This window comes from Echeneis naucrates, chromosome 16 (genome assembly GCF_900963305.1).
Source record: "Echeneis naucrates chromosome 16, fEcheNa1.1, whole genome shotgun sequence".
Taxonomy (NCBI): Eukaryota; Metazoa; Chordata; class Actinopteri; order Carangiformes; family Echeneidae; genus Echeneis; species Echeneis naucrates.
In genome coordinates, this window is record NC_042526.1 from 20,010,775 (window position 1) to 20,064,542 (window position 53,768).

The 53,768-nt window shown below is 40.6% G+C and overlaps 1 protein-coding gene across 6 annotated transcripts; it reads right to left on the reverse strand.

Moving 5' to 3' along the window:
• Window positions 1-3,129: 3,129 nt before the first annotated feature.
• On the reverse strand, window positions 3,130-46,614 carry ap3b2 (adaptor related protein complex 3 subunit beta 2). 6 transcript variants are annotated; one of them, XM_029522304.1, is made up of 28 exons: window positions 46,469-46,614; window positions 34,646-34,721; window positions 33,998-34,072; window positions 33,595-33,690; window positions 33,308-33,468; window positions 32,848-32,914; window positions 29,171-29,353; window positions 27,811-28,008; window positions 25,614-25,711; window positions 23,044-23,098; window positions 22,859-22,930; window positions 22,250-22,312; window positions 21,984-22,116; window positions 21,671-21,780; window positions 21,333-21,509; window positions 20,439-20,625; window positions 19,772-19,890; window positions 14,643-14,757; window positions 13,082-13,262; window positions 12,612-12,777; window positions 12,279-12,363; window positions 11,904-12,013; window positions 10,554-10,782; window positions 10,001-10,085; window positions 9,638-9,735; window positions 8,592-8,612; window positions 4,967-5,105; window positions 3,130-3,922 (listed from the first exon to the last, which is right to left on the reverse strand). In XM_029522304.1, exons 1-28 carry the CDS (start codon window positions 46,579-46,581, stop codon window positions 3,772-3,774), a joined length of 3,363 nt encoding a protein of 1,120 aa, XP_029378164.1. In that variant the 5' UTR covers window positions 46,582-46,614; the 3' UTR covers window positions 3,130-3,771. The 6 variants fall into 6 exon arrangements, with proteins under 6 accessions (XP_029378164.1, XP_029378166.1, XP_029378162.1 ...); XM_029522306.1 differs by lacking the exon at window positions 8,592-8,612; XM_029522302.1 differs by lacking the exon at window positions 8,592-8,612 and having other exon boundaries at window positions 3,130-3,958.
• Window positions 46,615-53,768: the final 7,154 nt, after the last annotated feature.

Genomic DNA, 53,768 nt, shown 5'->3' on the forward strand with positions numbered 1-53,768 from the left:
TTCTCTCATGGCATTCCAGAACAGGATAGCCCTGGACATGTTGTTGGCTGAGAAAGGAGGTGTGTGTGCTATGTTCAGAGAGCAGTGTTGCACGTTCATCCCCAACAACACAGCTGTTGATGGCAGCCTTACTAAGGCCATAGAGGGACTCCGAGCTCTCAATGGCAAGATGAAAGAACACTCTGGGGTTGACACCTCAATGTGGGATTCCTGGATGGATGTCTTTGGAAAATATAAAGCTCTAGTGTCCTCTGTTTTGGTCTCTATAGCAGTGTTTGCTGCAATCTTAACTTTGTGTGGATGTTGTTGTGTGCCCTGCCTGCGTTCTCTTATTAACCGTCTAATTACTACAGAAATTTCACCCATGGAAGATAAAGTGGCTCAAATGTATCCCTTGCTGGATAGTAATTCTCAAACTGACGAGGAGAGTAGTGGAGAAGAAGACCCTATTAAAAACGTACTGGATTTGTTCTCAGTTTAAAAAGATTATAAATGTTAAAGACATTACCTCCAAGTGTAAACTTACTTGTGCTCATAAAAATGATCTCGCAGTTGAAAATCTTAATGAAGTGACTGAGCAGAGTGATATGAGAAGTTGAGCAAGAATGTGATAAACAGGAGGGAAATGTTAGAATAAATGTACATAAACTTTTCACACACACAGTACTGCTCAACTTTTACTGACCCTGCAAGAATGCAGAAACCTGTGTTTTTATTAGCAGGAGCAGAGGTCATACCTCCGAAGAAGAAGCAACGACCTTCGAAGAAGATTTATGAAGAAAGGGAGGATGTCGAAGCGAGATTACTTCGTTCATAAACTAACCCTCAATGTGTTTGAGTTTCTTGTGACTTATAACTTGAATATAAATAATATAACAAGCGTCTATTCATTCACTACTTGCAGCTGTGTATTCTCACCTTTAGAGCTGCAAGAATTTGTAACTAGGGACCACCCTAAGGAAATAAAAAGAGGGGAGAACAGAAGAGATACTCCAGAGCGGGTAGAGAGTGTCACTGAGCACATCTCTGTCTGTTCTCCTTGCAAGTAAAATGAGCGCTGTTGTCCTTTGTCCTTCTTCCCTGTGTGTTTAATAATGTTCTAGGTGGGCTAAACCTGACAACTACAAAGATCAGGGCTGCAGTCCAGGGCTTTTTCTTTGCTTGCAGCTGAAGGAAAAATGACACAACCATTTAATCTGTATTTTTTATTTGTATAATAAATAAACTTGTAATACTTCATGACCACATTTCACAACCACACAGATATTCGTAGATAAAACGAATGTTGAGACATGACTCATGATTTGGAGAATTGTTTGTCTGTATCCAGGTTATTTTTTCATTGTATTTCTACATGAAAAGTTACATTTCTTACTCTTTACATTTGTCATATTGACTGAACTGCAAGTCTGAATGGAAGCAATGCAACAGAGAGTACGACTGTGTCTCGGTGAACTGTTACTCCTTTGGTATAACACAACAATAAAGAAGCAATAAATAAGAAAATATCTGGACAACTGGACACATGAGGGTCCATAACAACAACAAAAACACAAAACAAACTCAAAGTCACATGACCTCTGGCATGATCAAAATGTAATGAAAGGCATGAAAACATGAAACCTGACAGACAAGGTCAAGGTAACACTTCACCTGAAAATGTTTGACCCTATCAGAACCACATCATTGAACTGTATTTGAGAAACGGATGAAAGTGGAGTTGTTTAGCAGCTACTGTGAGGATATTTACAGCTGACTGCTCCTGTAACTCCTCCCGTTGCCTATTTGCTACTATTTGGCATGGTGATTTGGGAGAGAAAATGCATTATTTTAATCATCAATTGGTTGCTAAGCACAAGTGCAAAAAAATAAAAAAGCACTTTGAACTTCTCAACTGTAAATGGAAATAAATGATAGTTTTCTGAATTTCCTCTGATTCTATAATAAATACCTTTCGCCATTTCCTGAAGATATTCCACAACCTGTTCCACTCATTTTCAGTATTTCGCACTTTATATTTCAAATGGTTGCTTTGTTGGATAGTAAATGTATGATTATATATGAGGTGGGAAAATCATTTATACTCTCTGTAGGTTGAACACTATAAGCTACAAAGAAAAAACAATATTATATCATTAATATAATCAATAAAAAATACTACATACATGTTTTTTTTCTTTTACTGTAAGGAATGTGCTTCACGATTATTTCAAGTCAAGTGTTAGATGAGTGGTTTTTGAAAACAGATGGTAATGTTTTCCAGGTCAATACTCAGTGTCATCATGCATACACACACGCGCACACACACACCAAACACCACATCTTATAGTAGGACTGTATTACATGTCTGGGTACATACAATAACTTTTATACATCTTCAGCTTGTATAAATGCGCTACTTTGATGAGCATGCACGCCATGACAGCCACTGTAGGTCAAAACTAAAGTCACACAGTTGGGTCTGAAAATTGGTCTCAGGAGTTGCTGAGTTACTGAGCCATAACATGATTGGGTCTTAATGGATTCAGCTGCTGATTCAAATAAGGACTCCAAATACTGTGTGAGCAGGTCTGTATTTTTTCTTCTGGTTCTGGTTATACTTACAGCACATTTTCAATGATCTATCATATCTACATCTTAAAACAGTCGGAAACAATAAAAACTTATTTAGCCACTATTTCTAAATCATCTCTAGAGAAGAAAAAATGTATTCTATAAGTAAAACAGGATTGTTTTTTAATTTATACTATTTCATTTTGTTTGTTGCTTTGTTTTAATTGTCACATCCTCAACTGATGCCATACTTCTTTTTGTTCTGAAAACAGCCTTCTTCAATTCAACTGAACTCGTGCATTTTCATAGCTTTTTACCACATCTCATGACCTTCTTCAGCAGACGCAGCTTACATATAGATAAGGTCATGTTATAACAGTTATTATTATTATACTATGGGGGTATGGGATAATTTTTTCTCCTCCCAGTGGAGTTTTTTGTACAGCTGATTCCTCTGAGGTCTTCTTACTGTCCACAAAAAAAAAAACAAAACCCCAACAACAAAAAAAAAAACTCTAATCCCATTTGCCCTGACTAAAAATTCTTTTAATTCAAGGCTTATAACTCTTCGTGTCTTCATTGCAGATTATGTAAAAACAAAGAAAGGCCTATTGTGAATAAATTTGCAGAATGAATTATGGTTTCTCGATGTAATTTTCCGTGAAAAAAAAAAATATATATTTTTTGGGGCTTTAGGCTGAAGGCACCACAGCATTTTACCTTTATCAAAAAAGCTCCTGTGATATGCACTTTGCCATGTTTCTTCTTTTATTTATTTATTTATTTATTAAGTGAACCTTACGCTCAAATTTCTTGTTTCCAAAGGTAAGACTGAACCATCCGGCCTGTAATTTTTTTTGTGTAAATTATTCCTGACTTGAATTTGGATTTTAGTCAAATTTAGGTCATTTCAACTGTGTTAACCTGGGAAGATGTGTTGCAAAACAAGTAAATGAAGTGTGATAAAGTTTTCAGGGAGTGTCAGTCATGTCTGATTGTCATGAACGTCTCATACTGTGACATTTCCTGTTCCTAGGAGTAGTTGCGAAAAAGAGGGAGGAGGGGCTCTTTAGTAAAGCATTAAGCTGGAGTTAAACATTCTGGAAACATCCTTGCTGACACTTGCTTACAGAAGAATAGATGAAATGCTACACGTGTAATGAGGTGGGCAGAGACGAGGGGGCAGAGGTGAAAGGTTAAGCAAAGAGACACGCTGGGTCACTGCGTCAAAGCCAGGAGGATGTCTTTCACCAGCATCGTGCCAATCACCATCTTTTCACAGTTGACTGTCAGTTGGGTTGCTCCTTCGTCTTTAGTCACCACTGTGACCAACACCAGGCTGCCACTGGTCACTGTCCTGCCGGCGAACCTGTGAACCATACAGTCAGGGAGAAGAACAGGAGGGCTGAGGTCAAAGCAGCAGATAAGAAATAAAGATAAAGCCATAGAATAAAGAACAGACGTGTACATCAGTCAGGAAGATTTAAATTCAAATAAAAACATTAGCCCTGACCTCATTCTGTCACTATCACACATAGCATTTTTATGACACTTCTTGTGTGTGCTCACAAATGTCCCTCATACTGTATTTTATTCCACAGTGACCAGATTTGAAATACCATCCAATTGGTCTCTGTCAGCCCCTCTCCCTTCAGCCCTGCAGTAACGCTCAGCCTACCCCTCCTCTATCATCTGCCAGTTTCCCGAGCATTACTGTTTTGTACCATTACCAATACCATCACTTTACTTTCCCACTGTCTGTGTCTCCACTCAGGTCCAACACTAATATTGACTTCTGTCACACACACAATATTTCAGCTAAATGTACATGTACATGTCTCATTTAACACTTTCTACATGATGGCCTTCAACTTTTCAACGGATCTAAGTTGATCTCCTGTCACATGATCAATTCCAGGTCCAAGGTGCATAATGGAAAAAACAAAGATCTGTGAAACTTGTGATGCATTCAAAAGCAACCTTTTTGTAGTGTTGTTGTTTGTGAATAGTCATTAAGGTCCAGCCCACTTTACAGAGAATGCAATTGCGATAATTTAGTAGAATTAAAGTTAAAATCAAAAGATATTTACACATTTTCAAGTGTCATCGTCAATACCTGACTATCACCCAGCTTCACAAACAAATGGTACACGCCTGCTTAAACTACGATTTAACATTTTTATGGGATTTATGTGACTTTAAGTGTATGTTTTAGTTGTGTTGTGCTAGTTTTAGAAGCATTGCAGTAATCAGACAGAAGGGGGCAATGTAACTTCATAGTAAATTTTATAAATGGTCACATCTGAGAGCTCCTTCTGCATCCATTCTGCAGCCACATGTAGGCTGAGGATAAACACAACACCAGATTTATTTATTCATTCATTTCTCTTTACTGCCCCCTTAACCCTCTCACCTGCACTCTTTATCAGACCCACATGGCACTCTGCTGAGGTTTGCAGTGGTGGTCACCCTCTGGACAATGGCGTGTTCATTCCGGCACTTTATGTCCAGAGTCAGCTTCTCTGTGATTTCGTTCATGCCCATCAGCTGACCTACGGGTGTGAGCAGAGCGCCGGTCAAACCACTCGGCTGTCAAGCTTCTCCCTCTCTCTCTCTCTCAGTAACCAAAGAACCACTAAACAAAAGGCAAAGCAGTTATTAACTCAGCAATACAGGACAGGGAGCTGCTTATATCAATGTGGGGTTTAGGTATAGTGCTGCTTTATACAAAAAATTTAATTAAATAATTTTTCAGGATCTCTACCAGCTGTAAACATATACAGTATGCTGCTCAGATATGGTATACGTGTCCTATAGTGATGCCTAAGTCTCTGGGGGGCTGATATGATAGTTACAAAGTGGTTTTAGATCTAAACTGGAATGCTTTCCACTGAACACAGTCGACACGTGATGAACTGTCATCAGCAAATACACAGCGCAAAATAAGTGCACTTCGTTTTCTGGTACATTTTCAAAGTTAAATGTAAAATAGAGAAATTTTGCACCATAGCATTTATTTCCTCTCACTGAAGTTGGTGATGCTGAGGCTTCCCAGTAAATGCTGATTTTGGTGATTTGCAGGTCAAATGACCTCTGTGAGTGTGATGACGTGTTTTTGTTTGGATCAAAAATATTTGACTGTGAAGCAATAATTACCTGCTAATGAAACTATTGACAAAAAAATGAATAGACAAGAATTGATGTCTAATGTAAATGATGTCATTTATCAAACCAAATTAGCTTTTTTTTTTTTTTTCTTATCTGTATTTGTGTCTTTAGGCTTTAAAGTGTTTGTTTTGAGACATCAGGAGAAAACATCTCAGGCTACTAAATCAAATCAAATCTGATTTATTTGTATAGCACCAAATCATAAAGTTACATCAAGGCACTTTACATATAGAGCAGGTCTAGACCAAACTCTTTATAAATTTATTTCAAGAGACCCAACGGATCCCCCGATGAGCAAGCACTTGGCAACAGTGGCAAGGAAAAACTTCCTTTAAGAGGCAGAAACATCGAGCAGAACCCGGCTCAGGGGAAGCGGCCATCTGCCTCAACCGGTTGGGTTGAGAGTGGGAGAGAGAGAGAGAGAGAGAGAGAGAGAGAGATGGACATTGGAGGGGGGGTGTTGGCAGGAACATGTTGCTGCATGAAGTTCATGAAGTTGAGCTGTAGTACAGAATTCATGAAATATGGGACCAGGAGGTGTTGATATGGGACCAGCAGGTATCCAAGAAATAAAACAATGATAGTTATTAGTAATGTGACACTATGCCTCACACAAAATATAGTTAAGTTTTACTAAAAAAAAAAAAAAAAAAAAAAAAAAAAAAAAATCACCTCTGTGTGTTAGTTTGTTAAAATTTTCATTGAAACAAAAGTATTTTAATCAGCAGAGGAAAATAAGTCAAGAGTTGAGAAAAAAGATAAAACTTATTATTTTAAATTATAAAATAAAATTAATTAATAAATACAATTATTAAATTATTAAATTATTTTCTGATTTCATGGAGTTTAAGTATTAAACCAGGAATAGGTAACTACAGTGGCTTGCAAAAGTACTCATAGACCACAACCATAAATATGTCATGTAAAAGACCGACACAAAGTGGCACACAATTGTGTGGTACAAAGAAAATTATTAATGAAATAATTGTTTTTTACAAATAAAACACCGAAACGTGTGGTATACGACACAACTGCAATCCCACCAAGACATGGCCGTCCACCTAAACTTACAGGCCAAACAAGGAGAGCACTGATCAGTGATGCTGCCAAGAGGCCCATGGTGACCCTGGATGTACTGCAGAGATCCACATCTCAGGTGGGGGAATCTGTCCACATGACAACTATTGGTTGTGCACTGCACACATTTGGCCTTTATGGAAGAGTGGCAAGAAGAAAGCCATTGTTAAAAGAAAACCATAAGAAGTCCTGTTTGCAGTTTGCCAGAAGCCTTATGGGGGACACATGTGGAAGAAGGTGCTCTGGTCAGATGAAAGCAACATTTTTTGGCCTTGTCAAACATGATGGTGGTAGCATCATGCTCTGGGGGTGCTTCTCTTCAGCAGGGACAGGGAGGATGGATGAAACGAAATACAGAGCAATCTTGGAAGAAAACCAGTTTGAGTCTGAAAGACTTGAGACTGCAGCAGAGGTTCATGTTCCAGCAGGACAACAACCCTAAAAATAAAGTCAAGCTACAATGGAATGGTTTAAAACCAAACGTGTGTTAGAATGGCTGTGTAATATTCCAGACCTAAATCCAATTGAGAATCTATGGCAGGATCTGACAACTGCTGTTCACAAACGCTCTCCATCCTGACTGAGCTTGAGCAGTTTGCAAAGCATAACGGGCCAACCTTCAGATTCTAGATGTACAAAGCTGGTAGAGACAAACCCCAAAAAAACTTGCAGCTGTAACTGGTGGTTTGACAAAGTATTGACTCAGGGGAGCTGAATACTGCACTAAAAAAAAAAAAAAAAATCATTTAGAAATAGTGGCTAAATAAGTTTTTATTGTTTCTGATAGTTTTAAGATGTAGATATGATAGATCATTGAAAAATGTAATCATGCATAATTTTCTTTGTACTTCAAAACTGTGCTTTAATATTTTATGTTGGTCCGTCACATAAAATTCCAGTATGTATTCCAGTAATGTTTGTGGTCGCAACATGACAAAATGTGAAAAAGTTCAAGGGGTATGAACATTTTTGCAAACCACTGTTCCTGACTCGACACTCACTCAGGGGATGTCAGTCCCCTTCTCTTCACAACCAAGTGCACCAGAAACATACTGTGAAATTTCTCAGAAAAAGCTTTCCATTCCTTTTTAATTCTAGCAGACAGCCGCAGTTACAGCAGCTGTTGAACAAAGTGAAGCAAGTGGCAGCAAAAGAGCCAGATACCTCCCCTAGGAGCAGGATTGACATCAGAGCTAAGAGTGAACACTGGAGCAATAGCAGAACTGCTGAATGATAATGGTGCTCACTAGAGCAACTATATGCACCTAAGAGATGATAATGTGTCAGTGTGCTGTTTGGGAAAAAACAAACAAACAAAAAAAAAAAATTAGTCCGAACCAAAAATACAGCCTGATTTCCAGATGACACTTGACCGACAAATCACTCTGTGTTCACAGGGGTTGATACACATCAAAGCATTCAGACAAAAAAAAGCAGTGACATGGTGAAACATCAGATTCAGCATTGTGGAAGCTCAGACAACAGCAGGATGAACGATGAAACACATGATCATTGTTTTGTCCAAACGGTGCCCAAAAAGAGAGTATCAGTGGATGAGCATGTCCAGTCATTCCCAGTGTAGCAGAGTGTGAAATGCAGGTTAGCACAGGTGAGGCTGTCTGCAGCTACAGACCTGCAGGTGCTGTTAAGTGTTAAGGAGGGAGGAGTTGGGAGGGAAGTCAGCAGGAGGTGTTAGAGGAGGAGGGTAAGGAGAGGATCTGTGTGAGGGTGGCTACAATGGCAAGTGGGCACACATATGGCTGGGAAGAACAAATCTATCAAAGCCAACTTACCTACATTCTGTAATAACTTCTCTATAGTGGACAGTACGGAGAGGGAGGAATTGTGGATATGACACATGTTTAAAGAGTAACTATGGCTTTGTTATAGAAGAAAACTCGCTCAGGGTTAGTCAGGATGGCACATGAACACCAGACACTAGAAACATGCTGGTACACACTGTCTGCAGAAGCTCCAGCAAACACATTGTTTGGATGTTGGTGTATGTACAGTCTAACTGCAAGTGTTGATGTGTGACACTTTTGTGCTTGACTTAAAATGCGTCTACAGATTCTGTCAAAAGGACACAGTCTTAAAATAAACGGGATATTATGTGTGGGAAGAGACTCTTGGGTGTATAATAAGAACCTTTGGAAAAGAAGTTTCTCTTTTCTCACATTATACCTGGGCAGAATCCCAGAGTAACCCACACCCAAGACTCAGGAAGAACACTTCTGAAATAGTTTTAGGGGAAAAAGCTGTTGCCAAACCCTGAAGTAAATCACACAGAGGAACTGCTCCCGAGATTATGATTTGATCAATATATAAAATGCTGTTTGCAGAAATCACATTCAACATTTTTTCCTCATCTAAGTTACTTCAGAGAGTTACACATCACATTTTTACTAAAGATAAAAGTTAATTTAAAGCACTGAGAGACATTTTACTTTTTTCATGGAGACTAGATCTTCGGTGGCATTCACTTGCGATACACTGGTGTAATTGACTTACTTAAGTAAAAGACCACGATTGGGAGAAAACCTAAAATCTGTAAGCTGAGGTTACTTTAAACAGCCATTTTCAAGTATTTATTATTTAAGGAAAATCTTAAAATTACGTGCAACTGGTCTCTCGAAAGGACAACATATATGACACATGACACTGGGCATATCAACCAAATTTTTTTTTACAAAATTGCCAAAAATAATTACTAAAGGAAATATGACAAATCAGGTAATTCCACCAGCTCCATTTTCAGACTTGAGATGTTAGCAAAGTGCTACTGACATAATATTTTACATTTCTTATGGGAATTATTTCATGTGTTTGTGTTACACACCTTGCTCCTTTTTAAACTCGTTCTCTGTGAGGAAAACAGGTTGCATCAGCTCCCCAACCGGCGGCTGGATCGACACAAAGAACTTCCTGGTGTGAGTGCTGCAGTTGGAGAAAGATGTACAAAAAAATAACAAAAAAAGTGGTGATTTTTTTTAAAACACTGTGAAAAAAACTTTACCACTCAGCAGCATTTCATTAGTTTCTAACAGCGGAATAAACCAGAGGCATCACACATCACTATATTTCACTTTACAGATACAACCAAAGCCAAAAATGGGTTAGGGTTAGGGTGTCGTGTCCAAACTCAGGAGATCCATAGGAGACAGTCTGAGGTGTCGGACGTCTAAAGCAGAGTCCATCTCACCACAGCTGGAAGTTCGCCGCTTGGGTGGAGTCACAGAAATCGATGCCCATCACAGCTGTGGCCGACTCACCTGCTGGCAGTGACTCTGTCACCACAGAGGAAGAGAAAGAGCGTTAACACAGCTAATGCTCGCACAAATAAACGCATAGCAAATAACATGCTGTCTTGCAGAAATTCTCAAAGCTTTACTTTTGATATGAAAAGTAGCTTCTACCCTCAGCATTACTCTTGATGTCTTTTTCTGATGATTTATGTTTAACATTGAGCTTGGCGGAGTGCAGATCTCTGATGTCGATCTGTCGGTTTAACTTAGGTTCTTAGTCTTCCCTAGGACAAATTGTGGTGTAGAAGTTGATGGTGTCAGAGAGGAAGACTCCTAATGCTTGATGTTCCCTAACCCTCACCCTGCTTCTTCAAATGACATATCAATCATTCATCAGTCTCAAACTTTATGGTTCCATTGGTCTTCATGGCAAAGTTGTATAGTATGGTGTTGAACACATAAGCTTGACACCGTACCTAAAGGTCAGTCCCAACTGGACCCATCGCTCACCGATTTCTGCAAACTCTTTGACTCTCATCCCAGACTGCAGCTTCACATCCTCCATATGCAGGCTCTTTGTTTCAGATGTGGAGTTGTTGGTGAACTGCATCTGCACAGCCACCATGTTGGCATCAGAGCTGAACGGCTGGCGGCTGAAACAGTACTCCACCGACAGACCCTCACCCGTGATCCGGTGCAGCAGCTCGTAGCTCTTCACAGTGCTGGAAGGAGCAATGGTCTGCCGGCAAAGGAGGAGACCATGAATCATGTTTTACACACACACACACACACACACACACACACACACACACACACACACACACACACACACGTCCATTTTTCCATGTGCCCTGCCTAATTGTCTTGTGTGGTCATGCCAAACTCTCCGACTTTCCAAATTGTGCTTCTCCTGTTTTTTTGTGTTTGTTTGTTTTTTGACTTTGCCTTCTTGTACCCAGAACTTGTGTTTGCTTGACAGGACTCTCCTGGTTTTTTAAGTCAGAGTGTTTGAAAGCAATGATCAAAATATTCATAATTCCATCACTGTATATTTCTGAACCTTTCTGAACCAAATATTTATGTGAAAATCAGAGGGTCATGTAAAGATATAACATTTGTGGTTTCCTGTGTGAGCTTCAGACACAAGCTCTTGGGGTCCCACTGTGATTTGCACACTGTTGCCATGTAATGTGATGAAAAACAATTGTTCCTTCTTAAAACCTAGTCACACAGTGTTTCCCACAGCATCATAATAAACTGAATATTGATTTATACTTCTCATAATAAATATAAAAACATTGTGATTTGAACCATTGTTTCTTTGTGGAGCACCTTCACAGCACACTGACTAAATCAGCTCCTCAGGTCACGCAGAGCTGCTGGAGGCTCACTGATCACTAAAAGTATGTGATCAAGCAACCACAAGTACAGTCTAATTCTAATTCTCTGTGAACTGCTGCCCCATCAGAGCGGTAATCCACAAAGCTAACAGTGTGTTTGGCTTTTAAAGGGAATGTGGAGATGGCTCTCTGACTGGTTCATTTAATGTTACAGCCAAAATGCTACCATGATTTATTAAGAAACAACCAAAGAGACTAGCCAAAACTACAGCCTTAAATCTGCCACTGACAGCTTTTTCTGATCTTACTTTAACAGTGGAAAATAATGCAGTTGCCCCATCCACCTCAGAACATATGATGAATAACCAGGAAAAGTAGAGCTACTATATTAACTGCTTTGGCCTAAGGGTGAAAAATTATAATATAATAATTATAATAATAGAAGGCCAGATGAATCATGTACAAAAATAGAAAAACAAAGCTTCTGACGAGGGAGAGGAGGGACAGCAGAAATACTCACAGTCGGGGACAGGACACTATCCGACAAAGACAAGCCCTCCAGGTCAGTCACTAGGCTGCTGGACCGGAAGGTGTTAACAGGTGTGATTTGAGGAGAGGGAGTGGGTTCAACTGCAAAGACAGACAAAGACATTCAAGAGGAATAAATACAAACACACACCTGACACAGCTCATGTTCATATCATTTATCCCCATCAGTGGGAGGAACAACTTTCTTCAACAATAATCCCAAGTGTTGGCATAGCAACCAGTCCAGTGATTTTTACACGGAGTCACGTTTGAAAACATCCTTGTTCGCCGACTTTGTCTTAATGAGTGTCAATACTTTAGCTTTGTATTCAGAGGAGAAAATTAACATGGGTTGGGAAACACTCACAGTCGTCGAGGTCGAGCAGCGACATTTCCTTCCTTCCTTCCTTCTCCATCTTGACAGGTTTGGAGGGAGGTTTAGAGTCACCTGCCTGGAAGGAGAGAGAAAAAAATCCTGACATGAAGAGACATTTTTATATGACAATGAATATGGAACAGTCTAAATATAGAAATGCTGAGTTCCAAAATACAGTTTCAGATTTTGTTTTCCAAAAGGCACGGTGAGACTGTTTGTGCAGCAAATTGCCATCTGCAGAGGTCATTCCATGTACTTGACAAAGATAAAAACAGCATTTTTTCAGGTGAACATTTTAAATGTGCAAAAATTCATTTTCATTACCTTCTTTTTCTTTTTGACCTCGGCCTCAGACTCAGACTCTTCAGACTCTGACTGGCTGCTTTCTGACTCGCTCTCCTCCTCTTCGTCTGATTCAGACTCTGAGTCGCTCTTCTGTAGTTTACTCTTCCTCTTGTGCTTCCTCTCTTCTTCTTCACTGCTCTGCTCACTAGAAAAAAAAAAAAAAAAAAAGGTTAGAAGTCCCTCTTGAGTCGAAGAGTTTAGCTTTCACTGATGAGGCAGATTCTATGGTTGTGCCAAAGTGTTAAAAACATAAAGCCATCCATCAAATTTAACAGGATCTGGATTGAAGAGACAATATACTAGAGTTTCATTGTAAAAGGAAAGTATGTATATTTCCAACAAATATGTGAGAGATAGAATTAGCACATTAGACTGTAATATTGATTAAAAAAAAAAAGTTGGGGCCACACAAATATCATGATTACACAGAAAACGAAAGCATTTGCTACCTTTCACTTTCTTGCACCTGCTTCTTAAATTCTATCTTTGTCTTCTTTTTGTTATCTTTCTCCATCTCCTCTTCCTCCTCCTCAGAATCAGAGCCTTCCTCACTTTCCTCGCTCGCAGATCCCGACCCACTCTCCTCTCCGCTGCCACTGCCGCTTTCTGAGCCACTGGCAGAGTCCGACTCTGTCGAGAACAGGTCAGAGTCAAAAGGTGACAGGAATGTCTGGCATATTAAATTATCTGAACCACATTGAGTATCACACTCTGTCCACATACACCTACACAAATACACGTGACCCATGAGACAAAGTTTTAAACATTTAAAAGAGTCAAGATCAGTCACTGCCAATGTTAAAAAAGTATCAGTCAAATCTAAAATACATAAAAATTCTCCTTAATTAACCAATGAAAATTATCTCTTTACAAAAGAATATTTCCATTACTGACACATTTTTTCAGAGACAAGAAGCAGCTATAATTGACATTCAAAGACCTTTCGTGTCTTTGGCACTAAAAAGAAAAACACAAAAAATAAATGTTTTTCATGTCCTTAAAAAAGTTTTTACTACACCTACAGTAACTGAGGTAACATGTTATTGCTGTTTTGTTTCTTGTTAATCTAATATGGACAAAAATATTACCAGTTGACTAAATAACCTGTATACTACAATTTTATAAAAAAAAAAAAAATGTATGGCTCATCTGTGCAAGGTTGTGGGGGGATTGGCATTGAAGTTCTCCCTGCACTGGTCTATCACAGGGTCAACACCCAGACACAAAGATCCATCCACTCTCACAGGCAATTTATAGCCACCTCATGCTCATGTCAGGAGGGAACCAAAGGCAGGGGGAAAACATGTGAGATCCACACAGGAAGGCCACAAGTTCAAACACATCACACTTCTTGCTGTGAAGTGCCAGTGCTGACCGCTACACCACAAGAGTTGTGCTCTTTCGCTTGATATTAATAGAAACACTGTTTGCATTTTTGTCCTGCAATATTGTAAAAATTAACAGTGTTGATTAAAGGGCAAGGCTGGTGTTGTTTTTCCTGTTATAAACAAATCCCTTGGAATGATTAACCTTTCAATTTACTCACTCAGGACAGTGTCCTATGAGTGAAGGACATCACTGAAGCCTCACTGCAGCACAACATGCTGGTCTTTGTGAGGACTGAGCACTCCATCTATTCATTAATTTGGGGAGCTTAGGTTAAATCCTGAAAGTGCATAATGAGTGCTTGTTAATCATCAGTGTATTGATTCAAGCAACAGGTGTCAGTTGTGCTGAAAATAGTCAAATGTTTGCACAGCAGGAACTAGCGAAAAGAGACTGACAGCACAGGCATCTGTTCATGCAGTTGTTGATAGTAAACACCTGAAGCCTCGTATCTCACCACCGTCTGTTTTACCTCGTAACCACAAGCACCTGGTTCTCTTCCACTTCCATTGACTCTCAGCCAAAACCACAAAGCTCACACACAAACGCATCTGAGGTGGACCCTCTTTGTTTGACCACTGGAAGCGAGGGCTCAGACAAGAGTCAGCAACCCTCTGAAATTACCACTGTCAGCTGACTCCGTCGGCCCGGACTCGCCCTCCGAGTCTGAGTAGAATGGTTTCTCCACCTTCTTTTCCCTCCTTTTCTCCCGGCTGCTGCATTTGGTCCACTCGGGCACCTGGAAGAGGAAACAGATTTCACAGAATGAGATGTCAGCTCCATATCAGGGACGGCAGCAGAGACGTGGGCAGATACAGCAGCCATGGCCATGAATGCTTCTGCCTGGATGAGATGTAGCCAAATGAAGCCAGCCATCCCTTCTGCAGATCTTCTGTTTATATCCCAAAGCCAGACAACAAAATCAGGACAGATCAGACGCTGAATGGTTAAATAGAGTCTTTCTTTTTCTTTTCTTTCTTTTAAGCACAGATAGATGTCAACACCAGGTGATGCCTTCATGACCAGTTGCAGAAATGATTTTCTTCTAATAAAGGGAGCAGTTCCATTAACAGAAGTGATGTCTTTGAGGAGTGGTGATGATCCTCCCACATTTAAAAAAGAGTCCTGACCATATTTCTGCAACCAAACTCATTAACCAGTGCCATCAGCTAATGAGCATGCCCCCACCCCCTCCCTGCCACCACAACCCAAACCCACACACACACACTTCCAGCCCAAATAGTTTCCAGTGCATCTTTCAGGTGTCAGAGGATCATGTGCCCCTGCTGAAAGAATCACTTCTTTAATGGTAACGACCAAGGAAGGAGGGTGCTGTGTTTCATAGATAGCTTTGGCTGAGCTAAGCAAAGGACAGCAACTACATTAGGCAGGGTGTCATAAAAGCACTTGAGTTTTTTTTTTTTTTTTGCAGTGCTATATGGGGTTGAGGCTCAAGGAGGTTGCCGCTAACTGACTCACACTTGTTAATGTTGTGACTCTTTCAAGCAGCGCAAAAACCTGGCAGACGTAGAAAAGAAAAAAAGATTTGGGTGGAGATGAGACGAGGAAAGAGGGAAGGATAACTTTTTGTTTTTTTGTTGAAGAAAAGTCAGCAAAGCAAGATAAACAGACACAGGAAGGTTTCTGGGTCTAAAAAGAAGAAGGTGTGAGAACAGTTGTGGATATCACAGAGACAAAAATAAATCCCAAATTTCATAACAGCACACTAATTTACCACAATATTTGGCAATTAAGTAGCTATAGCATAAACTAAATGTATTTTTCTGCTAAAATACACTCCAATATAACTTAATTATAAAGGCACACACTAAAATATATACTTAAACACTGCAGAAATCAAGACATTCACATTTGCTAGTTAATATGTTGGCATGCATTTAGCATAAAATGTCTTATCAGGAAAAAAGCATAATGTTGGAGCAGTATGGATCAAAATTAACTAAATGAAAAGGTGGAGGTGAGAGGGTTTATGGAAGTGAGACAGAAATGTGGGAGAAATCACACCAATCACACAACATTTGTGACACATACACAAACTGTGCCACAAATTTGATTTGGTTTGTCCTCTTGTGCTTGTGCACACTGTCCTAATCAACTCTGAGTCATCTCTGCAAAATTTAAAATCCTAGCATTACTTTAAATGACAAGCCAGAGGCAGGGAAAAACAAACACCATCGGACTCCCAAACTCAAAGTAGGGCAGGGGTGGTTGGGGAAGGGGGGGGCACCTCTCTCCAGTTCCCTAACAAGCCGATCTGCCCCTCGCCGGTGGTTATAACTTCCTTTGTCTGTGGAGATGTACAACGTGTCAGAGTGGTTGAGCTTTCAGAGGACCCCTGACCCTCCCAGCATTTACAGCCACACCATGAGTCAAATATGTATATATGAGCAGATGAATTGTTACATCTAAGACCAGACTGGTGATTTGGTTTGTTTGTGTGCTTTAAGTACACATAATGAACATTTTACATTATTACTGACCATTTTTCAAAATGTCTAGTATCTGTCTTCCTATTTTTCAAACCACCTTTTAGTTTTACGCTCACTTAAATGTTTCCACCCTCAGTTTGACTGGAGGGCTGGCTTAACATTAATATCAATCCACTGAAAAATGAGTTATTAGATATGTCAAATATGTTCACCTCCCTCAAAGGTGACAACAGCGCATGACATTTTGTGATTTCTGCAAAAACACATTATAATTCCAGGCTATCTCCATTTTAGCTGCAAGATTTTATTTCAACACCCAGTGAGAATCAATTGACCAAAAATGAAACTAGCAATGCGTTTCAAACCTCATAAATATTGAAAGGTCTAAACCAGGAAAGATAGCCAACATCAGAAAAAGAGAGAGGGCAACCAGTGAATTTAAGTTAATTAATGATTCTGTAATCTATTATTCTATTGGCAGCTTTTTATAACTATTATACATTTATGACGGTGTGATTTTGGGATGAAGGGGCAGGACTGGAAAAGGTCTGCTTCTTTCTGTCCTTTCTCAAGCTCATTATATATTCTCTGAAGTTATGTTGATTTTTTATTTTTTATTTTTATTGGCTATTGAAATAGATGGAGAATTGACATTTTGTGATGAATATATTTGACTGTTTGAAACCTTGGAGTAATTTTTGACCAGGACATGTCCTTTGTCCCTCACATAAAACAAGTTAGTCGGGCAGCTTTCTTCCACCTGAGAAACATTAGGAAAATCAGAAACATCCTTTCTCAGGATGATGCAGAAAAACTAGTCCATGCATTTGTAACTTCTAGGCTGGACTACTGTATCTCATTACTATCTGGATGTCCAAACAAATCTCTAAAAGGCCTTCAGTTAATTCAGAACGCTGCTGCACGAATATTAACAGGAACTAGGAAAAGAGATCATATCTCTCCTGTGTTAGCAGCTCTTCACTGGCTGCCAGCAAAATATAGAGTAGAATTCAAAATCCTTCTTTTAACATATAAAGCTCTTAATGGCCAAGCTCCATCATATCTCAGAGAGCTCATAGTTCCTTACTGTCCTAGCAGGCCACTCCGCTCTCCAGATGGAGGTTTACTTGTGGTTCCTAGAGTCTCCAAGAGTAAATCTGGAGGCAGATCGTTCAGTTATCAGGCTCCTCTTCTATGGAACCAACTTCCAGCATCGGTCCGGGGGGCGGACTCTTTTCAAGACCAGGCTTAAAACTTTCCTGTATGACAGAGCTTATAGTTAAAAAGTTAAAGTCCTCTACTCTTTAGCTATGTTGTTATAGGCCTAGGCTGCTGGAGGAAGGACTGAGCTTCTCTCTCTCTCTGTCTCTCCCTGTTACCCTCTCTCCCCCTCTCCCTCTTTCTCTCTCCCTTCGTCTCGCTCGCTCTCCTTTCCTCCCCCCTTGCATGCGTTGATGAGAACCATCCTTAAAAAAAAAAAAAAAACACAGTTTCACCCAGTTCAAAGCATTTATACTGCATTTACTAACCATGTTCTGCCAAAGTGGCTGTCTCTCCCAGTTCCTCTCCTCTCTCTCCCTGTCCTCATCCTGCAGGTGGTGACTCATCACCATCCCATGTTCCTGCAACACCTGCTGGTCCCATATTTCATGAATTCTGCATTACAGCTCAACTCCATGCAGCAACATGTTCCTGCCTACACCCCCCCCCCCCCCCCCCCCCTCTCTCTCTCTACTCTCTCTATCTAACCAGTCGAGGCAGATGGCCGCCCCCCCTGAGCCTGGCTCTGCTCGAGGTTTCTGCCTCTTAAAGGACGTTTTTCCTTGCCACTGTTGCCAAGTGCTTGCTCATCGGGGGATCTGTTGGGTCTCTTGAAATAAATTTATAAAGAGTTTGGTCTAGACCTGCTCTATATGTAAAGTGCCTTGATATAACTTTGTTATGATTTGGTGCTATACAAATAAATCTGATTTGATTTGATCACTTGCAATTCTCGTCAGACTACAATTAGAGAAGGAGAATTAGGGTCTTGGATTGCCAACCCGGTGCAGCTCTGAGGTATGTTGTCAGGAAATCAATGAGACTAAGTTTCTTTGTCCGATTTGTACTTTCTTTGCATGTAGCTGCAGACTTTTCAAAACAAGGAGGGCTCATATTTGAACAGCCACCTGATGTTAAGTCAGTGTGATTAAATACAAGGAAGACATCATCAAGTTTCCAATCTATGTATGGGAAACACAAGAAATGTTTCCCTGGAATCGAATAAGAAGCGTTTTAAAAGCTTTGGAAAATGGTCAACAGTAATGTGGGTCTATTTTTTCAGCAGGTTAAAACAGTGGAAGTGTAAAACTTCCTGGTAGCATCTTTTAACCATCAACTCAAAATAAAATGCCCCTGTTGTCTCATCTTGAAATTTGCATTACTAGCAAATAGGTAGTTACTGTAATACTGAATAGAAGTCATGGACTACTACAAAATCTACACAGTTTTACCAATATTGAACAAATGTGACAACAAAACCAAGCCTTGCCGTCAATCCTGTGATGAAGTGACACCCTCAAGTTCTTGATTTTGTGTCTTCATTCAACACATTTTTGGTTATGAACTGATGGCAAATGGGTTGAGAAGCGTTTAAGATAGCCAAAATAGCCACATTTAAACATATTTGGTGTACGTATTTAATGTAACAATGTAGCATATATTGATGCATCTGATCAAAAACACTGTTGTCATGGTAGGTATCAACAATCTCCCACAGGCCAATGTCTGATACTGACACTTATGTACTGTGGAAACTTCTGTCAGGTCTGTTCCCTTCTGCATCACATGTGCTATTGGCTCAAACAGCAGTGAGAAATCACCAGGACAGGGCCGAGTGTGCTGCTGCCAAAAAGAGGAAAGTGCAGCAGAGAGGGCGAGGAGTTCAGCCCCTCTGACTGTTTTTAGGTTTTAAATAGAGGCTTAAACTGTCCCCTTTTCTCCTGAGTGACTCACTCTCTTCCATAACAGCAACCATTTGGAGGAAGATAGAGGCTCAAAAGGATGCATGGTATTGATGAGTTGTTAATGCTAATGAGCTGTAAGTAAATGAAAGATGACTAGTGACAGAGGGTTCAATGTTATATTGGAGTCAATGTTATATTGGATGTGAGGCTCTGGTGATTCTGTCCAGCCCCTCTGAGGCACTGCTCTGGGATAAGAGCAACCCTCGCTCCCCTCCATCTTTTGAGGCCCCTGGAAAACCCAGAGGGCCCCTGTGTCTCTGTATGTTACTGTTCCCACTGCACGCACAGACTCCTTCACCTCCACGTTGCGCACGGAGGGGTCTGGGGCGGCTTCAGGCCAGTCAGGCAACTCCTGGTAGCCCCCTGCCTTGGCATTCAGCAGGTGGGACAAAGAACCCAACTGGAAGTGGTCTCGATCTGCAAGGACGGAGGGAAAAAGGGGTCAGGAAAGCAACACAAGGGGCATCTTAAGATGCTAATTTAACTAGCCAGGGAAAGACTAAGTCCCGGTCTATGGTCTTAGACAGGACAGAGCTGAGCAAGCCCACCTCAGTGGTTTTTCAACCTTACTTGTACACTGCAGTATCTCAATAGCTAGATATAAATTGATAGATGTGACTCAATGTGTACCTAATGTCATGTCAACAAATATTAATAGTGCAAAATGAAAAAGTTTATTTTATTGGAAGGAAAAGATTGCTGGAAAATAGAGTTCCCATAAACAGGGAGGAAAACACATGCCAACATAGCGTATACAGCATGTTGGCGCAAATTTGACAGAATGGTTGAAATCTAACTTGGTTATTAAAATTTCCCAATTCGAACACACATTCGGGTGTACACGCTCAGGAACACGCCAACACTGGAGAAAACAGAATGATTTCCAGACAAATTCTGGATATAAGAGAAGCGTTTTCTTTCATTGAAGCACCATTTGAGGTGTTTGCTTTTAATGCCTTCTATACCTTTAAATGGAGACTCAAGGACCGGTGCAGGTTTCAGGGCGAGGAAGAGTTTTTTAGCGTACTTGCTAAGAGCCCCGCTCTTCTCAGTGGGAACAATGAGCTGACGAATGAAACGGGCCCGATCACGGATGTCGTAGTTCTGGTCGTACTTGGCCAAGTTGAGAACATATTGTGTTAACAGTTTAGTCTGCAAAGAGAGAGAATATTAGGAACATCATACTGCACTGATGTTTATTAAATGAGTATGTACAGCTTCACGTGTTTCACACTAAACTAATCTTATAACATAACGCATTAGTTAAAAAATGGTTGTTTCATTGGGTGAATTAGAGCATTAACAGGTTACTGCTTCGGTACTATAAACAGTTAGAAGGGGGTTGGGGTGAATTAGACGATTACTGGGTAGTTGCTCCAGTGTTACTAAGTAGTTAGTAGATTCAGTGTTTTGGCTGATAAGCAGTTAGTATGATCTTCATAGCCCAGTAGGCTGTTTCTTGGACATTGCTTGGGTGAATTTGAAGGTTGGTAGATGGTTGTTATAGTGCTTGGGTTGGATGCTACAGTGTTGTTAGGTAGTTACTGAATTTAGTAAGTGGGTTGATGGTTGGTTGGTAAGGTGTTCCACATCCGTAGTAGGATGTTACTAGGTAGCCACTTGGGTTAATTGGCTGTATAGTGGTTGCTATGGTGTTCTGTAGTTTCTACTAGAGTGACTTGGTAGGTTGTTAAGTGGTTAATTTACTGCTATGTTGTATTTAGTCTCCTTTACCTTTTAGATGGAAACAATTTAATTTTTATTAGAAAAAATATATCTGATATTACTTTTAGAAGTAACGTTTTAACAAGGGTGAGATAAGAGAGGATTGTGTAAGGATATCCACAAGCTATTCATACCTGTTTGGAGTTGGTGAGGTACAGCTTGGCAGCTAAATTGATGATTTGTAGCTTGACAATATCCTCTTCGTTAGTGAAGGACTTGGCCATCTTCCTTAAGACATCTGGGGCAATCTTAGGTACATGCTCACAGTACTCTCCAATCAGCCACAAGATACTGGCCCGGGCCATCGGCACCTGGCAACACGTTAGATTGCATCAGTGCAGTTTCTACACATTTAGTAGTCATTTCTGGTTCTGTTACAGTAAACATTACTTTGGGAAGTTGTTTTCATACATCTACTGATCTTTACATGCAAATTTAAAACCCAAAAGGAGTTTAAGAATGAGGCTCTCACCTGGATGTTGTCTGTTAGTTTTGCCATATGCTTGATTATGTCGCTGTGCTTCTCCGGCTGCATCTGCAGCAACTTCTTGATAACAACCACAGATTCTGCTACAACCAACTCTGCACAACAGGACACATCATATTTAAATGAATATTTAAGTATTTCTACATTTCCTACTTGTCATGCAGTCTGCATCTTAGTGATTATTGTGTATATTGTATCTCATTGTTAGATCTCGACTTCTCTTTTTGACAAGGCAAAAGAAAGTATTGTCATGTATTGTCACTGTATAAGCATCTAGAGTAAGCAATAGTAAACTCACCATCTCTGTTGGACAGCAGCTGCACAAGGCCATTAAGACACGTGTCTCTCACCTCTCCGATGTTGGTAGCACATCGGCCAATGGCTTGGATCGTAGCAGCTACAAAGTCTTTATCCATGCTTTTAATGTATGTCTGCAAGAGAACACATTCACTCAGTACAATTACTCATTAAGGAAGCCAACAACTGGCAAACGGCTTCATGCTGAAGGACTAACATGAACAGTTTTTATTTTTTTCTGCTGTTTTTGGTGCTGTTTCACCATACCTGAAACTCTCTGAGGATGGTAGAAATGTTCGTCTCATTAGCCAAATTGGTAAGAACTTCCAGCTGTAAAAAAAAAAAAAGAAAAAGGAAAAAATGACTTTTGAATTTTTCTCCCAGGAAACTTTAATTAAAGGCGAAAAACTATACTGTGTGTAGAATAATTACTCGTAGGTTTTTCATTAACACTGTTTGCTTAATGGGAAAGAGCTATTCACTTCTTTGAAACTGCCTCAATCTGACTCATGGAGATTGATCTGACATGGCAAGGTAACAATATCCTCAGGTTCAGTGAGCTCAAATTAAATACTTGCTTCCTTAACTTTCACCAACCATGACAAAAATAAACTACAGTCTCACAAAATGTACTTTTTGACAGTTTGATGTCCTCGATTGCTTTGTTTTGCTAATAATACCTTACCATGTTGTTTCTTGAGAAAAAAAAAAAAAAAAAAATCAGTGTAGCGTGATCAAAATAATGAGATACACAGTCAATGCCCAAAATGAGAGAGAATTCTTAATTGAATCCTTCCATTGATTTGGAGTTAAGATAAAAGAGAAAAAGATAACAGAGTATTTCAGACAGAAAACCAGAGTAGGACAGAAAACCACCTTCAGGACTTTGATCTGGGTTGGGTCCGTGGAGCGGATGTAAAAACTCTTCAGGTATGGCTCAAACATCCCCTGAGAAACATAAACAAGGGGAGGAAATGAAATAGCTCAATAAACTGCAGTTCCATGTTCCTTTGATTTCTAGATGTACAATAAGGTATAAAAGACAAGCAGGTGTAGCTCACCCTTCTCTTGATCGTCATTGTTGCCACGTTCTGAAGAACAACATACTGGACTTCACTGAGGGAAGAGACAGAAAGAAAAGACAATGATTGAGGGTAAGCACAGAGAAATAAAAGGTAATCAGTAAAAGGCCCCTTTCTTTCCTTCTCTTTTCCATGACCTGGTCATAATGATCATCACAGCAGTATAATCATTTATTCTATTATTATTATTATTATTATTATTATTATTATTATAATATTTTTAATTAGTAGATCAGTGTATAAGTGTTTCCAGGCTATAAGTCTGCATCACCTTGTTGAGAATACAGCTCATTTCTTTGCTTGCTGACAAGTAAAAGCATAATGGTACAGCAGTCTACTGTCTACTGTAATTATTCTATAGTAGGTGCTCTTGCAGGGAGTCAATGACATGCAAGACAAAAGCAATAACAAGTCAGTAGTGCACACTGTATTATTTTGCTCAAATCAAATAGCAAAAAAGGACACTATAGAATGGACACTAACTCATTGAAGTGAATGGCAATATTTTTCAGTTAAACCCTCAGCTGGAAAGCTCTGGAAATCATTTCCTAACGTTAATGTATCATAAGGACCCCTGGACCCCTGGTCCACAGTCATTTTCACTTGGTCCACCAAAGTTTTCCATCCTCTCCTGACTGTGACGCTATACAGATCATGTTCGATTGACATGATCTCAGTCTTAGTTGTAAAACTGCTGGTGGGACTTTTTTTAACTTTAAGTAGCTTCTGACTTGACTCAATCCAGCATCAACCTGACTGCAGGTTTAATCACATGAAAAGACCTGTGTGGGTGTGCAGTGCCTTTCGAGTGCTGATTGATGAATGAAGGGAAAAAAAATACAAGTTGACCCTTGCATCATATCGTTATCATTACACCAACTACTGACCAGCTTGTAGTAGCCATTAGTGGGAATACGAATGACATTACAAAAAAGTTGGCAACTGTCAAATGTCACAGCCACTACCGTAGAGAGGAAAGTTTTTCTGGGTCACATTGGCTGAAAACTAAATGTCAACTTCTGAACCTCACCGTAAATCCATTTTCTGCTTTATTGCATTGGCCTGCTGCATCAGCAGCAAACAAAAAGTGTTATGTTGGTTAAGGGACAATTTCATTTAACTTTAGAGGGATTTTAGAGGCACATTTGTCTCTTCTCTGTCAGATGTGGCTTCTTGGCAAGGAACAGGTAGTGCCCTCACTATTTTATAATACAAGAGGGTAAAATAAAAAAATAAATAAAGAAATAAAAATACACCCTCAGGCTGGTTTGGAGGCTGTACTGAGCTGCTATCAGAAAGGTCAAAGGCTAGCTGCTTGGCCTACTAACTTGAGCAGCAGAAATGAGTGAAATGAGTGCCTTTCACCTGGAGATAACTTCTGCTGAGTACAGCAATGAAGTTTGATGCTGAGCTCAAAATGTTTGTGGAAAACAAATGATAATGTTGCAAATGTTAATGTCTACAATGTTAATCTTAACTTGAAGAAAAGCACACCATAGTAGAATATTTACGGTAAATCATATTAAAATAAAATAAAACATTTGGCAAAACAGAGGGAAGACTGCTATTAGCTGGCTGTTGCAGCTAAATCAAATCCAATATTTACCACACACACACACACACACACACACACACACACACACACACACACACACACACACACACACCATTTCAACAAATGAAAAGTCATCTGAACATTTTCTATTTTAACTGGATTCACATTTTAAAAATCTTATAGTTAATTTAACTGGGTTATCCTGCAAGATCAGACAGCTGGAGGTAACCATGGTAATGCATAACCAGTTTTCTTGCCATAATATTCAGTTTTTAACTCCTGTAGCTTTAGATGTGTATTTTATAGGCATTATAATGCATTGTAAATCAGAGTAGTAACCCAACACAGCTTAAATACCACTGATTCCTTGCATATAATAAAGAATGGTAAAACGTATGATGCTTTATGTCCTCATGTTTACCTCTGCCTCACTGGGCTCCCTGTTTAATTTAGCTTTCTCCATCAGGCCTTTAAAGATCAATTTGACCCCCCTCATTTGTCATGTTGTCGGTGTCATACTGTTTTTCATATTTTTGGGTTGCATGGTCATTATGGCTTTTCTTATCACGTTCAGCTCTGTGTTTTTGGTCAGAGGGTTAGGGTTTTTTTTTTTTATTTATTTATTTATTTATTTTTTTTACATTTTTATGTATGCTTCAAAGTGCTGCATGAAATAAAGATGAAGGATGTTGAAATAAAAATTAAATGAAAAAAAAAAAAACAATAAAGCTGTGTATAAATAGAAAGTTGAATTAAAAAGCCTTTTTTTATAATAACTTGCATCTGAGGAAGTTAATTGTCAATAGAAGGTTCCCTATAGTTGAGGAACCCTAACTGTGACAAAGTGTCCTCCCACCTTCTGTCTCAGATTTGAAGGGGGTGTAGAGGGTGACAAATATAAAATGTGGCCAGAACACTGATTGATTTAAGAATATGCCATGACATATCAATTTCAGTAGACAGATTATTTCCCATGATAGCCCGTAACATTCACCTGTGACTCCTCAGGAGACGAACCAGGGCCTTGGCAATCACTCCCACTTCTGCTTTAGGGGCAAGATGGAAATACAGCTGGGCCACTGCCATCACCACCTTAAACATGCAGGGAATGAGAAAACCAAAGCAGGGCTAAATCAATCTCACAATATAAGGCACAGTAAAAGGCTGCATATACAGTACAGGCCAAAAGTTTGGACACCATCTCATCCAAATGAACAGGAAAGTGTGTCCAAACTTTTGGCCTGTACTGTACTGTGCCAGGTCCCTCTGAGTCATGTTTCTCAGGCTTTGTTCTCTGTTGAAAATTCATTCATTACAACAGTCTTTTACCATTGCACACACTTCTTCATACTGCCTCATGCTGCTGCACTCCAGGTTTTATTCGGCCACTGTGGTGAATATGTTTATCATTTTTCTACAGCTTCAAGGTAAAAGTGAGAAGATTAAAAGGTTTTTAAAGTTCACAAAACCATCCGACAATAAATCATTCAACTTTGCATTGTATAGATCAGTTAAGGCCTCAGACAGCATATTGGAACAAATGCAGCAACTGATTTTTTATGCCCCTTGGCAGCAGCACAGCAAACTACGGATATGACATTGATATACGTAGTACCCTATCAAACAAATTACCTAAAGATGTTATGATGAATGTGTTAGCATATTGAACAATACCATTGATCTGGAGTCTTGTTTCTCAGCCCCTGGTGAATACCCGACCAAATGTAGCTCTGTTTTGTTCTCCACCACCTCCTGAGGGAAACTTGAGATGCAAACTCTCCATCACAAGTGTTCACCAGCTGGTCACTAACTTCATCTGTTTGCTGCTGAGCAGGTAGTGCACAATGGGTTTTTAGATTCTATTATATGCAGTAAAAATAAAAGTGGAACCTTAACAAGTCGCTAAAAATCAGACCAAGGTTCAATACAAATTTAGATGATAATTTTGGTCACTTTTTCTTTCTTCCTAAAAAAGCCATTTGAGGTTGGCTCCAACTGTGGACTGTACATAAAGTGAACATAGAAAAATTTTTAGTAAACATTTTTCTATTGATGGTAATGGTCTCTATTTTCAATGGTGCAATACAGCATGATGTTTATTTCTTAAATAATGATGGTTCGTTTTAGAGGAAAATATGCTGTAAAGCAGAGTGTGAATTTCAGCACGGCAACCGTACTGGCAGACAGTATCACACTATCAGGATAGATTACAGAGCAGATCCATCCCCTTCCTCTCCCCCAAAGATTTTTTCCTCAGAACAAATTTGAGGCTTCAATGAAGTATTAGTTCACAAACTGGTGGATGATATAAGGGTGGGTTAGCTCTTGGCTCCAGTAGACACAACAGCACAACCAAATGAAACATGTTTGCAGCCTGGTAGAAACAGACCAGTCTCTAGAGCTAATTTCAGGCTTCATAATATCTGTATGGAGGGTGAACTTCATGTAGTTAAACTCATAATTTAGCAAGAAGTGTGCTGTTCCACACCAGATTTTGCTAAAGTCTTGAGTCATGTGACCTGCTCTACAGAAACCTATGGATGATATTTTTAAGGGTATGTCCAGCTTCATATAAAGTCTCTGGGAGCTACAACTACATGGCATTTAACCACTGGTACTCACTCAAGAACAAAGTAAGAGCTGCTTGAAGGCCCGCCACAAATTCAGCTATTTCAAGAGATGACTGGCTAAAGGGAACCGTTTATTGATTTCTTAATAGGGTTAAGACAATAACATGCATTAAAATGCAATTTCAGAGACTTAAGCAATACTTGTTTCCTTATTAAATAGCCTAAGATCCACAGCAGAAGTGAGACGGTGGAATAATGTGTGCCAGGTGGATTTTCTAGCATCTTACATGGAGCACCACAGAGCACCAAATCAGACCACAGGAGCAATGCAATGTGATGCCTTGCTAATTTCCTTGAAATTGTCACTTGTCTGACTTTCAGAGCAAGGTCAGGTCTGATTAAAGACACTTCAGCTAGACAGATGCCCACTAATATAATGCAAAGCTGTGATTATCAAAACCTCAATTAATCACAACACCAACCTGCTGCTCAAGGCAGAATTAAGTCAGGAGGAAACAATTGCATTTCCTACCATGGTAATGGTCTCAGAAGGAGAGTTAATGGACTGTGCTGTTATAATGGTGAAGGTGTGTGTATAATTTAGAAGCTCAGCAGTCTCACAGCTGCGTTACGGCTCTGCAGCAGCGGTTTTGTGTTTCTCAGCAGCAGCCGGTGATCTGGATCCATCACATACGGTTTCCTCTTGGCCATGGCCATGGCCTCAGCTTTCTTCTCCTTCTCTTCCTCATCTTCATCTTCATCATCATCTGAGCCATAGAATGCCTTCTCCCCGCCACTCCCCTCCTCCAGCAGTGACTCCTGCAGAGACAGTGGCCATCAGACACTGGGAGGGGGGGACTGAGACAGGAACCTCTCTTGCATGAAAAGTAGTTACTGGTCTGTTTAAGGTCAGAAGGAGTCACCATGGCAATTTGCTCTTGAATATATTTGTAAAAAAACAAACAAAAAAAAAACAAAACAGCAACACTAGAAGTATTTTCTTTAGCCCTCCTGTTATACTTTTGTAGAGCAAAGAATTTCTTACTGCATGCAGTCGACTTAACACAAACACAATTTTCAACTTAATTTTCTCTTCATTGGTTATGACTAAATAAGTTGCCAGGTGGGTCGGAAAAACTGATAAATACATAAAAAGGAATTAGGAAGTTGGCAACAGAGAAAGAGGAAAATAATGAGAGGATGATCTAAATTTGCACCTCTGCACAGTAACAATGGCAGCTGTATTATGCCAAAACAATTCACCTATACACTATGGCTACTCAAAAATCTAAAATCCCATTTCTATGCAAATAAGTAGTTGGTGACAGAACACATTAATCAATGCTAATAACCCTATATATTATTACATTAATTGCTGTATGGTGATGTGTCTGTTTATAGAACTACAGTGGATACATAAACCACAAAGCGCACTGCAAAATCAAACCACTCAAGAAAAACTGAATATCTGAAATAAGCGCAAAATAAATGTGGTGGTATAGTTACTAAAATTTGCTTATTCACTCAGTCAATAAAAATTACCCCATAAAAGAGTAAAAAAAAAATGCTTGCTTGAGCTTCACAATCTTTCACATCTTTGGTTTTAGGATTGTTTGGTGAGCAAATCAATTCACCTGAAGACTCCATATTGGACTCTAACCGATAGTGCTGAGATATTTTCACTATCACTAACCTGAAAAAAAAAAACAACTGCTCTGCTATCCAATTGTGTAAAGCAACATACACACACATCACAAACATCACGTGCAACAATTTAAACACCAACTTTGTGATCCATTACATTACCATGCATGTTTATAAACTATTTATTTTGTGCTCTAAAGATGATTCCAGAGTTGTTGCACTGGTTGTTGGTTAATGTATACCTCACAGGTGAAATAAATATAACTCATCGAGTAGAAACAGTGTTCAGATTTGAATGAACTGGTTATTCATAGGAACACTAAACATTCTGACTCACATTGATGTTAGGGTTGAGGAACTGTGTCCTGGCGTAGCGGGTCAGCATGTTGATGATGACGACCTGCCCCCATTCCTCCACGTCAATCAGAAGGTTACACAGTTTCCTGTAGTTTTTGTGGATCAGGTCAATACGCTCCGGGCACACCTCCTCGAACGCCATGACAACGCTTCCTGCCACCAGCTGCATCACATGTACAGCCATACAAAAAGTGATGATGGTTAGGATACCTGCTGCCTTTGTGTACTCATAATGAACAAACTCCTATCAACTGGTAGAAATAAGAGCCGGATGGTTGAATGCCTTCCCCAAGCTCCAGGAAATATTAACACTGCTAGTATTGATAGTGTTGATAACATTTACTGAGTTGATAGTGTTTATGTTGTTGATAGCACTGTTAGCATTCATGTTGTCTATGATATTGATAGCGCTGTTAACAATGATAGTGTTTATGGTGTTGATATCATAGACAGTATTAATTGCATTGATAGAATTGATAGTGGTGATAATGTTAATGGTGCTGGTAGCATTGATAGCAATTATAGTGTTTATGGTGTTGATAGCATTGATAGCAATGATTATGTTTATGGTGTTGATAGCATTGAATAATGGCCAGAAATGAATTTGCAGGGGGATTATGTCACAGCGAAGTTGACCATTGACTTTTAAGGTATAAAATAAAAGGAATACATTTTATCCTGTGTTAAATTGAAGAGATCATTCATTCACAGCCAAAATATGTTTTGTGAGATCACTGTGACCTGGACCCTCGAGGCGAGGGACATTTGTACCAAATCGAGGAATTCCCACCATGCAATCCAGAGAAATGACAGTGTCACTAAAATGGTCTCCCCAGAAAACCATCACCTTATCATGGTGGGGAAGTTTGTGTGCCCCTGTGAACCTGGGGGCTGTGTCGTCTGGGGCCAAGTGCCCATGGTCGGGTCTCCCAGGGCAAATTGGTCCCAGGTGAGGGGCCAGACAAAGAGTGGTTCATAAGATCCCATGGAACAACGAGGGGATAAAAGCTTGTCCCTGCCTGGAGGAAGCCCAGGGCCCCCTTCTGGAGCCAGGCCTGGAAGGAAGGCCTGGAAGGAAGGCCTGTCAGCAAGGGCCTGGTGGTCGGGCATGCCACAGAGCCCGGCCGGGCATAGCCCGAAAAAGCAACGTGGTACTTTCTTCACCCCGTGGGCCCTCCACCTGCAGAGATAACCAATGGGGTCGGGCGTGCGGGTGCCAGTTGGGTGGCAGTGAAGGCGGGGAGCCTAAACGACCCAGACCTAGTCAGCAGATGCTGGCTCTGGGGACATGGTATGTCACCTCGCTTGGGGGGAAGGAGCTGGAGCTCGTGTGGGAGGTGGAGCACTACCATTTGGATCTGGTAGGACTTACTTCTACGCTCAGCCTTGTTTCTGGATTCCTACTCCTGGATAGGGGTTGGACTCTATTCTTCTCTGCAATTGCTCATGGGGTCAGGGGATACTCACAAGCCCCCGGCTGTGTGCCACATACGTTGGAGTTTTCCCTGGTGGATGAGAGGGTCGCCTCCCTACGCCTCAGGGTTGTGGGGGGGAAAACTCTGACTGTTGTTTGTGTGTACGCACCAAACAACAGTTTGGAGTATTTGTATGTTAGACTTCTGTGCACTTCTGTGCTAGCCATGTACTGTCCATAGTGAACACCAGTGTACTTGGTACCAAAGCACCCTAGGCTGAAGGTCAATGATCTAAGGCCGCATATGTTGGACACTCAGGTGAAGAGAGGGACGGCGCTGTCAACTGATCACCACCTGGTGGTGAGTTGGGTTAGGTGGCGGGGGAAGACTTGGGACAGACCTGGCAAACCCAAATGTGTAGTGTGGGTGAACTGGGAACGTCTTGAGGAGGACTCTGTCCACCTACGGTGGAGCTTTTCTTGCATCCCTGGGGAGGTTGGGGACATTGACCCTGAGTGGTCGATGTTCAAAACTTCTATTGCTGAAGCTGCCGCAGGGAGCTGTGGCCTCAGGGTGTTAGGTGCCTAAAGGGGTGAGGGAGGCAAAGCAGCAAATGTGGGAGGAGTTTGGAGAATGCATCTAGGAGGACTTTTGGGAGGCGCCAAGGTGTTTCTGGAATCCGTTTGATATCTCAGGAAGGGAAAGCAGGGGAACATCCAAGCCATTTAAGGCAAGGATGGTTCACTGTTGACCTCGACTGAGGAGGTAGTCAGAAGGTGGAAAGAGCCCTTTGAGGAACTCCTGAATCCAACTTGCACGTCCTCTGGGGTGGAGGCAGAGCTGGAGGATAATGGAGGATCAGTGTCGACCTCCCGGGAGGAGGTTACTGAGGTATTTGAACCACTCCACAGTGGCAAAGCTCCGGGGATTGATGATCCATCCGGAAATGTTGAAGGCTCTCGGTGTTGAGGGGCTGTTGTGGTTGACACGCCTTTTCAATATTGCATGGTATGTAAAGTCTGGAACAGTACGAAATGAGTGGCAGACCGGGGTGGTGGTTCCCTTGTTTAAAAAGGGGGACCAGAGGATGTATGCCAATTACTGGGGCATCACACTCCTCAGCCTGGAAAGGAGGGACTGGCTGATTGTCGAACCTCGGATTGAAGAGGAGCAATGCGGATTCTGTCCTGGTCGTGGAACAACAGACCAGATCTTTACCCTCGCACGTATCCTGGCAGGATGCCTGTACAGTCTACATGTGTGTTGTGGACTTGGAGAAGGCGTACGACCGGGTTCCCCGAGATATGTTGTGGGAGGTGCTGCAGGAGTATGGGGTGGGGGGTCTCTGCTGAGGGCCATCCAATCTCTGTATTCCCAAAGAGAGAGCTGTGTCCAGGTTCTCGGCAATAAGTTGGACTTGTTTCAGGTGGGGATTTGCCTCCGCCAGGGCCGTGTTTTGTCAACAATCCTGTTTGTGATTTTCATTTTTCTTAGCAGGAAACTGGTGGCATACGTATTCCAGGTAGGAAATGAGTCCTTACCCCAAGTGAATGAGTTTAAGTATCTCAGGGTCACGAGTGAGAGTTAAGATGGAGAATGAGATTGGCCGGAGAATCGAAGCAGCAGGGGCGGTGTTGCATTCACTCTACCGCACTGTTGTGATGAAGAGGGAGCTGAGCCAGAAGGCAAAGCTCTCTATCTACTGGTCAGTCTTTGTTCCTACCCTCACCTATGGTCATGAGCGATGGGTCATGACTGAAAGAAAGAGATTGCATCTGACAGGGATGCCCAAACCATGCCTCCCAAGGGAGGTGTTCCTGGCATGTCCAGCTGGGAGGGGGCCATGGGGCAGGCCGAGGACCAGGTGGGGAGATTATATCTCCACACTGGCTTGGGAACGCCTTGGGATCCCCCAGTCAGAGCTGGCCAATGTGGCTGTGGAAAGAGAAGTTTGGGGTTGTCTGCTGGAGCTGGTACCCTCGCGACAAGGCCCCAGATAAGCAGATGAGGATGATTTGAATGATGACTTAAAATGATACCAGGGAACATAATGCCCTCACCCTTAGGCGTTACTGGTCTGAGTCTAACAAAACATCAAGATGGTGATTGTACACTGCACCGCTTGTTTTGGTATCATATATTACATATTTCCATTCACATCCCAGTTGAACTGTCATTCCTTAGCAGGTAAATGAGTAACTGCATTTTTAAAATGTAAGTAAGATCTAAAATCTCTACTGACCGTGGTCTTATCAGCAAGGAGTTTCTCTATGACTTCGATCAGTTGGTCCTTCTGCTCTGGATCCAAACTAAGAAGAGAGGAGATCAAACACTTAAATGTGTGGAATGAAGAAACGTAAGAAAAGGAGTGATGAATTCTAGTGCTTGACAGCTAATAGATTTCTGAGGGTCATACATTGTACTGCTATAAAGGGCTTTAAATTCACAATGGAAATCAGACAAACCAACTTTTGATCTCATGCTTCTCAGGCAGTATAAATTTGTAAACATTTTCTTAAAAACTAATTTCCATCACACATTCATTAATATGATCTTTGAAATCATTGAAGTCACTTGTAGCCTCCATTAAGTGCAGGAGTAAAATCCTCTGAAAAGGGAAATAAAAGATTAGCACCTTTAGTTACTGACAACTAAGGGTTTTTTTTCTGGGGCCTATGAGCTAAAAATTCCTTGTAGGTCACCTGTAGAGTTTAGGAATGGCGTGAGCAGCTGTCTTTCTGACGTATGGCGACATATCGGAGGCAGCTTCTTTGATGGCCAGCATCATTATGGGGACAATGATGGTTACTCGGATGCTGGAAAGGACGCGGAGGGCACTGGCTCTGATCAGTTGGTTTGGATCCTGCAAAGGTACAAAACAACGATTTCACAGCGCACATTGTGAATTAGAAGAATATGGAGTAAATTGTTGCTGTATTTTACAAATGTGTTCCCTCTCAAATCAACGATGTGAGGGAAACTGCTTCACCTTCAGCCCACGCTGAAACGTGGAGATGGAGAGCAGAGCAAGATCCTGCTGTTCCTCAGCATAACGCACCAAGTAGACATAGACCAGCTTCTTCACCTGTAGGACAGAACAGTAAAAAGTGAGGGAAACTGAAAAATACAAGATTTAATCCAAATGATGCAGATTACTTCAATTATTTCTACTAAGGTAAATCTGAGATAAGGCCAAGTGATAAAAACCTTAAAAAGAGTAGAGGAAAATTGCAATTTTGTTCAACTGAGATAACTAAATCCCACAGGGCTTTTAAAATGTGATAACATAAATTTCAAGCAAGGAACATAAAGAAATCATTCTTAAAATAAAAAAGTATACAAACATTCGAAAAAAAGGACAAATAACTGATGAAATTGCACTCATTACAAACCTCTATGTTCTTACAGGCCACATTTTTCACCACAGCAGGGAAGAGGTCTGATGCATTTTTACCTCGGGCAATCATCTGCACAAGATAACACATAGTAGAAAACGCAATGAGAATGTCACAAGGTGAAGGTTTTCAAGAGTTTGAATCGTGTCTAAGATAAGTTAATACTTTTATCTTGATATATATATTCTATTTCACCCCTTTTAGATGCTCTCCCACATCTTTTGTCTTTTATGTCCTGCAGGGATAATGTATGAAGAGATGGGTAGGGAGCTTCAGAGACAGAGTCTGTCACAGATGATGAATATTTAACAGCTGAGTGTGCAGTTTGCGTCTCTTGTCACTGTAGTTGTATCATCTAAAATGCTTCTGTCCTTTGGCCAAAGGATGTTAAATCCCTTTAAATACAGTACAGTTTTAATTGGATAATCTTTAGAGAATCATTAGGCAGAGATCTTCACCATCAAAATTATGAGACTGATCCTGGTGCCGAGAGGGAGCTTTGGTTGTTTCCTGTTAGTATAAATGAATAATGAAGTGTTGTGTGTTTTGTGTGTTTTGCTAGAAAACTTTCAGTGCCAATGTCCTTTGCACGCAGCCAAATCTGCTGATCAGTGAAATCCCAGAGTAAACATTATTTATACTCACAGCCACGATCCGCTTCATTGCCTCCAGCTTCAGGGAGTCTTTGTTGCTGTCCAACATCTCCTTCAGGTCATCATGTCTGAGGGGAAGAATGGAGAGAAAAAACATTTCAGAGCTTATGTCATTTTCAGAACAGGCAATCAGAACACACTGAGAAATGGGGGCTTCAAATAACAAATGTAGACCTCTTTTACAGTTTTCCAAAAATTGATCAAACTCTGGAAGTATGGCCCAGAAATGATTCTCTTGGAGGAGGGAAATTCAGCTTGGAAAATATGGAGGCCTTTAAAAATGCAGTTCATAAAGGCAGAGTAATTGGAAAGTGACATAATCTTAGAAACATCTGACAGACTCTATGGAGATATTTTAGCAGGAACTTGTCACCATCTGAAATGTTTTGCTTAAGGTGTTACTCAGCACAGAACCAGGAGGTTCTGTCAGTATCATGAGAGCTGAACTGTGAACCAATGGCTGGGTTTGTGCTCTGACGTGCTCTGTCAGCTGTGGGATCTTATTTAGACAGGTGTGGCTTTCCAAATCATGTCCAATCAACTGAATTTGCCACAGGTGGACTGCAATCAAGTTGGAGGAACATTTCAAGGCTGATCAGTGGAAACAGGATGCACCTGAGCTCAATTTTGAGTTTTATAGCAAAGGGTGTGAATACTTATGTATATGCAACATTTGAGCGTCTTTTTTTAATACATTTGTTCTAAAAAAGTTTTTTCACTTTGTCATCATGGGGTATTTTGTTTAGAATTTTTGAGGGGAAAAAAGGAATTTAATCCATTTTAGAATAAGGCTGGAACAACAAAATGTGAAAAAAGTTAAGTGGTCTGAATACTTTCCAGATGTACTGTACCTCTAAATATGGCAGTGTGTGCCAAAAAGGACATTTTCTCTTGCAGTCAGGTGTTAAATCAGCCCCCCATCCACCAACACACAACATACACAAAACACTAACAATAAAACCAACAAATTAAAACAAGAGCAGCCAGATGAAACATAAACCAGATTAACAGAATAATCACAAGCAATAAAATAGAGTGAGTCAATCTGCTCTCCAACAATTGAACAACATTGAATACTAATTTCATGCTGACAGGAATTGTGTTTAAAACATTTAAAATGACTTAATGCCCCGTTCTTGTCTTGTCTGTCTGTCAGCTAGTATTCATTAACACAACATGAAACTCTCAAACGGGTTGGAACCACAGAGCTGTAGGTCATTAGCTTGCTCAGAGCTGTAGGTCTGAAGGGTAGGGTTTGATTAGTGGTGGGTGCGGTGGTGAAATAGCACGCCGCCCCCCCAAAACTAGTTTCCAAGGTAACAAAGGATGCAATAAAATGAAATGAGGTTAGATTTCTTGCCTTCCTGCAGAGTCTTTGTCAGATCTGTCACTGTTTCCGTAAAGGACTGAAGGCCCCTGGAGAAGAGCTCAGGAAACAAAGTGATTTACTCCAGGGAGGATCCCATAAACTGTCAGCTCCTGTGGGACTGGATTCTGTCCCTCACACTGCTGTATCACAAGTGCTGGATATGAAGCAGTTCAGACACCAGCTGCTCTCTTATATAAATTAAACCACTTCCATTACCTTTCCTTTTCCACAACGGTTAGGTTTGTTTTATTTTGATTGATTTATGCCGGTCTATAAAGAACTTCTTCCTTCCCCATGTTGATTTTTCATTTTGGTCATAACCCTAACCCTAACCCTCTTCTTAATTCACCCAAATATGGTCTATTAAACATTTGGATGAGCCTAAAATCTTTCATAGATTTATTATTATTTTTTTGATGTACTACACGTATCGCAGCTATGTGTTAAATGGCTGTAATCCCTAATTATGACTCAGTGGGTTAGGGTTAGGGTTAGGGTTAGGGGTTAGGGTTAAAATTCATCTGTCCTGGCACATGGACTGATATGGAAAATGCATGCATTTCATTATTGACAAATTTCATTTATTTATTCATTTATTTTTACAAATGTTAAGTTAAAAAAACAGAAGCTTGTGCTAGTGTGTTTTTGTGTATATGTGAGGGCTGATGCTTGAACAGTGACTGAAGGCCTTGCAGTCTGTAGTGAAGGGCTGCTACACAACACATTTGATTTATCACTACTCTGTCCTACTTTAATATGTATGTGTGTGTGGTTGTGTGTGTGTGCGTGTTTGCATGTGCAGACGTGCAAGTGTTCACAAGTGTGTTTCTTTGTGCTGAGATTTCTGCTATTGTCTACATTGACGTGTTCATAATTGCATTGCACGAATAACATATTTCCCTCTATCAAACACTTTAAAATCAAAAATTCATCAAAGAAAGTCAAATTAAACCTGACAGTATCTATAAAATGGGAGTGAAAAACAGGGAGTGCCCAGACATGAGGATGAGTAATGCTAATTCTGATTTTGAGCAGAAAATTTCCCACGGGTTAATTTCTTCCTGTGAAATCATGATAATGGCCAGAGCCTTTGGCCATGACTCTAGAAATATGAGCATTTCTATCAACTAGCTTCTTTTTTTTTTACAGTTTTAAACGTCCTCTGTCCACTGCCTTTCATGTCAACTTTAAATTCCCAAATCATATTTTGGTGTTGACTGAACTGTAAACTATAAGTTGAACCAAAAACACCTACTACATCTTCAGGGGACACCGTTTTGGTTTTAATATCAAATGTGCCATTTGGGTGTGTCTTACATATTTTTTTTGCCAGCCATGTGGCACATGATGTTATTTCACAGGTGTGATGGTTTTTTTTTTAAAAACAACTCATAAGGTCCGTAGAAAAAACTGCTTTAGTTATTAGCATGCCAATATTCAAAAATTAGTTTGCAGGGTTCTTAATTTAGCAGATACAATATGATATTTTAAATATTAAAATATTCAACAGATGATGCTACTTCAATTATGAACATTAGAATCCATAGAAACATTTCAGTCAAAACTGGACAGGTCAGTCATTAGATTTTATCCTCTGAGGACCATGAATGTCTGAACAAAGTTTCAAAAAAATCGGTCCAGTGGTTATATTTCTGTCTGGACCCAAAGTGGCTGACAGACTGACAGACATATGTAGCTCAGTAGCTGCAAGCTTACCTAAATAACAAGTCATTATCTTTTAGTGTCAAACAATTATGATTTTTGCTGCAGTTGGACCTTATTCTTGGTATGTTCTCCCTTTTTCTCTCTACGAATATACGCAGCTCGATGAAAAGAACTCACAGACACTTTCTGAACATTATCAAAATGATGAGTAAATGTTTCAATTTATCATCAGTCACTTAAATACAAAAAACAAAAAAGAATAATAATAAAAAACATCAAACAGAGGATTAAACAAAGGGCAGTTGACAAACCACCACTGATCAGTGTCTCATTAATAAAGCTGTGGGGTGTCACTGTTTGATTACAAGCTTGTTGAAGATCCTATTGTAAGTAGACCTGAAGCAGACTGATGGTCGAGTGGTTTTAGCGCGCATGCAATAGTGTGCCACAGATCATTCCCCTCTCTCTGTTTCCTATTGGCCTGTTTGCCAGTTACTGACTAAAATAAAGGCAATAAAAAAAAGGAAAAACAGACCTAAAAAAATGTATCACAAGAAACTAACAACAATTAGCAGCCACAGATGAGTTAAACATGAATTACTGAGAGTAGCAGGTGGTGTTAGGATAGCACTGTGTACAGCTTTGTCAACACTGTTAACTGGAGTAGAAGTTCAGATCTGTATTTTATCTGACAACACAAACTACAGCAGCAACTAATACAACAACTCACTGAATGAGGAGGTTCAACCTGAGATTTAAACCAAGCAAAAGACAAAACCCTCCAGGAAAGTCAGTCAATTAATATATACATAATATATATTAATCATAATAACAATACATATTTACATTCCACCCAAAGCAACTGTTGAAGTTCCACGTGAAGTTCTCCATGAAACTGTTGCCAGGATACAGACTAAACATTCTGAGGTACTTGTATAATATCTAGAGATTTCCACCCCTGCTGACTGGATAATGTTTAGTTTTTTTGTTTTTTATATTTTTCATTTTTATTTTTATTTTGATGAGCTCCTGACTTGGTGAATTTCCCCTTGGGGATCAATAAAGTTATATCTGTCTATCTATCTATCTATCTATCTATCTATCTATCTATCTATCTAATTGCACATCAGTGAATTAAATCAGAAACAAAGGCCGAGCAGCTAAATGCAGCACAAGCCACTGACTGGGTTTGTAGGACTCTACACTGACACCAGGTCTCCAATTTCTATGGAGTTCTTCTTGTGCTGTTTTAACAGGTGTTTCCTTTACAAACACCTCTGAATTATTTAACCCATAATGGTACAGTAGACTCCACCTGTGGTCAGGTTACCTGGAACCAAAGCCAAGAGATCAGCAGAACCCTTCAGCTGAAAAGTCTCCATGGAAGTAGGCTAGTGTTCAATGATTGAATAAAAAAAAAAAACTCCACATGCAATGTCATATCACTCATCAGGAACAGAGCATCCCACAAATGCAACGGCAAGCCAAACAGATATGGAAGAATATGCATGAATCAGAGGCAAGTTGCAGTTAGCATTTATAAGCAGCTATTGAGGCTGTTTTACAGAAGCTGAATCTTTCAAAACAGACTTGGGAAGTTTCCTGTTTTTCCATCATGACAGATTTTAAACAAACCAGATCAGTACTTCAGCAGAGTTTTCAGGCAATAAAATGAAAAAGAAACAATGACCACAGTTTGCAGGTATGACCCAATAAAAGCCAAAGGTACAACAATGTCTTCTGAAGCACATCTATTTCTGAAGAGCCTCACTTTTAGAATGCCTGATACATTATGCAGGTGCATGTTTCATTGAAAGAGCAACCTCTATATCTCTATCCATTTAGTATCCACTAAATCCATCTTTTTCACTTCAAGGTCTTTGGCTATCTGTTTTGCTTTGTAACTGTGAAGAGTAAAGCCTTCTCCACTCACATGTTGTATAATTTATGGGTAGTTTAGATGAAGCCTTTCCTTCGACTGAAGCTGAAACTGTGAGTCACTTATTAATCATAAGAAAACACATCAGAGCCTTTTTGCTAATCATTTTTTTTCAGTTTTTAAAAATGAAAGGCCCAGTATCACATGGTTCTACCTTCTCCAAAATGACTGGTTTGCAAACTGATTTATTGCTGGGTTTTGGAATACGTTAAATAATAAACATTTAAAATTGTGACAATGGAGACTGACATAAAACGTGATGGAGCCTTTCACTATTTTATTAATCTAAACTGCTTAAATAATCTGCAGCTTCATAAAGAATATAAAGAATCCTGACACAGCCCTCTTTTTCCTGTCTGGGTTCCATTCTTGTGGTCTCCAACCTTCGGCTGTATTCCTTGTCAAACTTTGTCATGTGTTTCATGCGTCAGCTACAAGTACTGTCTTTGAAGCTCCAGCTTGAAAGCATGAATAGATCTGGACTCTCCTGGAATACCCTACCGCAAAGGTTGACTTTGGAAACTACCACCGCTACTGCCACCAGCACCTTCATCCAGTGCTGCTCGCTCCTCCTGGTCTCCTACTCCAACTCCTCCTCCACCTGTAGCCCCAGATCGAAGATGGCGCAGTTCATCTGGCTGCAGGGCGCTGTACCAGGCCTGCTGCCCATTGTCGGGGGTCAGCACCGGGCTCTTGTCCTCCTCCTGGCCTTGGACCTGACTCTGCACCGTCTTCACAATGTTCACAGCATTCACTGGCAGCTGCAGCAGCTTCTGCATGGTGGTCATGTCTGAAGGTTAGTTTGAACCAAAAGCTTGAGAGCAACCTGTAGAATCCTAGGTAGATGGGAAGATTGCAGATTTTCTGGGGAAATCCTGTATGAAACCCTCCAGATCCTCTTCAAACAGTTTTCAGTCAGCAAATAGCGTTTTCAGTGAGACTCTTGGAGACATCAAATGTGGACATTTCTGGCTAGAATGATGCAATAAACAGAATCAGAAATGCTCAACACCTTCGTTATGGTGGAAAGGAAGATATACTTTGCCGCCTGAGTGCTGTAATCCAGATCCACTGGTACTCCTGGAGATTTTTCTTCCCCCTCTTCTGTTACAACCGAGTCTGTTCGCATCCAGTGAAGCAGCACACATCAGCCTCTCAGTAAATGGATGCTCGGTAGAGAGGGGCGTGGAGTTTTATTTGCCCAGCAGCCTCTCTCTCTCTCTTTTGCTCTCCTGCTGCTGTGGATCCTGTTGCTGCACCAGTCTTTCCCTGCCTGTCCATGTACACAGGATGTCCACATACACACATCTGAGCTCTCTGACAATGACACAGCCTCTCCCATCTTTTGCCACGTTATCACTTTGCCCACCCCCTCACCCCTCCCCACCACCACCACCATATCAAGCTTGTCATCCTTCCTCTTCTTCCTCCTGGTTCTCTCATTCCAGTCTCACTCCATCACATTCTTTATCTGCCTTTTTCTGTGGTCACAGCCAACAAATCTTTGCTAATATGCGACAGATGCTTTTAAATATTCCTCACTCCTCTTGCTCATTTTGTTAAAAAATTGTCCTTTCTCGTTCATTTTTAATATTCAGCGTGGTGTGCTTTTTTTCCCCTAGTCTTACATGACTCAGCTTTCTTGGCAGTCGTGATGAGGACACCTCTCTCTCTTTCACTCTCTCTCACATTTGTTCACTCGATTCCTGTCTCTCTCGCTCTCCCTTCCCACTCGTTTGGCTCAAACTAAAATAAGTGCCTTGAAACATGATTCATAATGCTCTTCCTGTGATCTACAGCAGCCCAATTTGTTGACATTTGCTGAAGACTTAATAAGATTTTTAACCTGTGGTGTGAACAGTGAAAAAAGAAAAAAGCCCCAGGGCTGCAGCATTTATAGGGTCCACTGACAGTGTTATGTGTCTGTGAGTGTGTGGTGTGAAAAACAGAACAAAGCTGGACGGACTATGAGGATAACTTGAAGGTAGAACTTTTGATGCTTTAATAAATTGTAATCTTTGATGTCCTAATCCTCAGAAGAGGAGGAAGAGGTTTTCTTTTACCAAACAATCCATCCAACTGAACAAAAATAGAAAGACATCACAATTATGATTTAAAACACTTTGAGAAGATGCATTCGTGCATTCATCTTCATTTCCTGCTGGGACTGTAATGGAAAGAAGAGTTTTAGCTTTGCTCTGACATCCTCTGTTTTTTCAACAATGCTGCATTTTAATTTTTTTTAGGAATACTTCAGAAAGACCTTTTTCTTTCGCTCTTTCTTTCTGTCTTTATTTCCCAGGAACACAAGGCCAACAACACTCTTGTGTCTGTCTGTACATTAAATATAAGTGTCCATGCAGCAGGTGGTTGCCTAGAAACAGGGGATTGAAAGTGCCTCAATCAGGAAACTTGGCACGTGACCTCCTGTAAAAGCATCACCAATCTGCCAATTAGACAAACAAGTTACAATGCGTTAATTAGTCACTTTTAGAGGTGCCAATGGAGGCACTGTGGATCCACTGGATCGTTTTCAGTTGCTTTTTTCAACATCTCTGAATATCTGCTTTTAAAACTAAATTTCTAAAAAATTCTATCAGCCTTTTGAAGGAGGGCCAAGAAAACCAAAAACCGTCCAGTTACTTTTGCGACAGCTTCACTGCTCATGGTATGATGTAATTGACAAAGTTTAAACAAAGCAAAAAAGAAAAAGCCAAATAACCGAATGAAACCACCTGAAAATGGCAACTGTCAGCGTGTAAAATATAAAATGAAGCGTGTGTTGCACACATCATAGAAGCCAAAACACTCACTGATGTCGATTATCGGCTCAATTCTCCGGTCAGCTCATGCTGAAGGACAGCAAATTCATTTTAAAAGGTTTGAAAGGAGTTTTGTTTTTCACACAACACAGAACCTGAAATCTTTCGAAGGAGACTACAGTGAAGATCGAGTCAGCAATTTCACACTCATATTTCAAGACAAACTGGTTAAACTGGACCTTCGCTTTGCTGACATCAGACTTCAACCAGTGCAAACACAAATCTGTGTAACACTAGCACGCAACCTGAACTTTCAGAGAATAACACTGGAAAACAAGTGAATATTTGTTGAACAGCCTCTGGGCAAAAGCACCTCTTCAGATCCAGAGGTCCCAGAAAAGTGGCCACAGATGAGCCATCTCTGATGAATGATCTCCCTCTGCTGGAGAGTCATAGTGAAGTGTTCTATGAGCTGCTGATGGACTTGTACTGGTTTCACTGTACCAGCTGCAGAGGAGCAACAAGCAATGATGAAATGTTATTAATGTGACATACATGAATAAAGGAACCAATTAAGTTCAAAAGGAGACACGCACAAACACACACACTTCACTCATGGATAACAATTACCAAAGTTAAAGTCTCAAAAAAAGTTAATGGCAAAAGCAAAAGGGAAAAACCTAAATTCTCCCTTCTCGTATCTCTATATCATTGTGATACAAAGGTGTCAAAAACATTATCTTTTCATACATTCATTCATCTTCAACCACTAATTCGTTTCCAGGTTGCGGTGGTGCTGGAGCCAATCCCAAATCTTTCCATACATGCTTTTACAGAAATGTCTGCTCTATTACACATTTAAAGACAAACAGTGCACATACAAAAATCCCTTCAATCTGTTTAACTGCTGAACGTTACCAATGACACAATCTGTCTGTCTGCATAGAGCAGCTGGACCACTGGCACAGTCAGGACAACCTGAAGCTGAACACACTTAAAACTGTGAAGATGCCAGCAGACTTTAGAAAAAACCCCCAAACATTATTATAAATAACTGTCTTCGAAAGCTTCAAGCTTCTGTGATCCAGCATCATACACCACCTCTGGTGGGTTACCAACATCACCTCAGACCACAAGAGGAGTCAACAGCAGATGCACTTCTTGTATCAGCTCAGGAAGTTCAATCTGCCATAATGGCTGCTGATTCAGTGTTATAATGCCATCACCCACTCTGTTCTGTTCTGAATCACTGCATGCTACACGTCCAGGACATAACCTGTTCTCGCTCCAGCCCTCTGGGAGGTGCTACACATCAATGAGCAGCAAAACAGAATAACGTCCTGTATCGATCTGTGTATATCACACAATAATTATTCATTTATGTATCCAGGCCACATTCTACAGCCCTACATGTCCACTGTAAACATAAAAAGCAACTGATCCTAACACAGCAGTCATGTAGATTGTCAGTTTTTGTTCATCCATTATCTAAACTACTTCTCATTCAGGGGCGGAACCAATTTCAGATGACATTGGGTGAGGGCAGGTTATTATATATTTAATATTTAATTTTAAGCCCATGACGTCTGAATCAATCCCTGAGATTTTTTTGGGTTGTGGAGCCTCTGAGATGCCTTCAACTTTATTTATAGTGAATATGATGGTATAAGAAAGAACAGCAATATATATATATATATGATTGAGGAATATGAGCCAGGCTGAGTAGTTAAGGGAAAAATTATCTTTTTCTTAATAGACCAACAGTGAACACACTATGCCATGCCACGCCAGCATGTTAAAAAAGAGAAAATTCTGTGTAACTTTCAAATAATTAACACTACCAGGTCTGTTTCATGTACTGTACATCATATAAGCACTTCCCTTATCCCCTTTCCATGGCTCAATCTGCAACAGCTACACAATACTCCAGCCTGCCAGAGTGAGACCCGTCCCCGGCTGTGATACTAACAGTTCCTGTCCTGTCTTTTGGTCTGACGGCGGACTAATCCTCTCGTGTTTAAAGATTAACGAAGGAACAAATAGTCCCTGTGCAGGATGCCTGATGTTGCTGCACTACCTGACAGACAAGTTTTCCTCCACAATGAGAAATCTGCCGATGCAGCCACTTTGTGTTTGGCAGCTGGATGTTCGGTCCTCTTCCTTTTGCCCACATAAATAATTTAGAAGATTTTGACAGATACACCCACAGTTTGGGAACTGATGGTGGATTTCTGACTGCACTATGTTGCTTTAAAAGCTCACACATCACAAGTGTGAATTAGAGCCGTGTCCATTGAATGCAGCAACGGTTTCAGTGTAAAAGTCGGCAACATCTTGAAGTAATCTATTCTTCTATTTATTATGGATCTGTGTGCGTGTCTGTGTGTGTTTGTGTGGTCCTGGAGACACAGCGTGTAACAGGAACTGCCAAAAATTTGGTTTGTGATTCCATGGCTGTCTGTTTTCAACATAATAGCATTAAAACAGTGAAAGAGAGTGTCAAAAATTACCTAGATGTGTAGTTAAGATCAAATTGGTTCTGACTGCTCAGCTGTGACCTTCTTTTGGCCCATGATATTCATGTACTAATGCAATACAGAGAACTGAGGCCATAAGGTCAGCATGTTCATGGGCACCATCATGACTGGCCTAATCCTGTTGGAACATGGAAACTGGTGGTCATTGCACCTTACTATTATGTAAGACTACACCCATCTGTCAACTGCACTCTTCTAAAGGTTTGTGACTGTATCTAATGTTATCAGCGTGACAGACACAATACAGAATAAACACCAGGTAGATCATTTTAAACTGTCTCTGTGATGGTTCCTGATACAGCAGATGACCCCTCACAAGGACCTATCATGATGTCACGAGCTGCAAACAGCACCAGCCTCACTGTGTCAGCTGGTAATAAACAGGCTGTAACTATTAATCTGCCTTATCTCTAAGATATACTGCAATAGTCATTTGCATGGTTACATTTAATTGGGACTGTTAAAGAGTTGATCAGTTAACAAGAAATTAATGTCTGCTAAAGAGTTGTGGTATGTTTGTCAGAAGGTTTCGGCTCCTCAATCATATTTTTTGTCTATATAGATTCAGTGCATGGCTTTAAGTGTAGAAACAGAGTTTTCATTATGTATTCATAGCATGAGATGATTTTTCAACTTTAAAATGCCCTGTTGAATCAATATTTCTTTAAGATTAATCAAAATAACAGATATGAGGACTGTATTGAGGATTTCGTTTAATTGTATGTGGATGTGCAGATGTCAGAATGAACCTCAAAAAGTATCAGTCAGGCTACAGGTCAGAATATATTGTTCAGGCTAAACAAGCACTTTAAAAGTAATGTCAAAGTAGTTTGCTCTGGGAACCTTAAAGATCAAATCAATGCATCCACAAATCACCAGGTAGCTGAATCATAAAGAAAAGAAGCCTGTCTATTAGTGCATCAGCACTGTTACTGCTGATGTTGTTATTATTGTCGTGTAGCTGTATGAAACAAGGACAACAACTGAGATCCTGAACGACAACGAAGACCAAAACCTATTGAGAGCAAAGGACAATGATCCAGTTCCGGACTGATGTGGTTGTTTTTTCTGCGACCCCCTCCCCTCCCGGGCGTTTCTGCTGACGGCCGGGCTGGGGGAGCCTGGTCGGCCGCTGTCCAACAGGGCTGGTGCTGAAAGCCGGAGCTGCGGCCTGGGCTCTCCTCCACCAGGCCTCTCACTGCTCTCTGAAACATTGCCGGTGTGAACACCAGCGGCTCCCAGCAGCTCATGGAGCACATCACCACAGTACTGGGCCTTCATCTAACACCACCAGCACGAATCACCGTGAGACATTCACGGACAGGGGGAGAAAAAAAATCAGACGCGTCTTTCAATCACGGACCTGACGCTAAACAAAGTTCCAGCTGCTGTGTTTTGTTTTGGGTTTTTTTTTAAATTGCCGACAGTAAAATACACTTCCCTTGACTCCTGAGAGACAGTAAAGGGCACCTCCCTCCACCCCCCCCCCGGTACAAACGGTAGAAACGACATCAAGCCACACGGAGGCAGGTAGCTTCGTTACCTTTTGTAGTCGGAGGAGAAAATCCCTCCGCTGGCCGGGTCGTGACCATACTCGGGCTCCCCGACGCTGGACGACCCCCCCTTCTCGTCATTGAAAGCAGAACTGACGGACATGGCCGAGGCTGTCTGTGTTTTCTCGCCCTCTCGGAGCAGCGATGGAGATTTAGCGCAGAGAAGAGGGGTGGACGGCTCTTAAAGGCGCAAATACACAATTCTCTGTCCCCGGGATGTATGATGGGTAGAAGAGGAGGGGGCAGGGATGATACTGTGATCACGTGATTGCTCCAGATTGTAGTCATTAAACCCGGAAGTATTCGACACGTTTAGCAGTGATCTTTCCTTCATTTTCGCATTTATAATAGCGTTGTTTGCTTTTTCTCCCCAGGTAATATGGAAATAAGATGTGCGGTCCATATTAACATTCATTGCGTTGAAAGAAACCTTTATCCAAAGGGAAATCAGTAAAGCTTAAGTGCAGAGGGAAACCCACATTAGAAAGGGCCATGTTAAAAGCAAGGAGATCGAATAGCCTGAAGAGGTACATAAATGTGTAAATGACATAGTTACTGATAATTATATTTATCAGCGATGCACATCAGAGATGAGAATGTGAGAGTTTCTAAAAGACAGAGATAGATTTCTGCTTTGATAGCAGTAATAACCTCCCCCGCCATCAGGGATCACAGAAGAGAAAGGTCTGGACTGTGATCATCTTATGTTCATGTATGGTAGTACCAGGTGGCATTTTCTGGAGGAAAACATTGGCTAAGACAGAGCATAAACCTGCATTTTTAAATCCAACTTCTTTGGTCCACATTCAGAAGTGTTGATTTTTCTTTTATTTTTATTTTTAAGATGTAAATTCTTCCTTTACTACTGGTTAAAAAATTTGAACTTTTGAGTGTTCATCTTGTTTTGGTCTGCTAAATGGTTCCAGTTAACTTTGTAATTATGTCTGACAAATTGAAAAATTTGGTAGGAATGCCACAAGAAACCTTTTTTTTTTTAAGAATAATGCATGTCAAATCATTTAAAGTACTAAAACCTGCTTTTGCCCTCAATTCATCTACACAAAAATATAAAATTAAAATTGCTTGTGTTTTTTATGGAGCAGTTATTTGATTTTAGAAACATGTGGAGTTGAGAAGGCTAGTTATACAGTTTACTACAGTAAACTGCAATTTCCTGAAGATTTTTTGTAGTAAAATCCCATTCAATTACTGCCACCCAGTGAAGCAACACAATGCATGCAATAATCATGTGTCAGCTGCAGCCATAAGCTACACAGACTGTCCACTTCATATTGCCATGGTGGTATGGTTCTGATCGGAATTGTTGACCTGATCGGAATAGCTGTGGTGTTTGCAGTTTGGATTATTTCCCAGGTTGTTATGGCCACTGTTGGTGTATGAGATTCCAATATATGCTGCAGAGAAAATGGAAAGACTAGTAAGCTTTTACATTAGGAAGTGATTAGGTGTTCTGAGATTTTTAAGCACTGTAGCATTGTATGGGAAGGGCATACTTCACCTCCCAGTATCTAGTCTTTTTGAGGAGTGTACTAAGGTTAGGACCGAGCTCTTGTTATCTGGGAGGAAAGATGTGGTAGTTAGTAAGGTGGTTCCAAACCCAACCAAGGAGAGAAAATGGAATCCAAGAATGGCAGGGCAGGAAGTGAAAACAACTCTTAGGCATCCAGAGATTGTGGGCAATGTACAAATAGGCCGGGGAGGCTTGGGGCTTGGCCCAGGCAAACCGGTGTGGAGTAGGGCAGGTCCCAAAGAGAAGAGAAAGTTGTGGAGCAAGTTCAGACAGAAGGAAATATTAAGGAGTGTGAGGGCAGTGGCTTAGGCTAAGCAGGGACAGTGGTTGAACTGGGAAGGTGTAGAGAAGTGTGACAAATGGTTGGGGGTGATGCGGGAATGAGGACCCAAATGCAGGAGCCGCAGACTGGTGTGAGTTGAGGGATGACTTTTAATGAAAAACCACAAAACTACAACACGATTGAGGCTGAGGACAAACAACAAGGCTGGAGACACCTCGACAACAAGCTATAGAAAGACAACATAAGACAACAGAGAGACAAGCAGAGAGTCAGCCCAGACGAGACAACATCAAGGACCTGACACACTAAACTAACTAACTAAACAGAAAACAGAACTTAAATACACAGTGAACTAAACAAGACAAAGGTGGGCCACATTAGGGCAGGGGACGCAATCAACAGGAGGGCACAACCAGGAAGTAAAGCAACGGGCAACACAACAGAACCAAGACTTCAAAATAAAACAGGACAGTCCAACACAAACCGAGTACACTAGACACCAGACAGAACTCAAAAACCAGACAGTACTCAAAACCTAACAACGGAACTCAAAAGCTGACAGAACGCAGAACCTGACATTGAAACTCAAACCCTGACAAGAAGAAAAAGTTTAGTTGGAAAGCACTGTGGAGTATGGAGGAAAGTAGTATTAGATTTTTGATAGGGGCACATTTTGTCATGTTGTAAAGTTAGTCTGTCACAAGAACGGTATACATGGTGTCATAACCAAGATTTAAAAAGCTTAGCTGCAGGTGTTGAAGATATACAAAGGCAGGCAAATTTAGGAGGGTCTCAGACAAAGAGAGTTGCAATTCAGTTTGTTCAAGAAGGAAGGAAAGTTAACAAGATAACAAGGCAGCTTAGAGGATGCTAGTGACTGGGAGATGCAGAGGGATTTAGGAGGAAAGCTTGTTGTTCCCCAGGAAATAGCCTGTACAAAGCTAAGGCATGATATAATTTTGTGGTTTAGGAGTAGAATGAGAGTATATTTCATAGAGCTGACTGTGCTGTGGGAGGATTCAGTTGTAGAAGCATACGAAAGGAAAAAGCTCAGGTATGCAGATCTAGGTAAAGATGCTGAGCAGCGAGGATGGAAGGGTAGGATTTGTCCGGTGGAAGTAGGATGTAGAGGATTTCTAGCAAGATCTGTTGTTGCTTTGTTGAGGAAGTTAGGAGGAAGGGGACAGAGTGTGAGGAAAATAGTCAAGGAAATGTTGGATGAGCCAGTAAGATCCAGTCAGTGGATTTGGATTAGAAGAAGTAATAGTAGCTGGGGGCCCGGCAGTGGGAGCACTTAAGATAGACAGACTTTTGGGAGAAGTGGAGGGTGTGGCCTGTTGGACCCTCTTTGAGACCATGCGGTTAGTCCAGGTGAGTTGGCCTGTATTGGTTTGATTTGGTTTGATTATAGGACTGTTCAGGTGAGTTTGTTTACTGAATCAGATTCAGATTCAGATTGGGCAAGTGCAGCCCCAAGAAGCACTGAGGCTTTCCTAACTATTGTGCCTAAAATGATTCAAAGCTGATGATGATTCAAAAGAATGCATTTGTTAGACCATTCATTGTCAATCTTTGTGTAAATGGATGCCAGCTAGCTTAGCTGTGTGAGAGTAGCCTATGTTAAGTAAACCTCGCTGCTGAATCACTTACACTAGTTAGTTGATTCGAAATGGGATGCTGGCTTAGTGGTTAGCATGCTCGACTGACGAATTGATGACATTATATTTGAAGTATAATGTTACTATTGCTTACCATTCATTTGGAAATGTGCAGAGCGCCTGCGAATTACATATATCTGCTCGGAAATACCCACATGATAGCATCTATATTTTGTATAATTCACAAGTTCATTGAACATAAGTTTGTCCATTTTACCAGCAAGAACATACATTTACGTGACAAATGTGCATCCTGGCTACCCGAATTTATCAACTTTACACCCTTGGGAAATTGGGTTGGAAATTGGGTTGGGAATTAGGTTACGCGCTTCCAAGTAAGTGCATGAATTATACAAAAATCAGTTATCCATTCTCTGAACACTTAAAATATTTTTTCCTGAAAGCCTACCCATCATCTGTTATCTCTTGCACAACATTCCCATAATAGGGCTGCATAATTGTCATTGTGATGATTAACAAGTTAAACTGTTGCATAGACACAATAACAATTCAGCAACAAAGCATGGTATTTATTTATTTTTATAGCTAAGAAATCACAAATATGCAATTAACTGTTTTCCATTAAAAACAATGACAGGCAGTACCGAATGAAATAACAGATGATCAAACCAATAGGGAAATTCCGTAGATTCCGTAGAACCAGTTGTTCCGGGTTGGTCCTGTGGGTGGCGTCAGTTAACATCCCGGACTCCATTGACAAGAAACTAGTTTTGATGCCAGGCTCGTTCTGGTGGAAATCCTCCACAAAGAGTTCCAGGCTCTCTGTGAGTCTCTGGAATTCAGCCAGCAACAGGTAGCTTCAGTGGCCGCTGAAAACCAAGCCATTAAAACCTCCATTAAATCACTTACCGAGGGGGTGACGACGGTCACGGCAGAGAATAAACAAATATTCAGCTCAAGTATACTGATAGATTCACATGCTGTACCAATGACAAACTACCAACATTAGTGGTGGTCATCACGTCATATCTATTATTGATTTGGGCAAGAGTCTAGCTTGTTAAGCAGTAGGCTAATTTATGCTCAGCTATGTGGCGCTGTATGAGACAGACTACTTCACAATAGAGACAAATAAATGCAAGTTATATAAGTTATATATAAGAGTCGAGACTTAGCCTTCGTGTTCAAGTCCCGAATCTTGAATAAACAAAAGGGAACAAAAACTTTTGTATTTGTTTAACTCTCTTCCCTCAAACTTCTTCTCAACTTCTGCCCTGATAAATTTTGTATCATCTATTTATTGGAGAGCCAAACCATGGGTGTGGTCTGATTGTTGGCGCGAAATGTGTTCAAATTTCGACAATGCCGCCCCTCTCAAAAAGAAAGTATTCAAACTGAGGAGGCTGGCTCCCTGGTATAATTCCCAAATCCGTGCCTTAAAGCAGACATCTAGAAAATTAGAAAGAAATTGGCAGTCCAGTAAGTCAGAAGAGTCTCACAGAGCCTGGAAAGATAGCCTAAAAACATAAAAAAAGCTCTCTGCAGTGTTCATATTACTCAGCACTCATAGAAGAAAACAAGAATAACCCCACATCTCTATCTTCAGCACTGTAACCAGGCTGACAGAGAGCCATAGCTCAGTTGAACCAGTGATCCCCTTAGCTCTAAATAGTGATGATTTTATTAACTTTTTTACAGAAAAAAAATATTTTTTGATCAATCTGACTTTATTTCTGGATTATGTACCACACAGGCACTTAAGACCGCGGTCATCAAACCCCATCTTAAAAAGCCTAATCTTGATCCAGATATTTTGGCAAACTATAGACCCATATCGAACCTTCCATTTATTTCTAAAATCATTGAGAAAGCTGTAGCAAAGTTGTAGTAGTTTTTCTAACCGACCATCTGGATGGGAACAGTTTGTTTGAACAGTTTCAATCAGGATTTAGAGCCCACCATAGCACAGAAACAATGCTGGTTAAAGTCTCCAATGACATTCTAATGGCTTCAGACAATGCATCAGCCTCCATACTTCTCCTTCTAGATCTTAGTGCTGCATTCAACACCATAGATCATAATATTTTACTACAGAGACTGGAACATGAAATTGGAATTAAAGGAACTGCACTAAGGTGGTTCAAATCCTACTTATCAGATAGACATCAGTTTGTTCATGTTAACAACAGCTCCTCCTCAAAGAGTCCTGCAGGGTTTGATACTTGGACCAATCCTCATTACGCTTTATCTGCTTCCTCTAGGCAACATTATCAGGACTTCCACTGCTATGCAGACAACAGTCAGCTGTACCTGAAGCCAAATGAAGTCACTCAGATAGTCAGACTGCAGGCATGTCTTGAAAACATAAAAGTCTGGATGACTGAAAATTTTTTACTTCTCAACCCTGACAAAACAGAAGTTATTGTACTCGGCACGAAAGGACCTCAGAAAAATATTATCTAATCATCTTATCAGTCTGGACGGCATCACTTTGGCTTCCAGCTCCACTGTAAGAAACCTTGGAGTAATTTTTGACCAGGACATGTCCTTTGTCCCTCACATAAAACAAGTTAGTCGGGCAGCTTTCTTCCACCTGAGAAACATTAGGAAAATCAGAAACATCCTTCCTCAGGATGATGCAGAAAAACTGCTCCGTGCATTTGTAACTTCTAGGCTGGACTACTGTAACTCATTACTATCTGGATATCCAAACAAATCTTTAAAAGGCCTTCAGTTGATTCAGAACGCTGCTGCACGGATATTAACAGGAACTAGGAAAAGAGATCATATCTCTCCTGTGTTAGCTGCTCTTCATTGGCTGCCAGTAAAATATAGAGTAGAATTCAAAATCCTTCTTTTGACACATAAAGCTCTCAATGGCCAAGCTCCATCATATCTCAGAGAGCTCATAGTTCCTTACTGTCCTAATAGGCCACTCCGCTCTCTAGATGGAGGTTTACTTGTTGTTCCTAGAGTCTCCAAGATTAAATCTGGAGGCAGATCTTTCAGTTATCAGGCTCCTCTTCTATGGAACCAACTTCCAGTATTGGTCCGGGAGGCGGACTCTTTAGCAATTTTCAAGACCAGGCTTAAAACTTTCCCGTATGACAGAGCTCATAGTTAAAAAGTTAACTTTTAGCTATGCTGCTGTAGGCCTAGGCTACTGGGGGAAGGACTGAGCTTCTCTCTCACTCTCTCTCTCTCTCTCTGTCTCTCTGTCTCCTGCTGGTCCCATATCTTCCTCAATTCTGTACTACAGCTCAACTCCATGAACTTCATGCAGCAACATGTGCCTGCTTTTTCATATTTAATTGCTAAATATTCATGAAAAGACAAATTGGAGAATATGATTCATTTTCATAATTAAGTAAAAAAGGAATGCTCCACATAACTGTTTTTTATTGCAAATATTGCAAAAAAAATTAATTAAAAAACTGTGGGTGGTATCAACATTTAAATTCTGCTGCCAACCCAATGCAAAATTTTACCATTGGCATTATGTAACAACAAATCTCAAATCTCTAACAAGATGGAAACAGTACAACGTGGAATAGAACATATTACAGGTCCTGTTTTAAAAGCTTTTTCTTAGCTTTGACAATTTCATTGTCGAGAAAATATTTAATATCTTTTCATATCTAATAGTTTTTCCTTGGGTGCTAAGCACAAGGGACTCTTTACTTGGACAAACCAGGCAGTCTCTTTTGGCAGTCACCTTCCTGCAGGCTATGAGCTTCGCCATGCTCCTCTGTACTGCACCCCTATCCTCAACAGACCAGGGTCTCTTTTGATCCAGAGTGCTTAACTGTCACTGTATTTTTACCTATCTCAAACAAGCCTGCCATTTTGAGAGTTGC

What these genes read in the sequence shown, in the direction of transcription:
- ap3b2 (XM_029522301.1), bottom strand. Translation starts at nt 46,581, where the DNA reads ATGTCCGTCAGTTCTGCTTTCAATGACGAGAAGGGGGGGTCGTCCAGC. An exon ending in CAATGAAGCGGATCGTGGCT is followed by an intron (nt 34,073 to 34,645) that starts GTGAGTATAAAT and finishes TATCTTGTGCAG; the next exon opens with ATGATTGCCCGAGGTAAAAA. An exon ending in CCCAGATCAAAGTCCTGAAG is followed by an intron (nt 22,313 to 22,858) that starts GTGGTTTTCTGT and finishes TTTTTTTTACAG; the next exon opens with CTGGAAGTTCTTACCAATTT.